Source organism: Lissotriton vulgaris, chromosome 9 (genome assembly GCF_964263255.1).
Source record: "Lissotriton vulgaris chromosome 9, aLisVul1.2, whole genome shotgun sequence".
Classification (NCBI taxonomy): domain Eukaryota; kingdom Metazoa; phylum Chordata; class Amphibia; order Caudata; family Salamandridae; genus Lissotriton; species Lissotriton vulgaris.
In genome coordinates, this window is record NC_141697.1 from 615136098 (window position 1) to 615208186 (window position 72089).

Below are 72089 nucleotides of genomic sequence, written 5' to 3' on the forward strand. Positions count from 1 at the left end.
CATTTTCAAGTTTTTTTTATGTGGGAAGAAACTGGGAGAGATCTACACAAATTACCCCTTGCTGAATTAAGAATTGTATATACTTTTCAAAAATCAATAGCGTTCTGGGATCACTTATGAGTTTCACGCCATTTTCCACCACACACTGGAAGTAGGTTAAGAGCACAAAAATTAGGAAAACAGGGCTACTATTTTGAAAAAATGCCAAAAATGTGGAAAGAAATAGATTTTTTGATTCAGCTTTGCAGATTCTTGACACCTGGACAGATAGTGACTTTAGCACAACAAACCTTTTGTTGATCTAATTTTTAAGGAAAAAAAAGATATTTTTTTGCAGAGCACTTTTTTCTATTTTTCCCAACCCTCCCCCAGGTCCCCTCCCCTCCCCCCGCCCCCACCTCCTGCCCAAAATGTATCTATGTTTCCTCTGTTCCCTCCAGGGGAATACACAAACCCTCTGTAATTTAGCGTGGATAAATTATGTGGAAAAAAGTTATGGAGGTCTGGGTGCGAACAACCCCAAATATCCCAAAAGGTGTTTAGCATTCTAAGGGGGGAAAGGCCTAGAAGGAAAAGGTTAAAGGAATCTAGACCATGGTAAGAAAACCTGACCGAGGAGGCACAATGCCAAGGTGAAGAAACTGTGTCGAGGTGTGCTTTGAGTCATACCATGAACAGTTGTTTAGGATGCTATGCTGCCCTTTCCATCTTTTAGTTTGATTAATTGTTTTAATTCCTATTATTTTCCTATGTACATTAGATTGTTTTGATTGTAAAAGTTTCCCAGAACGATTGCTTGTTTTAGAGAACATCTATAATGAACAAGCATTTTACAGCCACGATTATTTTTAATAGTAGAGGGTAAACCTGTGAATCTTTAGGAGTAATACAGAAAATGATTTGCTTCCTACTTACGGGCCATTGCAGGGGAAATGTTCTTGCGTCTGAGGAAACAAGCTGTGCTGGTGCACACTTTGGATTTTGAGGGGAAAAGAGTTTTTGAAAGAAGTGCAGGATGGGCGGCTAGAGCAAGAAGAAATAGCAGTAGTGTACTAGAAGCCTAAGATTTGACATTCTAGGAGAAGCATTATATCCTATCCACCTAATTGAAAAGCGCTTATTACAAAACTGATGTTACATTCTAAATGAATAACCATAGTAAAATGCATATTATTTAATTAGAGGTGAATGAAGAGGCAGGCACTCTTAGCACACATACCGTCCTACTTAAAACTACCACCTGACATTATCAAAGAAGTGGGACAATTTTGCAGGTTTTCTTTTGGGAGAGGGTGTAGCCTAACGGTTAGAGCAGTCGACCTCAAAGCTGGGGAACTGGGTTTGAGTCTCGGCAACAACGTTCAGCATCCTGTGATTCTGGGCGAATTAACTAATCTCTCTGTGCCGAACAAAAATGAATGTGTCCATCTGTAAACAAACTGGTGCTCATGTAAAGCACCCTGATACCTGATATCTTCGGGTCGAGTTTGCACTATGTAAAACTCCTCCCCCAAAAAAGGTAATACATAAAGAACAGAAAAGCAAAATAAAATGAGTAGTTCTAATTGTGATCAAGAACAGTGGAGCGTAGCTGATAAGATCTATGAGTGTCAAAAAGGGAAGATGGGTGATCTCAGAGATTGCAACCAGCTTGGATCATCTTTCCATTAGAGTGTTTTATGGCCGAAATAGGGATAATAAAACTATATACAAGGGGCTTGATTCACAAAACGCACTACAAAGTTCTATTCACAAGCTGCACTTTTGTAGCACACTTTTGAGTAAGTTTACTAGTTTTCAGAATTTACAAACCTCAGTTTTAAAGTAACTTACACTTTTGTAGTAAGCCCCTACTTCCATTTTTAGGTCTCGCCTACGCTGCGCGCTGTCGCTGCATAGGCAAGAGACCTTTAGCAATCTCTTGGGCTTTTCAGCCAAAAACGTGCACGCGTTCCATTGCTTCCAATGGCAACGCGTGCATGTCTAGCGATTCACTTGCGGGAGTGCACCATATGGTATCAATTATGGCGGCGCCAGCCGCTCACTCCCGCAAGTGAATCGCGCTGGCCCCCACCTCTCTCTCCTCCCCCTGCTGCTGCGCGCCCTTGTGCTTGTTCTCTTTGTTGTATCTTCCAAGCGTATTAGGTAATATATGTTTGCACGCTATCAATTTGCTGTTCCCGAATTCCAGAAGCATTTAGTGTTGTAGTGTACATGTTCGACAGACAAATGCAACGGTAGGTGCAGCTTTTCTTTCATGTTAAAAGCTTGCGGTTTATAATGGGTGGCCGGGGCTCTGCTCTCGTTCAGAGGTTTTGCAGTTCATAAGTGGTTGTTCATTTCGCACCCACCAATCAGGGGATCCTTATACAAACAAACTAGACTAGGCTTTCCTCCCAGTATTCGGAAATCAGCAAAATACTCTAGGCACATATTCAAAACGTTTGCTCTGAATTCTTGGCCAGGACAGATAAGATCATGCAGACCGCCTTAATGACCGCCTCGTATTATCCGGACACCCACGGAAACCGATGTAAACATGTGCCCCAATTATGACTGGGTGAGAAAACTGCAACAGGGCGTTCACCAGATAAATGTGGGCAGGGCAAACACTGCAAAATAACCAGGGTGTCCACTGTACAAAGGGCAGTAACCTCGGGCTGCGGGCATCCGAGGAGCTGGCCTACAATAGAGCACAGAATGTCACACTGATGACTGAAAGAGGTCAGCGATGAAAAACATTTAAATAATGCACATTTAGATAATAAAAAAAGTGAAGGGGGGGTCGCTTTCCACTAAGTTAACTTCAATCCTACTGGTTAAACTAGCAAGTCTGTGCTGTAAGAGTTGCTTAGCTTCGGAAACGTTTTCTTCTGTTGAAAACTTGATATTCCTGCAGATTCCCAATTTACAAAATCACAAGTATTTCATTGTCTCTGAAAAATGTAGAGTGGTAAATATGATGAAAGAGCACCTACAACCATGTACCACAAATGACCTCTTCTTAAAAGTGTATTAATGGCTGCCTTTCCTTGCGTAGTAAACAACCCAATGCCTACAGGTAGTTTCTTCTTTGCCAGCTAATAACAGAGCTTAATGCACAGGACTACCCATCTACAAACTGTATTTTCACAGCTTCCCCTTGTTTGACCCAAAGAAACCAGAGAAAATTAGCTTATTTGTTCGATACTCATGAGGTAATTGTGCTAAATTTGTACAGAGGGTAGAGACTACCTCACTCATACAATGGTGCCCAGGAGCTGTAAAGGATAATACAGAAAGCTGTGACACACAAGTGGAGAAATTATTCAGAAAAGAGGTATGTTTTTATTGAACTGCTAGCGAGTGAGAGCTTGTCAGACGTGTGGATAGGGAGTGAATTCCACACTTTAGCCGAGAGGTAGCTGAGGGAGCCTCCAGCAAGTCTTTAACATTGCGGATGGGTAACAGACAGAAGGTTGGGCTGTGGAAGATATGAGCTCCTTTCCTTATGACTGAGCGAGATGCAACCAAAGTCAACTTCTAAGAACTCTGGGTCAACGCTATGTATGGATACACCCTCCGTAACGCCTTCACTGAAAGGAAAGCTTTACATAGTTAAATAGACTAAAGCGTGCAACTGCCCCATGATTAGACAGTGGACACTGAACCCCAAACAAGCATTTGCAATGCAATAGGTCTCGAATTAGGAAGGTTTCAGCTATTGGTCTTGTAAATGACAAATATTTGATTTATGTGTTGGTTTTGAAAATAGCGAAATTAATAGCTTTGTCATTTACAATGCAAATACTTTTATCTTTTGCAAATGTGACATCTATAGCATTTGTAATGAAACATGTTTTGTATTTACGTGACTTAGATGTATTGATATTACAAATAACAATGGCTTTTAATTTTTTTAAATAATTAATACGTAAATAAAAGTTATTGTAGTCTATAATGGCAATAGCTTAAACTTTTGTAAATAACTTTTGTGAAGATTATGTTCAGTGTATTTTATTGTGACGAAAATCCAAGAACAGAAGTGAAATATTAACATCTTTTGTGACATTTGTAATAAAGCTTGAAACATTGAGAGAAAATATTTGAACCAGTTATTGTTGAATGGTTGCACAGATTGATACTGTGGTGGCGCTGAGTGATGTGGTGGCGACAAGTGATGCCGTGCCATTCAGTGATGCTGTGGTAGCGCATAGTGATGTTGTGGTGCCCCTGAGTGATGTTGTGGTACCGCTGAGTGATGCAGTGGTGGTGCGATAGATAGATAGAGTGAGGGCGATATATAGCTAGAGGGAGGGAGAAAGATAGCTAGAGGGAGGGCGAAAGATAGCTAGAGGGAGGGCGATTGATAGAGTGAGGGCGATAGATAGCTAGAGGGAGGGCAATAGATAGCTAGAGGGAGGGCGAAAGATAGAGTGAGGGCGAAAGATAGATAGAGTGAGGGCGAAAGATAGATAGAGTGAGGGCGAAAGATAGATAGATAGAGTGAGGGCAAAAGATAGATAGATAGAGTGAGGGCGAAAGATAGATAGATTGAGTGAGGGCTAAAGATAGATAGATAGAGTGAGGGCGATAAATAGCGGGAGGGCGATAGATAGCGTGAGGGCGATAGATAGATAGATAGAGTGAGGGAGGGAGGGCGATAGCTAGATAGAGTGAGGGCGGTAGAGTGGTAGAGTAAAGGCGGAAGAGTGGTAGAGTGAGGGCGGTAGAGTGGTAGATTGAGGGCAGTAGAGTGAGGGCATGAGGGTGGTAGAGTGAGGGCGGTAAAGTGGCCGAGTGAGGGCGGTAGAGTGAGGGCATGAGGGCGGTAGAGTGGTAGAGTGAGGACGGTAGAGTGAGGGCATGAGGGCGGTAGAGTGAGGGCGGTAGAGTGGTAGAGTGAGGGCGGTAGAGTGAGGGCGTGAGGGCAGTAGAGTGGTAGAGTGAGGGAGGTAGAGTGAGGGCAGTAGAGTGGTAGAGAGGGCGGTAGAGCGAGAGTGGTAGAGTGAGGGCAGTAGAGTGAGGGCAGTAGAGTGAGGGCAGTAGAGTGAGGGCAGTAGAGTGAGGGCGGTAGAGTGAGGGTGGTAGAGTGAGGGTGGTAGAGTGAGGGCGGTAGCGTGAGGGCGGTAGCGTGAGGGCGGTAGAGTGGTAGAGTGAGGGCAGTAGAGTGAGTGCGGTAGAGTGAGGGCAGTAGAGTGAGGGCGTGAGGGCAGTAGAGTGGTAGAGCGAGGGCAGTAGAGTGAGGGAATGAGGGCAGTAGAGTGTTAGAGTGAGGGCGGTAGAGTGAGGGCGGTAGAGTGGTAGAGTGAAGGCAGTAGAGTGAGGGGAGTAGAGTGAGGGCGGTAGAGTGAGTGCAGTAGAATGGTAGAGTGAGGGCGGTAGAGTGGTAGAGTGAGGGCGGTAGAGTGGTAGAGTGAGGGCGGTAGAGTGAGGGCAGTTGAGTGGTAGAGTGAGGGTGGTAGAGTGGTAGAGTGAGGGCGGTAGAGTGGTAGAATGAGCGCTTGAGGGCGGTAGAGTGGTACAGTGAGGGCGATAGAGTGAAGGTGGTAGAGTGGTAGAGTCAGGGAGGTAGAGTGAGGGCAGTAGAGTGGTAGAGTGAGGGTGGTAGAGTGGTAGAGTGTGGGCGGTAGAGTGAGGGCGGTAGAGTGATGTAAACCTTAAACCACTCAGTCTCTTGCAATAAGCTAGTCATCCAGTTTGCCAAATCATTCCTCTACACCCCAATGCATAAAGGCATGTTCCCCCTCCCGACCAAAAACTCGAATAGGTAACTTCATGATGGTGTACTTTTTACCAGAGATTCTATTTGACATGAGTGCATATGTTGGGTAGCAAGTGCTCTTTATTCCAAGACCCCATAGCTAAAACATAGTCTGGGGAGGCAGGTAGTAGTAATTTTGAATGCATACTGTATTCATAAACTGCCATTTTGCTTATCTCTCAGCACCAGAAACCAATTAAGCACCGGCCCTCTCGCCACAGAACTCGGGCTCCACCCCCTGGCCGGGCAGACATGGGCTGGAACGGTCAGCAGTGGCTTGTCTCCCATCCAGAGAAGCCCTGGCCTGCCGGCTGGAGCTGGACGGGGCAGCTCCAAAGCTGCTGTGCACGTGCTGGTGTCTGTCGAGTGACATAGTGGGCGAAAAGCGATGGAATGTAATGCAGCCTGCAGCGTTTGCCAGTAGCGGAGACGCTGGCATTGCACCCATCCCCGCTGTGCATGAATCTGAGCTGGAAAGAGGCCGAGGGCGCGTGTTGATGCTGTCAGTATCCTCACATGCAGGCATAACGGAGATGAGAGGTGGCATAAGGGAAAGAGGGGCATAAAGAAATGGAGGGCGCGCAAAACAGGAAGGATGGGAGAAGGGCTGAGTGAGACAGAGGGCAACAGAAAGAGACATGGGAGGGGGAGACACATCTGGAAAGATGAGGGGGGTTAGAGAGATGCGTGCGAGAAAAGATGACGGGAAACAGAGGGAAAGAGGGAGGATGGTAGAAAGGAGGAGTCGAGGGAGACATGAGCGCCTGTAGAGGGGCGGCGAGGCAGACATGCACAAGGGGCACGGGAAGAGGAGACGAGGGGTCAGAGAGAAGCTAAAAGTAAAATTAGAGATAGGGTAAGGGTGGGAAGAGAGGGCGAGGGTGGGAAGAGAGGGTGAGTGGGGGGAGGGCAAAGGAGACGCTGAGATGAGGGGGCACAGATTGGGTGAGGGATATCAGTAGAGTCAGAGAGAAAGAGAAACAACGAAGGACACAGTAAAGTGGTCGGACAGACCACAAAGGGGCGGAGAGATGGAAAGCGAGGAGGGGAGACTTTTTTTTTATTTTATTGAATGCATTTCTACATAGCGCGGACTTTACCCACAGGTGTTAGAGCGCATCACCGTAGAACCTAGTATGTTACATGAGGAGACTAGAGCGCAAGAGTGACCGATGAGGGGACACAAACTAAAGGAGACAAAAAAGTAGGTGGACGGTAGAAGAAGAGACACGGTTTAAGAGGGGCAAAGACAGACAGACACAGGGGGATGGGGTGATGGAGACATGGAAAGGGGGCGGGTGATTAAGGTACACAGTGTTGGAATGCGGCCTGCAGGGTTTGCCAGTAGCGGAGACGCTGGCATTGCACCCATCCCCGCTGTGCATGAATCCGAGCTGGAAAGAGGCTGAGGGCGCGTGTTGATGGTGTCAGTATCCTCACGTGCAGGCATAACGGAGATGAGAGGTGGCATAAGGGAAAGAGGGGCATAACGAAATGGAGGGCGCGCAAAACAGGAAGGATGAGAGAAGGGCTGAGTGAGACAGAGGGCAACAGAAAGAGACATGGGAGGGGGAGACACATCTGGAAATATGAGGGGGGTTAGAGAGATGCATGCGAGAAAAGATGATGGGAAACAGAGGGAAAGAGGGAGGATGGTATAAAGGAGGAGTCGAGGGAGACATGAGCGCCTGGAGAGGGGCGGCGAGGCAGACATGCACGAGGGGCACGGGAAGAGGAGACGAGGGGTCAGAGAGAAGTTAAAAGTGAAATTAGAGATAGGGTGAGGGTGGGAAGAAAGTGCGAGGGTGGGAAGAGAGGGTGAGTGGGGGGAGGGCGAAGGAGACGCTGAGATGAGGGGGCACAGATTGAGAGAAAGAGAGACAACGAAGGACACAGTAAAGTGGCCGCGAAATGAAATTAAAAGCGGTCGGGAAATGCAAGCGGCCGGGAAATGCGCATTCCTTTCTACTGTGAAGCAGGGATGTAAGTAGGGGGGAGGAGAAGTGAGGCCGAGCGGGAGGGAAGCGCTGGCTCTCGGCATTGCGTGGGCTGGGCGCGGGTCCCTTTGAAGTGAAGCTCTCGGAAGCAGGCGGCTCGGGGAGCAAATGGCAAGCGCGTGCACGAGCACATGCACTCGACGTAATCCGCCTGGTGGTTTCAGAGCTTGGTTTGCCCTCTATACTCGCATCCAATTATCGCTTGCGCGATTAATAGGACAAGACCTAAAAAGGACTGTTTTCCAAGACAAATGCTTCAAGGGCCATCAAGGGAGGGACTCATAAGTCAACATTAATTTAAACCAAATACCTGCCAGGGGAATATAAGCGAACTAAGGGACCACATGCTTGTGATTATTCATCCTAAAAGGGAGGTGATCGAATGCAACTGGGGCCTTTTCAATTTCAGTTCATACTTTAAATAAAATCTTTTTTATTTCAAGGTAAGTATTGCATACTTTTTTATGCATGCAGGCTTTGCAAGTATGATCACCTTTATCTGAAAAGCTCGATTAGCTATATATAGGTAATCATAGAGAAAGCGGAGCAATGCATTCTTTGATAAACTCCTATGGTAAAGTGTAGATTGTCTTCTACATTTTCTTTTGAGCGTATTTTGCACTCCTACTAATCTACAACAGGTCCCATTGGTCAAAAGGGGTCTGGATATTTCCTGTCCGGACTGACACAAAAATAGCACCAGCAACACTTTCTTGCTATGTTATGCTATTGTTCCTAAATGAGAATGTGAGAGGGAGTGGCGGGGTAATTTTTCCTGATAACCAAGACCTATGGGAACCTCTTAGGAGCAGCTACATTGAAAGATATAGTGTTTTTCATAGTTTTCCTTTATCCACTTCTCTTGAAATAAGTCGTATGCACTGTAGACAGATCTGACTATTATTCTCATTTTATCCTTGATGTACTCACTGCGCCACCTGGTGTCATTATTTAAGTCGAACCTACTAGACAGCATATACTCTGTCTGTTGAGAGGCATATTGTGGCTCACTCTTACGACGACCACTACCCAAAGGTACGCCATGGAGGAAATTGTCTTACTACTTTAAAGGGTCTACTTAGTAGCTCTGTCCCATGAAATCTTCATGTCGATGGAAAACTGGAGTATCTGCTTCTGGCAGCTAGATAAAGGTGGTCCTAGAGTTCTTGTTGCTATTAAAATATCAACAACACCATTCCATGCAAGTCTAGTGATACACCAAGATGCTTATGACACTTATCAAAGAAAAATATTCTCTTTAAAAAAAAAAAATCTTTTTATTAACTTCGCTCAAAAGACCATACAATACAAAAAACAAATATGCATGTACATTGTTAAGTTTCATCATCACATTAATATTGCTCAAGAGAGGTTTGAGAGGATTCGTCTCCCGTGGTTCAAAGGGTGTAGACACGATTTATCGGTTTCACACACTATCCCACCTGAATATGGCTGGTACATATCACATTTACCCCACAGCCATTCTGTGTTTGCGCCATGGTGTCCATTTAAGAAAATGAAAGACCAGCTTAATACAAGCCTAGAAGCAACACTACATTAAACACTTTAGATCATACAAACTAATGATTAGAAAAGTAAAGAAAATGTACTATTTTGCCTGTCTTTTTTAAGGTTCCTAGCTATTCAGGAGGGAGCTAAGCCTTACTGGTTGGAATTTAAACAAGCATTGAAAATGCAAACGTCTGTGACATGTGTAGCTTGAAAGGATTTTTATTTTTAAATCGGGGTGGCTTAAGCTGTCTTCTGTTGGAAATGGTATGGCTGCTCTTCATGGCCATTAGTGGCAGCAGGTTGACCCTATCCCCTCAGCAGCCATGCACTATGATACCCTGCCTCAAAATTCCTGCACTCTGCACGGTACATCTGAGGGCTTAGCACAGCCTTAAGGAGGAGTGGGTAAAATGCCCCCGAGTCAGGAGACAATTGTGTGCACTTAACAATTCCATGCAGAGGGACGCCCTCTTCTGAATGCAAGAAATCGCTGATTGCACATGCTAAGTGGACTAAAGTTTGCCTCTGGCAAAGTCTGTAAACTTTGCCAGCCTTTACCTGTCTTAGCTTCGCCTACCGCTACCTGGAATAACAAACAGATAGCACCACTAACCTGAACTAGGCTAGAGAGATGATTATAATGCCTGAAACTCCACTGTGGCACACATCACAGAGCTAACTCAAAACCTAGTCCATACCCATACAGATTTGGTCAGTATCTCCCTCAAATCACCCACAGCCTATAGACACCACCACGAGGAATACCCTCTCTCTACAAACCGCTTCACTCACACCGACTGTAACAAACCTTTGATTACATACACAAGTAGTGGGGGTTGGTCTTATCAGATAATCAATTGCTACAGGCAGTGAAGTCTTACAAAATGGCTGCACATTTGGTAATGAACCTGTCCACACAGGCTTGTCTTTACTTATGACTGCCATGGTTTTATTCTCCTAACTATGAATATGACACAGCCACACGTCATTTGACAAATCATCACCATCAAGGCATCCAGAAGAAAGAACAAGCATTGGCATAGCCAATAGGTCTCACCTTTGGGACATTATAAGTATTTAGTCATGCAACAGTTGATGTTGCACCAAGGATATTGTGATGCATGATTAAATACTTATAAGGTCCCAAAGGCGAGACCTATTGGCTATGCCAATGCTTATTTTTTGTGGGAGGGTGCTGCAGTACCAGTAGTTGGCGATGTGTAGTGCTGGACGTTTTACAAAAGTATAAGTTATTTCAAAAGTGCAGTTTGTGAATACTGAAAACTAGTACACTTACTCAAAAGTGTAAGTTAACTTTAAATCAAACCCAAGAAATTAGGAGCTGGGTTTCTAGTCCCCTAAATTACTGTTGGAAGATCTCCATCTAAATAAGAATGGCATAATAAGCAATAGCCAGCAAATCAATTACAGATGGAAATTTGAGAAACCCTTTATTAATTGATATCTGGTACCCTCAACTTTTAATAAGTCTGTGTTGGACCCGGCCCTTTTTGGCAGGTTCCCCCCGAAACTTTTTGCTTTTGCCTAGCCTGTTTCTGTAACCTGGTGTTGGTGATTTTAGGTCTCTGCGCACTTTTTCACTGTGGTCCAGTGTAAAGTGTGTGCTCTCTGTGTGTGTGGTGAGAGTGACATGCCCTCCCATAGGAATGCCTAGGGAATATGTGTGACCATGGTAGTTCCTGATGCATGGGGAGTGCAGGGTCGAGTTTGGTATGTGCGAACTCGTGAGATTGAATGCTGCACAATGATGTATGTGGCATGATTTTGTCTAGTGTGGAAGTGCCACTTCTAGAAGTTGGCATGTTAGTGGAATTTGTGTCTGGCGTGTGATTGGCTGGAGCTGGCTGGTGAGCGTGGCTCCAGGAGTCAGGATGGGTCTGCCCCGGTGGTGAATGGAGAGATTAGCATGCTGATGTGAGGGAGGGGTACACCTGGGACCTGAATAGGGCTGGGTTTTCCCTCCACAATGCTGGCTCCCCCCCCCTGTGGTGCGTCTGATGTCCCTAGCCTGGCCAGTGAAAGGGAGTTCCCCATAACCAGTTGTAGCTGGTTCTCACATTGCCTGCACCCTGCCAGACAAAGGATTTTGCTGTATAAAAAGGTTGCTGTGACACCCTGAAGAAGTTCTTGTTTCTGACTGGAATCTACCAGGGGCGTGCTGCTGCTGGGGCCCAGGGGAAGGCTTGCCTCCCTGGGCCCTGCCCAGCCCCTGGATATCCTGGATGCTTGGAAAGCTCTCTCCCTGTGGGACCCCTCTGCCTTTCCTGGGGGAGCTGGAGGACTTTTCTTTGTTGAAGCTGTTGTGCTCCACCTTCTTTGCCCCAGGACTTTTTCTGCTACTTTGGGTGTTTGTGATGCTCTAGCTCCTGGGAGCGCTTTATTTTTCCTCCAGCGCTTGGGAGCGCTTTATTCAGGAGCTGCTGGGGGCCTGCAGCGCAGAGAGGCTGCGTGGGGATCCCCCTCTCTGCTAATTTGCGGTGCGGGTGCCCACCCCGTATTGCCTGCCGCTTATGCCATCTCTTGATTTATTCAGGGAGCAGGAGCCCACCCTGCATTTTCCCCGCGTTATTATTTAATTCGAGGTAGCCCACCCCTCATCATTTACCGAGTAAAAATCACCGCCGCATGCCCGGAGATCTTGAAGGAGGCGCTGCGCCCTCCTCCCTACCAAGGGCCGCGCTGCCATTGGCGGCCCTCAGAACCGGAAGTCAGGCAAGCTGCGGCGTGACGTGGCCAGGCCTGCAACAAACAGGAAGTCTGCCCCCCGCAGCTACGGACGAGAGAAGGTCCAACCGGAAGCCACCTGCCGGGTCTGACCCGGGGCTCCCAAGTGTAAGGGCGAGCCCGGACTGCCTGCTGATACCGAGAGAGGCCGGAAGCTCACCTCGCCTCCCAGGACGTCCCAGCCCCAGGAGCAGCGCCAGCGCAGCCCGAGGAGCAGGGAGAAAGAAGCGTAGTCCCCAGAGCAGCCCGGTGAGGGCAAAGGGCTGGGGGGCTCCGTGAGGGCAGAGAGAAGGCACCATTTATTATGTAGAGCCCACAAGGAGCTCTTTGGGGCATAGTTGTTTCGAGTCCCCCGAGAGGGACTCCGACGTCCTTGAGAGGCATGATCCAGGGTAGAGCGGGCCCGGCAGGCAGCGGGCCGCTCCCCTCGCAAGGTGCCATTGGTGAAGAGCCCTGAGAAGCTCTTGGGGGGAATAGTTGCTTCAAGTCCCCAGGAGGGGGACTCCAACGGTGGGGCTATCTTGTGTTTAGAGCTCACGAGGGCTCAGGGGGCACATTTGTATTTCAGAGCCCCGAGGCTCCCAGCCTACATTGTTGGTTGAGCCACAGTAGAGCCAGGAGGCATGCTGGTGCCAGGCTCGAGTTCCCAGCTGTCCAGCACTTAGTGGGCAGCTGCCACGTTTAGGCTTGTTGTTGTTCCCAGCTGCCCAGCAAGTAGTGGGCAGCTGCAACGTTTAGGTTTGCGCTTGTGGCACACCCCTGACTGGCGCTGCGTGGCAGCGCGCCCTGACATTCTGGACACAGGGCATTTGAGCCCTCCTTGAGATGGCCAGTTGGCCAGGGGGCTGGTATATGGATAGGGTGCAAGGCCCTAATGTGATTTTTGCACAATGTGATTTTATTTACTATGTTTATGATGGTAATTGCTTAATGTGAGTGATATGTGCTTTAAAGGTGGTGCCAGGAAATGTAATGCATTTAGTATGTTTTACACACCCTGTATTGATACCTCTAGAGATGGTTTTTCCTGTGGAGGTTTATGTTAGTGAGATTATGTTTCACTGTGAGTTATGCCCCTAAATGTGATTTTTTCTTAGGAGGCAGAGTCTACTGTGTTTAGACTAGTGAGAGATTGCCTACTGTAGTTATACTGTTTAGGCCTAAATGTGATTGCTGCGTAATGTGCTTTGCCTTTATGCTTGTGTTATACTTCTAAAGGTGAATAAAGTTTTTGGTCTCTGTGCACTCACTTATTCCAGAGTATTTTCCAAAGTATATAAGGTTTTTGTGTTAGCGCTACACGTTGTCACACGATGCCTATTCGTGTCTTCTTACAATGGCGGATTATGTGAAAGTTAGCTTAACTTCCACTAACTGTGCGCTAAGCTTAACTTGAAACTTAAGTTGTTTCTTCTCCTATATTTTCTCTCCTTTAGAAAAAGTTCATCACTCAGTCTTTTTTCAATCAATTTTGACTTTTTATTGATTTTTTCATTTTTCTTAATGCATTATCAAGAGTTTCCATGCATCATTTCTTTATATAATCAGTATATCTCCATTATAACTCTGCCCAATGCATTTCGGGTCAGGTCATGTGACCCTTCGTCAGGGGCCTGTGGATAGACGAATACAGGACCTTAGCAATCATCATAATGTAAATAAGGATCATCATTAATACATACACAAAAGCAAAACCGATACGTGCAGCATTTAGAATACATGCAGAACAAGTTTGAATGTGAACCGTGATCTGTAAAGGCGGTGCTGTAAATGAGGTTGATTGTGCATATGGTGAAGGGGGATACTAGAGTAATGGGCGGTAACTAAGCAAACAAGGTCCAGAAAGAATAGGCAGGAAACCGGAGTTTTGGGCGAAAAGTACGGGAAAGGGCTCCAGAGTGTCGGAAATACAAACATGAGGGTGGATGACACTTACGCGAGTTTGGAGGTATCAGCGGTCACAATCGTACCGGGCGGGTAGCGGAGGGTTGTCTCAGTGATACCGGGCGGGTAGAAAGAAGTTCGCGTGCGGTAGTGATTTAAAGGGCTAAGGTGGTTCCGATCATGTGATCGTCTTAACTATGGAAGTCGAGGAAAGACTTCTCTAGTGTATTTAGTGCTCAGGTTCGAAATTAGAAGTGGTTTAAACATAAAAATCACGAAAAAGACATTGGGCTAAGTAGATGATTTAATAGAATAAATCTATATGCTGCAAAGAAAGACAATCGAACTCAGAGTAAGGGTGACAATATATCTGGAGAAACTAAGGAGGGACTGGGTAATAGAAGCGTGGATTACAAATAAATATAGGACTATGAGCAATGTGGGGGGGGGTAATGAAAACCTGACTGATTTTCACTTCTCCACTCAAGTTCACATTAAGCCAACTGACAGGAACTCAAGTCTACTTTTCCAAAGTTTTCACCCTATCACTTTGAAAAAACATTTACCTACATCACAACTGATCAGATTAAAAAGAATCACGTCAGATCCGCAACAGCTTGAAATCTCTATGATCGATCAAATCAAAAAATACCTAGAAAGAGGATACCCCACTACTGTTCTGGATGAATCTATGAAAAGAATCAACATCATCCCAAGAGAAAAACTCTTTACACCTAAGATAAACACAACAGAACAGAAAACAGTATGTGTGCTCAAATATTCTACTGAAGCTATGAAAATCAAAAAGATCATCAATACTCACTGGAATCTAATCAAAATGGAACCAGACCTGAAGGATCTTTACAATGACAACATTACATTTGCATTTCGAAGATCAAAAAACCTGAAAGAAATTCTAACTACCACATCCAATAAAGATCAAAAATCCAAATTCAAAGGAATGTGCAAATGCTTTAATTGCACCCATTGTAATAATGTACTAGTGGGCAATAAATTCAGGCATCCTACTCAAGGCTATGAAATTGAACTAAAACATACCAGTACCTGCGACACAACAAATACTATCTATGCCATCAAATGCCCCTGTGGCAAGATATATGTAGGCCAAACGGAAAGGAAAATAAAAGTACGGATAACAGAACATAAATCAAATATTCGACTTCACAACCTGAAATCAACTGTAGCTAACCACTGGTTTGAAGCAAAGCATCAAATCTCTCAACTGAGATTTACGGTATTGGAGACTATCCCACAACGCAGCGATATGGACCCTACAAAACAAAGACTAAGAGCTGAATTCTTTTGGATAAAGAAATTGAACAGTCTTCAGCCATTTGGAATGAATGACCGGATTGAATATTCATGTTTCCTATAGATAGCATCCTATAAGGACTGTTCCACCCCCTGAACCCCTGAAAGACAATTGAGGATTAAATATTCAGACGTTCGTACTGACATAAGTATTTGTGACAAGACCTTATTATTGTTTATATCTATGTTTATATCCACGTGTGTAATGGATTTAATGGCTTAATATTTTTTAATCATCTATTATTCATTCATTTATGTTTTTCAATATATTGAATACATCGAACACACCTCATGTTTTATCATTTCATAAATTCTATTCTGATTTTCATTACCCCCCCACATTGCTCATAGTCCTATATTTATTTGTAATCCACGCTTCTATTACCCAGTCCCTCCTTAGTTTCTCCAGATATATCGTCACCCTTACTCTGAGTTAGATTGTCTTTCTTTGCAGCATATAGATTTATTCTATTAAATCATCTACTTAGCCCAATGTCTTTTTCGTGATTTTTATGTTTAAACCACTTCTAATTTCGAACCTGAGCACTAAATACACTAGAGAAGTCTTTCCTCGACTTCCATAGTTAAGACGATCACATGATCGGAACCACCTTAGCCCTTTAAATCACTACCGCGCGCGAACTTCTTTCTACCCGCCCGGTATCACTGAGACAACCCTCCGCTACCCGCCCGGTACGATTGTGACCGCTGATACCTCCAAACTCGCGTAAGTGTCATCCACCCTCATGTTTGTATTTCCGACACTCTGGAGCCCTTTCCCGTACTTTTCGCCCAAAACTCCGGTTTCCTGCCTATTCTTTCTGGACCTTGTTTGCTTAGTTACCGCCCATTACTCTAGTATCCCCCTTCACCATATGCACAATCAACCTCATTTACAGCACCGCCTTTACAGATCACGGTTCACATTCACACTTGTTCTGCATGTATTCTAAATGCTGCACGTATCGGTTTTGCTTTTGTGTATGTATTAATGATGATCCTTATTTACATTATGATGATTGCTAAGGTCCTGTATTCGTCTATCCACAGGCCCCTGACGAAGGGTCACATGACCTGACCCGAAATGCATTGGGCAGAGTTATAATGGAGATATACTGATTATATAAAGAAATGATGCATGGAAACTCTTGATAATGCATTAAGAAAAATGAAAAAATCAATAAAAAGTCAAAATTGATTGAAAAAAGACTGAGTGATGAACTTTTTCTAAAGGAGAGAAAATATAGGAGAAGAAACAACTTAAGTTTCAAGTTAAGCTTAGCGCACAGTTAGTGGAAGTTAAGCTAACTTTCACATAATCCGCCATACTTCTAAAGGTGCTCATGCTTAGAAGTTTGCTTTGCCTAGTATGTTATACTAGAGAGGTTATGTGTCCATGCATGATCTAGGCCTATGGTTATTAGTATTGCGTAGTGTGTACCTACCTGTTACCAGTGGTTACTGGTTGTGATCTTTAATTGCTATTTGGTGTGACAGTTATTCTAAGTGCTAGTTCTACTAAGTGCTGATTCTGACAGTGGCCACGTGTAAATAATCCCTTGTGAATATTGCCCGTGCCAGTTGGCACAATGTATATTATGTGATTACTATCTGATGTGTTTTGACAATACAAAAGTTACATAACCTTGTGTGGAGTTCCTTTTGTGGTGTGCCTAGGATGTTGTTGCTGTTGTGTGCGTGCGCAAATGCTTTACACATTGCCTCCGGGATAAGCCGGTTTGCTCGTGCCAAGCTACCAAGGGGGTGAGCAGGGGTTATCTTGGCATGTGACCCCCTTGCCCTGACTAGAATGGTGGTTTCTGCCTGGCTTTGGCGTAAGCCTTAGCCAACCAGAAATCCCAGTTCTAACAGTCTGGAGTATATCCTTTTCTCAGCAGAACAAAATCTTTCTACATAACGTATTTTTTTGCAGTCTACAGATAATCACAATATTGATCAGAGGCATACATTAAGGAGTCTATCTATCTCTACAAGTATTTCATTATCAATACCATGTCCAACTAACCCTCAACTAGACCGTCAAGCATGCAAAAAAAGAATCAGATTGAGAATTATATAAATAGAAATACAGTTTGATGTAAAAAGTACCATATTTTTGGAAAAAACATCACCAAATAAGTCAGCCATACCGCTGGCCCAACAACTGAAATGTAGCACCGAGCACAGATCATCCAAAGTTCCCTTAAACGCAAGTGACTAGTTGTATATGTACTGACAACAGAGTTATTTATCTTAAAGGTTTTAGCACGTAGGTAAATGTACTGGACTAGTTTATGGAGGGTCAGTGTGTGGCAGGAGGTGGGTAAGTCTATACCCCAATATGCCATGAAAGGCATTCTTAATTAAATCAATCAATAAAACAATAGGAAGTGACCTAAACATTAAAACTATTATTACACAAGATGCACGATTCGAACAAGAATGATATGAGTGGGATAATATAGCTCACAAGGTTATAGCATTACAGTGTCAAATCAACGAAGCAAAATGAGAAAATGAACAGCATAAGGAATGCCCAGAATAGAGAAATTAAGAACAGTACAGAGAACATCAAAGAGGCCTTCTTAAACTTAAAAAAAATCAAAATATAAATGGCATCATTGAAATTAGTTGATCATTAAAAGGACAATTGAAGCTGAATAATAACAAAGATATCTTTAAGGTAAATAACCAGTAACACATTTCCGAGGTTCTAAGCCTTGATGGCTTGAAAATTAGTTTAATTAAAATAACTCTTTTTATATTTATACCACATATGATGGATGTGTTTATCCAATATTCCCCTAACAGAAAAATACCAGAATCACAGAAGGTAGCCTACATACAAGTTTCTGAAAACAAGTGTCAGAATATGGGTCATATTGATCCATAGCACTATTACATACAGCCTCTAAAATCTACACATTTGTCTCCAAAGCAGTTAACATCCCTTCGGAAATAGAGCAGTCGGACAAACATATATTCATAATGGGAAGACATGTCCAAAATCTTTCAAGGGGCATTATTCTCGTACTAGATTGTGGTCCTCTGAAGAAAATAATAATGACAGAAATAATGATCATTAGATAGAAGTCATCAGCAGGTGACACCATAGATAACAATATATATCAGGCAGGTTTTAAAAGTCATCCAACCACGTTACCCAAAAACAGAGGCGTACCTGGTAATTAATAATGAAGTTGCATAAATCTTCAATAATATAAGGATGATACTGAAGGTATGCCCTCTAAGCTAATATATATTGTTGTTTCAAACAAATTCCTCCACGAGCAGTCAAAAAAGGCACTTGTGGCCGCTTGATGACGGCGCAAACTCACAGCAGGACTACGCCGTTTAACACAAAAAAGTTCTCCTCACAAGGTAAGGAGGTCGCCATTAGGTAGTTGTAGTTCGATCAGTTCCATAGGAAAAACGTTTTTTGTGTTGCTAGTGACTTTGGCACTCTTTGACGAATCTTCACAAAACTTTCAAAAAGGTGCTATTGTTTGACTAGTTTGTGCATCAGATGTTTCGGGGTGATCTGTCAAGTGGGACCAACAAAAAAGGGGGATCCTAAATCCAAAATCCCCATGATGTGGGCTGAGAAACAGATCAAAATATTGCTCCCGCCCGCAGGGAGCAGTATTAGTAGCTGCTACCTGTGGGTGGAAGCAGTGCCGGCTCCCCCTGCACGCGGGGAGCCAGCTTGGGCCGCGGCGGCATTGGTGTTCGCCCCACAGCCTACGAATGTAAGGTGGGTGCTCTTGGTGAGCACTAGGACACCCATCTTTAATAGTCTATTCAAGATAACGGCTTGGGGAGGGGTGATACGTGGCCCCCTCTCCCCCGTCAACATTTAGCCCTCGGGATCGAGTCCCCAGGGCCTAGAGAGGGTCGGGGAGGGGGGTCACGCAGCCCCTCTCTTCTTTATTTTTAGTAATGGCCCTGGGTATGGGGTCCCCAAGGACTACCAAGGCTCGGGAAGGGGGGCAACACAGCCTCCCCTTTAATTAAAATAAGCAGCCCTGGGGGGTGAGGCCCCCAGGGCATAACAGGGCTCAGGGAGGGGGACCGTGAGGCCCCCCACCCCTTTATTTAAAAAAATAGAAATTCCCTAGAGGATTTGGTCCCCATGACCTAATATGGCTTGGTAAGGGTGGCCCCTTCCCCTTTAATTTACAAAAACAGACTTTGGGGGGATGGGGTCAACAGGGCCTAAAAAGGCTTGCGAAAGGGGGCACTTGGTCCTCTCCCCTTTAACACTTTAAGAAACATAAGGTCTAATAAGGCTTGGGGTGAGGGGTTATGTGCTCACCTCCCCTGTAAAAAACTTAAGGCGGGAGTTGGCTTTACATATGGTATTCAAATGTTACTTTAGGTTAAAAAAAAAACTAGAAAGTCACTGAAAAATAGAGGTTAAATAAACATCATCAATTATGTAATTTGAGATGTCTTCAGTGATGTCATAAATGATGTCATAGAACATGTCATGAGTAATGTAATATGTGAGGTAGCAGTGCATACTGAGGCACAAGTTATAGTTAGCTTTGGTAACTATAACTCGTAAATTTTTTTAGTTCTAAACATTAATGATGTCGCTGACATATTCACTTAACTAAAATGTCTCTAAAGTAACCTGTTTTCTTAAGTGAGTTTCTAACTTTTTGTTTTAAACAAAAACATCTATTTATCACACCTTACTATACCTCTGTTGTTTTCAGAGAATATATATAACATTTTATAATCCATCATTTCATTTGTTGCCATTGCGTAGTTCATATTATTGTTTTGCAATGCTCGGATATGTTCTCAAATCCTAGAACATATCCGAGCATTACAAAACAATGATATGAACTACGCAATGATAAAGCACGTCAATACATCAAGTATATAATTGGCAACAAAGTAAATACTGGGGGATTGCAACAATACCTGCCAGTGAGAGAGGTGGGAACCGAACACTCAAATTAAGACGTTTGGAGTCTAAACTGTTTATAAAATTCAGAACGAAACAACCTTATGGTTTGAACGGGGATGAGGAATTGTATATACAACTGTAGACATTGCCAGCTGATACTATGAACAGGTCCACTGAAAAGGACGCTGGAATTTTCGTTTAAAGGGAATTGTTCAGCACAGTTAGGTAGAAAAATACTTGTGACTATTGGCACTTAGCCCGTACCATGAATTGAATCAACCAAACCTTGTCAGCTAACATTAAACTAGGAGTGTTAGCTTTTGGAGTGAGAATGAGTAGGGGTCTGATTAGGACACATGACTAACCTGGCACTATGCCATAATATGGAAACTGGTGGAGATACATATGTAGAAATTCCCTATGAGTGATTTGTCGTAGTAATATAAACTTCATCCACCAGGCATTAGCCCAACAGTGTACAATACGCTAATTGCGTAGAAATAATACACATGTGTTACAACTGCTGACAAGGAACACGTCAACAATATGTCATGTTACTAAAGTGACAAAAGGGGTTTTGTTAACTAGGTGAATATGTAACAACAAACGTGGGCGGTATTTACAGCATGTCACTTAAGAATGGCTAGACAGGAGGGTGTGGCTAGCAGCTGAGCAAGATGACCGCAGCCTAAGAGAGCTCCGAGATCGCGGGAGTCTTCCCTATTAATCCGGCCAGTTATCTGGTACCAGAGTGGCACAAACACGGCGGAATCGAGTCCGGACCACCCGCAGACCCGATCGTGCAGCTCCAGAGACCTGGCGGCTCAACGGCTGCCGATCGGTGAGACGGGGCGAAGCTGAGGCCTATGAGACACACTGAAGCCGGGGTCTTGCGTGATTTACTGACCCGCTGCTGTAAAGGGGTTGGCGGCGCTGGACGCGACCGAAAAAGAACACTCACCAGTGCACTGACCACGAAATCGACTGCAACTGCGTGGTGCGAAGCAGAGAGGCGATTGCACACAGTGATGCGTCGGTGGAGAAGGTGAGCCACGCAGCATACACGCGAGCACTCCTGGGCCTACAACCGGCGAGAGCGGCGGTTCCGACGCAGCCACACAAAGAAGGAACAACGGTTTTCGGGGGGCAGAGGACCGTGCCCAGCACCAAGATTGAGACTAAGGAGGTGCTGGCTGGAGCCTCCGAGGTCTGAAGAGCCCGAAACCAATCACACCGAGACCGATTGCAGGGCTGCTGAGCACCGCGTGATCGGGCAATGCGTTGGGAGTTGCCGGCGGGGTAACACTGAGTGTAGACGCTTCTTTGGATTTAGGAGTTGGCATTGACGTCCTTGGAGCCTGTGAGAGCGAGACATTGTGGCCTTGAGTCCCGTGAACACACTGCGTTTTTACCTACGGGTCCACACCTTTGCCCCATCAGATTCGCAGACTGCCCCCGCCATTACAGAAAACTGAGATACTGTGACCTGGTGACATTGGTGAGGTGATTCGGACATACTGTGGATCGTGTGTGCCCAGAGATGGTCGCGCGATACTGGAAACCCCTGGCCCTACGCACCTTGCGACGGGCCTAAAGTAGCACAGTATTCGAAGCCCTGTAGAGGCACCGCAGCCAAGTTACAAGCTCAACTCGACTGCATCTGACACTGCTGGAGGAGGAGGTAGGAAACTCAAAAAGCCACTGGTGGTAGAACATCACGCGGCAGGCAGCGGAGATTACTGCCCTCCGTCCGCATGCTTGGAGGAACCCTTGGTGCACAGGACAGGATGGGGTGTGGGGGTCAGAGAGGTCCATCTACCATTAAACTGGACAAGTATGCATATAGCAAAGATCCACCAGAGAAATCACAAATGGACACTGACCATACAGTAACCCCACGTCTAATAAATCTGATGAGGTCACACTGGTGGATATTATGGCCGTCCTGCCAAAGGTCCATTCTTCCATTGGCACAATCTCCACAGACATCTCCCTAATACGAGCAGACTTTTCCAAAATGACCGAGAGAATGATGGAGGTCGAGACCACAACAGTGGCTCTTTCCACAGATACAGCTACTCTGCAACGCCAGGTACGCCACCTAGAAGCAGACAATAAGCTAATATTGGCTAAACTAGATGATCAGGAAGTCCGCTCACAATGTAACAATGTGCGCGTCATTGGTGTGCCGGAAAATGTAGGGGGCCAGCCTTAGACCTCTTTGTGGATGACCTAATCAAGAACCAGTTGCAGCCACGGGGACTGTCCAGCTTCTTCTCAGTGGAGAGGGCATGACCGGGTGCCCCCCCCCCACCTCTCCCCCAGACCAATCCTGGCACATATATTCAACTTCCGGGTTCGCAACGCAATCCTGCAGGCAGCAAGAATAGCCCCCCTATCCGGATTGAAAATTGTACTGTCACCCTCTATCCAGACTATACACTTGCGGTCACCAAACAACAACGCAGTTTCTTGAAAGTCAAGAAGGAAATGCGCGCCAGGGAACTCAAATACTCAATGCTATTACAGGCAAAACTGAGAGGCGGATGGAAAAACCTGGTTCTTCGCGACACCAGAGGTGGCACGCGAATGGCTGGAGGGATGGCACCCAGCTGCGAGATCCAGGAAGATGGGAAACCAATAGCAGCACCGACTGACTGAATCACAATTGTCCAGATCCAGAGAATCCAGTGAAACAAGAGAATGAGAATAAATCAGCGTTGGGAAACACAGTTGGTATTACATTATATGACACCAGAACCAGCTAATAATTGGAAGCAGCTGAAACGTCGAAGGGCCACCAGAAAGGCCATTCTCATATTTGTTATGATTTACTGTATGCGATTGATTTGCCTAGACTGCAATGGCGTGATAAGCCTTCCCCTGCAGATGTGAACTGAAAACCTCCATGTATAGTGTTGGCCGCTGCAGTATGTTTGTCTAAGGGACGGACTTCCAAGGGTCATTTGAAGACTCTCCCCCTCACACAAGTACAAGTTATGGGACAAAAGCACTCTGCTCAGTTGGGGTGGCGGGTAGTTCTAGGACCGCCGGGCAGGGAGGCAGGGAGAGGGGAGGGGGTTGGGGAACAGTTCAAGGTTCTATGTTTGTTTTTATTGTTTCAGATACACAGTACTTTAAAGGGTAATGTACACTATATCAGAATGGCACATATGTCACGAAACGCATTGCACTTGACTGCGGATGACATTACATATGGCACAAACGATACCTCTGCTTGACGAGGCAGACGCCCAATCCCTGACTCCCAATGCACTGGCCCACCCTCCACATTATACCTTGGAATGTCAATGGGCTAAGTGATAAGATAAAGAGAGGGCTGGTCCTACAATATTTTATGGTTTAAATCTTTTTATTGACAATATTGAAATTATGACAAACAAAATTCCAGACCCTTAGCTCCCAACAGCAAGCAAAGAAACAATATGTATCCAGTACAGTGTTGCCAACGGCAAAAGCATGGAGCGGGCCTTCCAATGAGGAGCTAAGACAACTAGGAAAAGAAAAGATCCCCCTCCCTCCCCACTCCAACCCTCCCTAACCCACCCACCCCCTCGTCCACTTGGGAAGGAAAAGGAAGGGGACCACTGGGAAACAAGACAGCACTCAGCGGTGAGGTCTGTGGGACCCTCCCTTAGTGACAGCAGGTATCGGAGTGTCAGAGAGGCGAAGCAAACACAAGTATCGGGGGCAAGTCAGTTCTTTGAACTCTGATGTCAATAATGCCAAGAATGGTCTCCATAGTTCAGGAAATTCTGACCCTCTACCAGCTAGAGTCAATGTGAGCTTCTCTATACCCAACACCATACAAAGTCTCTGGAGCCAGCCTGCATGTGAGGGGGGTTGGGCTGACCTCCAATGAGCCAAAATGTTTTGTGTGGCTGCCCCCAGGGTTATAGCAATCAATCTGCCTCTCCGAGATTTAAGTGGGTACATCAAAGGGTTAGGTAAACTAAGTAGGATGTAGGAGGGGAATCGCGGGAGTTGTGTGTCAAGGTGGTGATCCACCTCGTCCAGTATCTGCATCCAGTAGGGTCGCAGGAGGTTGCAATCCCACAGGACATGCACTACGGTGCCTACCTCCCCACAACCCCTCCAGCAAAGGTCGCTTCGGCGTGTGTCAAACCGGTGCAGTCTCTCAGGTGTGTAATACCAGTAGGTGACAATTTTAGTCAATGTTTCGGTAAGGCCTGCATGATATGCTGAGTGTCGTGCCCTGTAATAAATGCCCTCCCACTGATTGTGTGTCAAGGATCTTCCCAAATCCCGCTCTAATCGCGCTCGACCTGCATTGTATGTAATTGAAGTGTGAGTAAGCAGCTGTTTGTACAGGTCTGAGATAATTTTCTTGTCGGATGTGCGGGTTACCATCCACTTTTCGTAGGGGGTCAACAAACGCTGCACATGTGGTTTGATCGTGGGGTGAAGAGCCCAATGGCGTAATTGTAGATATTCTAAATGGGCCCTTTCAGGAATGTCATAGTGTTCCCTGATCTGTGGAAAGGAAAGAATGCCGTTGAGATCGAAAAGATGTCCTAACGACCTGCAAGGGGAGGCGACCCATGCAAGGAATGCCCGGGCGTCCGTGCCAGGAAGGAAGTCAGGGTTGTCACATAGTGGGGTCATCGGAGAGGGAAAGGTGGTCATCAGTGCTGATACAGTGGTGTGGTCCCAAGCATCCATGATGGTGCTTGTGATGTAGGAAGCATATAAATTGGGGGGGTGGTGTGTTTTGCGCAGGAAGGGAACTCCCTGTAGGGGCCTGCCTGCTACTGCCTGGTCTTGGTAGAGACCGTGTTTCTCTGACTCCAGCCTCTGCCATTCTACCAAGTATCGTAGTTGAGCAGCATAAAAATAGGTCTGAAGGTCGGGCACCCCTACTCCGCCCTGCTCTGGTGACAGAACCGCAATTTGATGTCGAAACCGGGGCTTACAGCCGTTCCATATAAAACACGAAAGCTCCGACTGTGTCTGTTGAATCCATCCCGTCGGAGGCAGGAGAGGTAAGGCCTGGAAAAGGTATAATATCTGTGGGAGGATCGTCATTTTAGTGACCGCAATCTGATCCAACCATGATAGCGTGCAATGTTTCCACCGTCTGAGCTCAGCGCGTTTGCGCGTGCGGAGGAGTGAGTAATTTGTATCTGCGATATTTCTGAAGTCAGTGCTAGATGGATGCCCAAGTATGGGACTGTCTTGGCCGCCCAATGCACTGGGAATTTCTCCCTCAGAAAATCCAGTGTCTGTTTGGAAAGAGAGAGGTCTAGCGCCGTAGACTTCTCAACCTTAATCTTAAACCCAGACCCCCTGGCAAACGCGTCTAGCTCGATCATAAGGGCCCGAAGAGCCGTGATCGGCACGGACAGGGAGATAAGGATATCGTCCGCATAGAGACTGATAGTGTGGATGTCACCGCCGAATTTGATTCCGATAATGAGAGGGTGTTTACGGACTATGAGCGCGAGTGGCTCCATATAAAGCGCGAAGAGAAGCGGCGATAAGGGGCATCTCTGCCGCGTGCCCCTGCTGATAGGGAAACGGGAGGACGAGCAGCCATTTACACGAACCGTTGCCTTGGGTTCTCTCAGAACCCAGCGGCCATGAGGACCATTTCCAGGTAGGGCCAGTGCACCCTATAAAATGCCTTCTCGGCGTAAATGGCTAGGAGCATAATTCACCCTGGGTACGAGAAGCTTTCTCTATCAAGTGGAGTACTCGTTTCATATTATCGCTAGTTTGCCTTTGTGATATAAATCCCGCCTGATCAGGGTCGATTAGTTGAGTCATGTATGGCGCCAAAAGATTCACTAGAATGCTCGTGTATAGTTTCAGGTTGATGTTTAAAAGGGAAATCGGCCGATATGCACCACAAGTTGTTGCGTCCTTTCCCGATTTGAGGATGACCACGATCGCTCCCTCCAGCATTTCCCCTGGAATATTGCCCGTGTGCTCGAATGTATTGAAGAGTTGTGTTAAAATGGGAGCTGTTTGAGAGCAGAATGATTTATAGAAAGCGGCCGTGTACCCATCGGGACCGGGCGACTTTCCAAGCTTGAGGCGAGAGATCGCCGATATAAACTCTTCAGCTTGTATGGGCCTATCCAGGAAATCGGCCTGCGATTCAGTAAGAGTGGGCATCCCGGCTGCCGCCAGGTAAGCGGCACTGTGCTGAGCATCCAGACTGTCCCCCATATATGGTGCTGCATAGAAATCTCTAAACTTCTCCGATATGGCTGCATCGTCCACCACCATTCCACCGCCCATGTCAAGTATGCCCTGCACTCTCAGGTGTTGCCTTTTCTCCCTAAGCTTGTTGGCCAGAATGCAGCCACATTTGTCTACCCCGGTATAGAAGGAGTGTCTGAGCCTGAGGGCCGCGTACTCCGCCCTGTCCTGGTCCAACGCTGCCAGTTGCTTCAGTTCGGTGCACAACTGTCTCCACGCCCGGTGGGCCCCGGTGCGCTGGTGTAGCTGCTCGAGCTCTTTCACTCTCTGTGTTAGTTCTGCCCTCTTTAGGCTCCGTTCTCTATTCTGCGCAGAGGAGTCCACTGAGTTGCTAAGGAGGTGTCTAGGTTAGCGTTATGCGATAAAAAGTGAGATATCGCCTTCTGAAGCTGCTCAACTACAGTCTGCTGGTGTAAGAGGGTGTCGCGTAGCCGCCACTGCCTCGGGAGGTGAGCGGCAAGTGGAAGACAGAAGGTGGACAAGACCGGGGAGTTGTCCGACAGTGATGCCATCAGGATTGCAGCGTCGGTGGCGGAGGCCTGAAGGGGTGTGGAGCGAAGAAAATAAGCAAGTCTTCTGTACGTCTTGTGAGCACCAGAGAAAAAGGTGTAACTACGTGTGCGTGGGTGAAAGTGTCTCCACAAGTCTATGAGTCCTAGTTCTGCCATGAGAGTTTGGTCTGCCCTAGGGAGAACCCCAACCTGAGTCCTCCATTGGCAGAAACGATCCAGCTCGTTATCTAGCACTAGGTTAAGGTCCCCCCCAATAATAGATAGCGGTCGGACGATGCAGCCGCATCCCGCAGGGCAGTACGTAGAAATTTGACTTGTCCCTCATTAGGGGCGTAGATGGAACCTATGACTAATGTCAAGCCCCCCACTGAGAACTGGCATGTGAGGAGACGGGCCCTGATCTCGGCCTCTGTCTGAATCACCTTACCGAGGAAAGAGCGGGAAACAAGGATGGCTACTCCTGCAGATTTAGAGGTGCTAGAGGAGAATAGCTGTGTGGGGAAATACTTGGATCTCAACCTATGGTGATCTTTGCTGAGAAGATGTGTCTCCTGAAGGAGGCAAATATCCGCCTTGGAATGCTCCAGGTAATGGAGTACTGCTCTTCGTTTGATCGGGTTGTTCAGGCCTTTCACATTAAGTGTCAAGACCTTCAATGTGTCACCTGTCATCAATGGAGTGGGGAGCCGGCCAACAGCTAAACCTACAGTCCCTTACTGTGGATGGCGAAAGAAGGGGCCGTCTCACCGTCAATGCAAGGCGGGAGCGCCAAGGACAAGGGCCATGGAGAAGTGGACGAGAGACCCCTACCCTAAAAGAAAAACCCTGTAACCCCAAAACCTGAGCCATAGACAAAACTAGGAACTGAAAAACTGTTCCAAACTGAGGGAAAGGAAAACAGTTCACAGTACAATGTTCGTCTTCCTTTCGATTCGGGGAAGTCGTCCTGGTGGGACTCCGAATGTGGTTCAAAGTGGCGGTCCGAGACCCCCGTCATCCACCACTAGTCAGTCAGCCGCCGACCAAGGGGCGAGAGGAGGACTTTGTTTTACCCAGTCACTCAATATCCGAGGTAGGCCCAGCCAGGGCATCAGCGGTGGTAGCCAGAGCTTCCTGTTGTCCCTGCTCTATGACCTGCCGGTTCGGTCTCCGGAATCTGCGCCGTCTCCGGGGAATCTGCCATCCTGATGGTGAAGGCCCTTTCTCCGAGTTGCGTTCCCCCCCTGTTTCTCCTCCTCCTGGGGCACCGCTATACCCAACAACTCACTAAGGGAGCGCATTTGGTGCAGTCTGTCCTGATAGCGAAAGATAAGCCGAAACGGGTGCACCCATGAGTATGTAATTTTCTGTTGTTGTAGGTGTTCAGTGACTGGCCGAAACTGCCTTCTGCGTTGCAGCGTGACTAGAGCCAGGTCCTGATATAGCACTTAGGAACAACCTTGATAGGCTATGGGGTACATGGTGCGTGCCTTGGCCAATATTGCTTCCTTTGTTTTAAAGTCTCGTAGGCAGACCAGAATATCTGCCGGTGGGGCCTTAGGTGCTCGGGGTGGGCCAACCCTGTGTGCTCTGTCCAGGACGATAGGAGAGTCTGCGGGCCCCCCAGGATGTGTCTGAACAGGCCCGCCGTGAAGGCAAAGAGATCCCTGGTCTCGTCCGATGTCTTCACCTCTCAGATCCTGATGTTGTGCCGCAGGGACCGGTTCCCCAAGTCCTCCAGGTGGATTTGCATGTCCAGATGCTGATCCTGCAGGCGTATCAATTCTTGCTGTAGAGTGTTCAGCTCTGTTGTCGTCTCATCGCTTCTTCCTTCCAATGTGGCCACCCGTTCGCCCACAGTGTCCACATCTCTGCAGATTTCCCGCATTTCAGCAGTCAGTTCCATCTTGACCGATTATATGTCAGACCGGAGTGTGTTGAAGAGTGATTCCATAAATGATTTTGTGATTGGGGCTTCACCCCTTCCGAGCAGGGTTGTGTACATGCCATTGGGGCCGGCAGGTTCGGCGCCCCTGTGGAGGTCTGCTCAAAGAGATCCTTGATTGACTTTTGCTTTCGTGTCCTGGCTGTGGACATACTCTTTAGGGCGCCAATGCTATATTATGGACGCGGTGTTGACCGTCTGGTCTCCTCTGAGACAACCCGGCCACTCACTACAGGTTCCCTCTAGATCCAGGGGGGCTCCTCTAACCCGGCAGGTAAGCGAAATCCCCCACTGTGCCGGACCCTCGCTGCTACCGGGGGGACTCCCTGTGTGCCAGGCGGGATCGTCGGGCAGTGCACCGTCCACTCACTTCCTCGCCGTCACCTCTGGTGCCAAGTCAGGTGACCCCAGGTGCTCTCGTCCGGTCCCCCACTTCACTAGGCCCCCGGCGAGTCTGCGGCAGCTCCCACCTCGATTCAGGGCCCACGCATTCCACACCGTAGGTCTCTGTTACCCTGTGCTCTTTCCAGGTCCTGGCTGCCCCGTGAGCGTTCGTGCTCCCAGTACCTCTGCCTCGCTCCTCGCCTCTTCTGACCCAAGCTGTGTCGTCTGGGTGCCGGGCCCCCAGTTCTCCCGGCCCTGGGGCCTCACACTGAGCTCCCGGCTGTGCCTCGCTACGCCGGCGGGGTTCGCTGCATGCAGCTCTAGTCGCACTAATGTCCGGGGTGCTGGCCGGTCTTCCCCGGACCCTGCGCTGGTGCCCGAATGACACGCCTGGGGATCAGCCGCCCTCTGAACTCAGCTCCCCCGCTGCCGCCTCACCACTTCCTCTCCAGTTGTCGGGCCACCGCCTCTTCTGCCGGCGCAGTCAGGGCCTCGCTCTCAGTGCTCCGCGGACCGTCCCCTCCGATGCGCCCGCTGCCTATTCGTCTTCCACCTCCAGGAGGAGCGGGGGCCAGCTATGCCTCTCTGTTCTCGGCCTCCCCACGGGCCTGAGAAGCCCCGGTGGTCGCCTGAAGTTGAGGCCAGCACTCGGGCCGCTTGTCTCGGCGGGCTTGTTTACGGCCCGCCCCTGTCTACAGGGCCTACGTGGTTCCCGGGAGTCAACCACTCCCAGTGCCCGCAAAGTTCAATCTTCGGTGCCCCCAGCTCTCTCGACGGCAGGGGATCCCCGGAGCACACCCCTCCGCTGTTCCGGACAGTCGGTGGCACTCTTGGAGGCTATTTGGTGCTATATGTGGTGGACGACGGGCGGGAGCTCCGCAAGTTGCTCCCTACCTCGCCGCCATCTTGGCCACCGTCCTCCTACAATATTTTAAACGCAAAGCCCCGGTGGTGGCACTTATCCAGGAATCACATTTGGTGGGTTTGGCATGTAAAGCCTTCACTAGATGGGGCTTCAAAATGGTGGCGCACTCTGAATTCACCTCTGGTTCCTGAGGGGTGACCCAACTGCATAGTGACTCCTCATGAACGCCCCAATGTCACCTGCAGCCTCTTTTGGCAGGCCTCCAAAACAGTAAGTGTTGCCGGATGGAAAAACCTGACACCCAAAGACCCTCTGCATCCGAACGCCCCGTCTTGAGGAGAAGAGGCCCAAAGTTGTCCCCAAGTCCCCCAACATTGTGAGAACGGAAGCCACTGGTTTTACTGGACTGGTCTCCCATCCCCCTCCTGCAACCTCTTTCAACAACGACTGTTCTCCATAGGATAACATTGGACACCCAATGCTGTTTTGCACCCTTGCACCCGGCCGCCCTAGTGTCGCTGGTGGTGTTCTGCTGGTGCTACCTTGGACTTTGACACTCACCTTAACTCCTGGAGGAGGGTCCCATAAGTCGCTGACAAGAACTTGTAAACTGCATATGATGTTCCTCCCATAGGTAAACATTGCAGAACTCAGAAATTGCACTGTCGAAATTTTGAACTGAAAAGTAATTCTCGTTAAAAACATACTTACCTGAACCATTTTCTTCTGATGACTAAACATATAAAGATACTTGCTATTTTTATAAATTGGTGTGGATCTTTTTCTTGTGTAGTGGATCTCATTTATTGACCATTGTTAGGAACACGTACCTGTGCCAAGACTTCCACGGAAACAGAAGATAATTCCTCAAATCCCAAATTCTACTTAAAGCAACATCCATAAGATTTATTACTCACATAAAGAGGGAGAAAGGGGATTGGAATAAAAGGGAGCCTGCCAATAGATAGTGCCACTTACTTGCACTACTTCTACTAGTATTTATCTCTTCCATCCTAGAATCTGTTTTCTACTGCACCCATTGACAGAAAGCACAATATGTAACTTTATGTATGCCACTCTAACTTCTGCTTCTCACTGGAAGGGAGATCTTCTATGAGGGCCATAGTGATGGTGTGCCAGGGGTAAGGTACAATGGGCAGTGGCATCAACTGGCCTTGCGTGACTTATCTAATGACTTTACCTTTTATACATTGCTCACAAATAGCAACATATTGTTTCACTTGAGTTTCCAGATTTGACCACCAAAATTCTCTTTTTAGCAATTTGAGAGTCTTTTGAACACCTCTATGCCCTGTCAGTGAATTGTCATGACAATGCTGATGGACCATTCTTTGTAGCTCTTTATTTGGCAAGTATAGGGCTTCTTGAAAAAAAGGCATTCCATTTCGTATCACTCTCCCTGCACCACCTTTTGCCACTCTAACATTTCTTTTTCAGACAGAGAATCCTTTATTCCGACCACCAGATCAGAATAGTGTATGGTACTCACAATCTTTTCGTAGCAATAATCGGTTTCTTTTCAGGGACCTTGTTGTCGTTTCCAGTATTTAGGCAAACAAGGCATCTGCTTTTCCATGGGCAGCCCCAGGTTTATAAGTTAGCACAAAATTAAAATCTGCAAAATACAACGACCACCTCAATTGTCTTGGCTTAAGAGTGTGAGCAGATTTTAGAAATTGCAGCTTTCATCTATCAGCGAAACTGTCGCTACATCCTTAGCTTCAAGCAAATAGTGCCCCCATTCTTGAAAGGCATCTCGAACAACCTTTTTAACCTTAACTTCTGGGCAAGTTGTTACTTCTCAATAAGGGTATTGATTTGTTCAGACTTGATAACCAATGTGTATATTACCAGATTTCAAGCACTGCTCTGTGTTAAGCCTAAGGCTGCTCGACCCCACTACCCCCTAATAGAGCACCTTGGGATTGCCATGGAAAACCCCCTGTCCACTCATAAGTTACAGGTTACAAGGCAAGATGGCCGCTGGGCAGGAGCTTCTCTAGTGAGCTCTGGGTTGGGGATCACCAAACCGGTGGATATCCTGAATAACCTGTTTGCTTACCGTCCTGCAGTCCATCCTATCTCCCCTTTAACATACTGGGACACGCTGAACATATCACGGACTCCACTTACCTGCCATCAGCCAGTCTGCCACTGGATCGTCGCCTCACCCCAGCTGACCGACGACAGGGAGCCTCTATTGCTGGATGATGTCCCTGCATAATCAGCCTGGACACTGCACATAAGGGTCCTGATTATTGATGTCAACTCACCGCTTGGGGCCTGTGCACAGTCTCCGGGAATTCTTCGCTAGGTCCCCCGCGCCGCTGATCGCAGGAAGCTGACATCCGGAGCGGCGAAGTTGGGACCCAACTCTTATATCACCGGTGAGTCCCCTGACCCCTGCCCACGCAACGCCTGCCGTCAGTGGGGGTCCAAATCTGGGGAACGGTTCTGGGGCAGGGCGCCCTTCTTCCCAGTCAATGCCTGTATTGCTACGCTGGCTGCCGACCTAAAAGTGTCTTATTGCCCCGCTGAATTGGAGAGCACACCGCCCGGTGAAGCCTAATTGCAGGCTGTGTGCTCTGCCGCGGGTACTCTCCAGCACTCGCCTAGGGGAGTCACGTTTATCACAGCTGACTCCGAGGCTGAGAGGCGATCTTCTTAAAGGGACAGCTCTCACCCAATCACTTTCAGTTGCAATAACCTTCCCTAGCAGTTATGTTCTTTTGCCTGCGATGGTATACGTTTTTCACAGATGACTCCGAGGCTGAGACACGATCGTCTTAAAGGGACCACTCACACCCAATCACTTTCAGTTGCAACAACCTTTCCTAGCGGTTATGTTCTTTTGCCAGTGATGGTACAGGCTCTTTAATTGTGTTGCTGTACTGTTTATGGGCTCTTTCAAGGGACTTGTTGCCGTGGGAGAATTTCTCCATTTTGAGTCTTTACCAAACATTTAATCACAAAATGGTGCCTTTCTTGAAGCCCTGAGGGGAAGTCCAACCTGTGATCACCACCCTATTTCCCAAAATTCCGCCCTTGGCATCGACATGGAAATAGGACTAGGGTTGTGGTTTTGGCCCTAAAACTAAAAAATGTACTACTATTACAAGAGGAGCAAGTCTCGACCGATTGGCAGCCATCTTGGAATGGCTTTTTTCCATTTACCCTGCCCACAGAAAGACCTGATGGCTGGGGATAAGTTCAGAGAACCATTTTTTAAAAATGTTATTATCGTTCGTCCTTTGACATAGAATACTTAGTACTCATTCGCCTTTGACAAAGTTTGAGTGACCTGATTCGTTCCTGCAGCCACTGTCTCCTCGATTTTTGCTCACCATGGATGCCTATACAACCAGCTCGACTGAAAGTTCACTCTCCTAAGTGGGACACAGTGCCTTTAAGATCACCTATCCCTCTAACTTCACTAAAAATGCATCAAAACAACTCAAACACAACTTAATCAAAAGAAACCTGGAAACACTTATGTCAGACACATATTTCTGTATGTCTAATGGCAACATCATGTCGGACCTAATCTTTTTCACGAACAGGAAAGCCCAATGGAGAAAATCTCTCTTATCTTTTTTCCAGTGCAAACAGATAAGGAAAACACCCCATGGATTTAGTCTTTCTATTTCTTCCTCACCTATTCACAAAGTAGATCTCACCATCTACAACAATTGGATCGTTCTCATTCAAGCTTCCAATCAAAACCTAGAGCATTTCGACAAACTCTTTTTGAAGATCAAATGCTTTATGGCGAGCAATTCAACCTCAGTACGACAAGATCTAGCACTAACCACCTCAAGGACATTCCAAATCGATGCTCCCATTACCTCCTCCACAGATCTACCTCCCTAATCACCCACTTCCCTTCCCTTGCCCTTGCCGGTCGCTGATCTGCCCGAACCACATATTCAAGGCCATTAACCCTATCTTCATTACCAATTTCCTGTTCAATGTTTCCTGGAACACCTCTAATACTCAATGACCAACCCCCTCCTCTGGATTCTCCTACTACCGACTCTGACCCCTCTAACACACATAGATACCCTTCCCCCTCTCCAGATCCTCACACACATTCAACCTCCTGGTCAAGGCTTTCTGGAACTCTGCTTATACTCAGTGACCAACCCTCTTCCTCAACCTCCTGTTCAACACTTCCTGGAACACCTCTAATACTCAATGACCAACCCCCTCCTCTGGATTCTCCTATTACTGACTCTGACCACTCTAACACACATAGACACCCTTCCCCCTCTCCAGATCCTCACACTCATTCAACCTCCTGGTCAAGGCTTTCTGGAACTCTGCTTATACTCAGTGGCCAACCCTCTTCTTTGGAATATCCCATTACCTCCTCAGATCCCTCTAACACACTTAGACACCCTCCCCCCTCTCCAGATCTACACACTCAACTTCCGCCCCTTACCCAACACCCAGACTTGCAGGCACGCTTAGACGATATCTCCCTCCAACTGCACCTTCTCTCCCGCGAACTCGGCGGTTTGAAAGCCCTCTCACTTGAATATCTCCCTTTGTTGAGCCCCCTCCTCTCTCGTCCAAACCGGCCCAGAGCCCCCGCCAGTACCATTGACACAGCTCCCAATGACCATCCCTCCTCCCCTACTAGCGTCAATACCGCTCCCCTTCATAACGCAGCTTCTCGCCCTAGATGTTCGCTGACCTGTCTTGCGTCCAATGAAATTGACAGCCTCCTCAAGTCCTATTCGTCCAGCACGGACATCAACATGAGTCCAAAGGGAATAATTCAAACCATTCACTCTAACCCAAACAGAGAACCCTACCATAACCACAGAATCATAAACAACGACAACCTCAAGAGAGTGAACATCATTCAGACTCCTCCCACCCATACTCCGGCTACACTCAAATGCATACTACTCAACTGTAGGTGTGCCAACAAACACGCCTCAATGATCTTCGACCTCATACAACATAATGAGATAGATATCAGTATCCTCACAGAAACTTGGCTCAATCTCTCATCCACTCCGATTCTAGACCTCTTGGTGCCCCCCACCCATGACATAATTCGTCTGGACAGAGTAAAGAAAATGGGAGGTGGCCTAGCCTGTATACATCGAAGCACGCTCGCGGTTTCTCTCTCAGAGTCCTCTTCGCCTTTATCATGTTAATATCTCTGCCTCAACATCTCTAGTAACAATCATCTGGTTTGCAAACTACATACATTCTATCACCCCCCTGGTGACAACCTCCCATTCATTGAACAATTAATGGAAATCATCTCTGACAATGTAGATTCAGAGCATTCCCATATCTACCTTGAGGACTTTAACCTTTACTGGTCAAAGCCTAATAACCAAGCAGTAGCATGCCTCAATTCCTTGTGACTAGCCTACCCACAGTAAAGGGGAAACTCTTGAGGACACACCATCACATTGGACTCCATCTTACCCTGCGATTGGTCGGACCATCACATCATTTCCTTCCATATGAACACGGAGGTATCTCAGAGTAAGGTTCAAACAACTAAACCAAAGATCTGGAAAAGAGACCTCAGAGAAATCAATACCATTGAACTAGCAACCCGCTGTAAACGTGCCCTCTTTCCACAAGTGGACATACTTGAAGTCCATGCACTCATAGATTTCTATAACTCTTCTATCTCTAGTATCATGGACGATATTGCTCCTCTCCAACAAAAAAATGCACCTACTAAAATATCTAAACCCTGGTTCAATGGCAACTTAAACTCGGAACGTCGCAATCTAAGGGCCATCGAAAGTTCCTGGAGATCCACTCCATCCGCGGACTATCTAAAAATCCTTAGATCAGCTAGTAGCTTTTATAACACAAATCAAGACAGACAAGGTGGAATATTTCAGATCCCAACTAAACCAAGCGGCTAATCAACCCAAGAAACTGTTTGAACTAGTTAAACAACAATCTGTGGTAGCCCCTAACCGATCAGTTTCAGAAGTCAGTCCTCCCTCATGTGATGACCTGGCAGACTTTTTTACTGAGAAAACTAGACTCATTAACATTGATCTAGAAACCAGGAGGGCTCTATTAATATCCAATGGTTCAGCTCCCCCCCCCCCTCACTTTACCAGACAAGGCTACACCATGTAGCTGGGTTATCAAGCACAACGCTTCCTGGAACACCTTTACCACTCTAAATGAAAATTATATCAAAAAGGTTCTTTGTTGTATCAACCCATCTAATCCCTTCAATGACCTGCTACCACCCTCCATCTTCAAAGCAATTAAGGATACAATCTCCCCCTTTGGACAAAGATCGTCAATGCATCTCTGTCACAAGATATGATCCCAGAATGCCTAAAAAAGGCCCAGGTAACACCTATATTTAAAAAACCTACAGCAGACAGTACAGATCTCAACAACTTCCGCCCTATCTCCAGTATCCCCACACTAGCCAATCTCCTGGAAAAATGCATCCAATGACAACTATGTGCGCACATCGAAAATTTCCATCTCCTGGACCAACACCAATCTGGCTATCGTAGTGGGCACAGCACTGAATGGGCTCTCACTCACGTGATGGATGACATCCTAATAATGCTTGATCGAAATGAATCCTGCCTCCTTATACTACTCAACCTTTCCTCCTCCTTTGACACTGTTAATCATGTCAACCTCCTAGATATTCTGGAGCAAAGGATGGGCTTCGCTGGTCAGGTGCTCCAATAGTTCTCGTCCTTCCTCCAGCACAGGTCCCAAAGAGTTAAAGCAAACCATTCACTCTCCCAACCATCTCCAGTCACCATGGGGGTTCCTCAACGGTCCTCCTTATCTCCCATTCTCTTCAATCCGTTCCTGGAACATTAGCTAATGTTCTAAAATCCATGGACATTCGCTTTCATATGTATGCAGACGACACCCAACTCTACCTAAAAATCTCCTCCCCGGATAACATCACGTCACTCAACTCTACCTTACTGACTACTCAAAACTGGCTAACGGAGAACCACCTCCTGCTAAACACCTCCAAAACAGATTCCTCCTAATTTCTCCCCCAAAACACACTCCTAATATTGACGTCTGGATGAACAGACTCACCGCCTTCAACTGCTCACCTGGCATTATTGACTCAGCTAAATCTCTAGGAATCATCCTGGACAAACATCTGAATATAAGGTTTCATATTAGCAATGTGTGCAAGGGAGCTAACCACCTTCTGAGAACACTCAGGAATCTCAAACCTTTCCTACCTCAAGCAGATTTCAAGCAAGTGGTCCAAGCGCTTGTTTTACTGAGGCTTGACTATGGTAGTGCCACGCTATGTGGCCTCCCCAAATACACTTTGGCCCCCCTAAAAGCATAATTGAACGCGGCGGCCAGATTGATAACGGGCACCAAGCGAAACGCCCACATCTCCCCAGTCCTAAAATCTCTAAACTGGCTGCCCTAGGAAGCTAGAATTCACCTAAAGATTGCCTGCTTATCGCGCAAAGCCCTCCACTTCAAAACCCCCAACTACCTTGCGCAAAAGCTAGAACTATCCTGAGGGGGTAGACCATCGAGGAGTGCTAATTCCCTCCTCTTGAAGCCCCAGTTCTTCCGCAAAAAGAGAACATGCCTTCTCGGGCTCTGCACCAAAAATGTGGAACTCTCTTCCACCGGAAATCCGTAGAATCTCTTCCAAGGTTGCCTTCAAACTGGAAGCAAAAAGATTCCTCATGAATAAGTTCTTACCTTAACAAGAAGAGCGACTATCCGCTCTAATCGCATCGGACATATTACAGTATTGGTTGTCAATCTTGTATTTTACTATTGTATTAGCTCCCCTTTTGTCATTTTGTTTCATTGACTAGCCCATTCTTCGCTTACCCCAGGTTCCTATATGGTCCTTTATGTGTGCACTATTTGATTCAATGCCTATGTACATTCCCTATTTGACTCATGTATTGATCTGTTACCATCATTTCCCTCAAACTGTAAAGCGCTCTGTTATCCTTCGGGATCAAGTTTGCGCTATATAAAACTTTATAAATCAATAAATAAGGGACTGTTTACACAATATAACTCATTTTGATATATCATATAAAGAGCCAGCTTCCTACAAACAGGAAAGCTAACCTTCTCAAAATCTCAAATAAAGATGGCCAACTAACCAGGTCAAAAGCTTTTTCTGCATCAACCATATTTACTGCAGCTTTGATGATATTGACCGAGAAGTAGTCTAATGTCTGAATCAAATAGTTAGTTTTAACTACCATAGACCTATAAGGTAGAACGCTGTTTTGATCCTCAATTTAATTTCTGGTCAGCAGGAGCCAGGTTGGTTACGATCTTCATTAAATGTTTATAGTACACAGTCAACAAACTAATAGACCTGTACGAAATAGGATTGTGAGGTGATTTATCTTTTTTCAAAAAAGCTTAATACAATGGGTTGAGTAAATAATGGAGAAGGGGTCTACCTTCAATTATCTCATTAAAAAGATTCATCAATATATCTTGGAAAAAAGTACACATTCTTTATAAACCTCGATGGGAATGCAGTCCAGCCCTGCTGCCTTAGCATTAGCTAAAGCTGTCTTAAACTCAGTTTGAGTAGGGTTTCCTGCAGCTCTTTTGATAGTTTAGGAAATTAAACTGTATTGAGAAAATCTGCAATAACATCCTCTACTACCTCAGATGGTGCCTGATAAAGAGAGGAATAACGCTTAAAGAATATTTTCTGGATATCTACGCTACAAACAGTATTTCTATTGTTGTCTGGATCTATCAACTCTGATACCCGATTGGCATTGGCCCTAGAGTTTACTGACCAAGCCAAGACTTGGCCCACATGATTGCTTTCTTCATAAGCTTGCTGAAATGCAGTTTTCTTATTCACTATATCCTCATTGAAGCAAAAAATCCAAAAGATTACTTTTAGCCAGTTTTAAAGATTTACAAGGAAACAGAGATGATAGACATAAACAGTCCTTGATCTTGCGCTCTACATTAACCTGCATTCCCTCAATCAAGGCGTGACAACTCTTCATTGCGTTCGCTTTACACCCAATGACCTGGCCACGAAAGCAAACCCTAAATGCTTCCCAAATACTTAATAACGAGGCTGAATTTGTATTGAGTCTAAAAGATTCCTCAATAAAAATAAGCACATTGATTTTCCAATTATCAAGCAGTAATACGGACCCCTCAAAACACCATCTAGTGCTTCGAGTATAAACTGACCGAGTTTACAGTTAAAAGGAAAGCACTGAGTGGTACGAGAAGCAATTTCCAACAATTTGTTAAACAAATCTGTTAAACTGTGACGAAATTAAGAAGCAATCAATCCGAGATTCACACATGTTTTAGAGTAGCATGTAAGAAGTCTATCATCAGGATTCGCAGTGCTCCATGGATCCAACTAGCCATAATCATCCGTGAGTCAAACCACCTTAGAAACAGATTAATATTTTAGCTCTTTCTTATCTCTATGCGAGGCATCAAGCCGGGTATTCTGCAACAGATTAAAAATGCCTCCCAAAATAGCCCCCTTGCATCCATAATAGCTGAATAAATTTGTTTAAGAGGGCATGTCTCATCTTCTTTTAGGATAGGTGGGTTGTAATATGATTTTGTTTTTGGTTGGTCGGGGGAGATTATGGGACCTGAGCACTTTAAAAGATTTTGGAAAATAACTCGAATATAAAAGTGAACCACACTAAGTTAAAACGTTTTGCATAATGTTAAAAACGGCATATTTTGGTACTGATGGTTTTTCCTGAATTGGTTGATTTGCAGTGACCCCCGACGAAGGGCTGGTGACACAGCCCGAAATGTATTGGGTTTGTAATAAAGAAATGCTGCTCCGAACTATTGGTTGTATTTGGATCATATTTTCGAAGAAGTCCTGATGGGCACACGTAAATACGAGAAGTCTCCAAAATGCATTTTGTTACGTATGTGGATATGCAAAAGAAAAAAAGAATACCTTGAAAAACCGCGGATTAAATTAGTAAAATTTTGAGCAAAGCGAAATGATGATTAGTTGGTTGGGTCTTGTATCCAGTTATGCAGTGCGTCTGGGAGTGGAGAGTGGAGCCTGCGCTCCCCATTTCAATGTCATCTTCTTTTAGGCCATAATTGTTAATCAAATTAACACGCTGGGAATCCAAACGCATAACCACCCAAAGCCATCGTCCCTGGGTATCCCACCTAATACTCTTGATAAACCAATGAAAGGATCTGGAAAAGAAAATAGCTACCCCTCTCCATGACACCCCTGCAGATGACCAAAAAGCATGGGAAAACCACGAGGGAATAGACAGCTTAGGAGTATTGATTTCAAGTGATGTTCTTGCCAGCAGATAACACTCGGTCATAGAAATTTAACCAGCTGACTGCAGCATATGCTTTCATCTATTGCCTAGTCCAGTTATATTGCAAGAGATCACCCTCAAAAACTCAGCCATTCTCACCTAGAAAGGTTCAACCAGACCTTAAAGGGCATGATCAAGGGTCTCACTGAACCCATGAGGCGTAAGTGGGACGTCCTCTTACCATGCCTGCTCTTTGCGTACAGGGAGGTACCCCAGAAGTCTCTTGGGTTCAGCCCCTTCGAGCTTCTGTACGGTCACCCTGTGCGAGGACCACTAAGCTTGGTGAAGGAGGGCTGGGAGGCAGCTCCCAAGAAGACACCCCAGGATGTGTTCAGCTACATGCTGGCCTTCCGCAACCAAACAGCCATCGTCAGGAAACTCGCTCAGGCGAAACTCAAGCCAGCCAAGAAGAAATGAGGAAGTGGTATAACCAGAATGCCACTCTGGTAGAGTTTCAACCTGGACAGAAAGTGTGGGTTATGGCCCCTGTGGAACCTTGTGCCTTGCAGGACAAGTGGACGGGGCCTTTTGAGGTGGTGGAGTGCAATAGTGAGGTCACCTACCTGGTGGATTTGCAGGCTCCCCGGAACCCATTACGGATTCTCCACGTGAACCGCCTCAAACCCCACTTCGAAACGTCCGAAGTGAGCATGCTCTTGGCGACGGACGACGGGGAGGAAGTGGAGAGTGAGCCTCTCCCGGACCTCCTGTCTGCCCAAGAGGGGGATGGATCGGTGGAGGGTATGACCCTCTCCCCGGCCCTTACCGCGGAGCAAAAGAGCGAGTGTTGCCAGTTGTTGGAGCAGTATGCCCCACTATTCTCCTTGACCCCAGGTGTTACTCACTAGTGTACCCCACTTCGAGAGGTCCGAAGTGAGCATGCTCTTGGCGACGGACGACGGGGAGGAAGTGGAGAGTGAGCCTCTCCCGGACCTCCTGTCCGCCCAAGAGGGGGATGGATCGGTGGAGGGTGTGACCCTCTCCCCGGCCTTTACCGCGGAGCAACAGAGCGAGTGTCGCCAGTTGTTGGAGCAGTTTGCCCCACTATTCTCCTTGACCCCAGGTGTTACTCACTAGTGTATCCACGACGTGGATACTGGCGACAGCCCCCCGGTGAAACATAAGATTTACCGGTTGGCTGACCATGTCAAGGCCAGCATAATAGAGGAGGTCTCAAAGACGGCGTTAGGAGTGGTTGAGCCGTCCAGCAGCCCTTGGGTCTGCCCTATGGTCTTTGTCCCGAAGGCAACGGCGCACGGTGCCATCCCGTAACTGCGGTTCTGCATGGACTATCGGGGGGGTCAATGCCATCACGCGGACTGACGAACACCCCATCCCCGAGCCGATGAGCTTATCGACCGGTTGGGAGCGGCCAGATTCCGGAGTACGTTTGATTTAACGTCAGGGTATTGGCAGATCGCCCTAAACGAGGGGGCCAAAGAAAGATCCGCATTCTTGACCCCGGATGGGCATTACCAGTTCCAGGTGATGCCCTTCGGCTGAAGAATGCCCCTGCACGTTTCAGAGGTTGGTCAACCAAGTGTTGGCCAGGCTGGAGGAATTCAGCGCCACCTAACTGGACGACATCGTGGTGTTCAGCTCCAGTTGGGACGAACATCTGCAACACCTCAGGGAAGTGTTGAGGGCACTGCAGACGGCAGGTCTCACGATTAAGGCCAGTAAGTGCAAGATTGGGCAGGGGTCGGTAGTGTACTTGGGACACCAGGTAGGGAGCGGCCAGGGGGCGCCCCTAGAGCCCAAGATCGACACCATTCTTTCTTGGGAGCCCCCCAAGACCAAGACAGTGGTGAGGGCCTTCTTAGGACTCACAGGATACTACCGGAGGTTTGTTAAGGGATATGGCACCATCGTGGCCCCCTTAACTGAGCTGACTTCCAAGAAGCAGCCAAAAAAGGTGATCTGGACTGAGGCCTGCCAGAGGGCATTTGATACCCTGAAGGCTGCCATGTGCACGGCCCCCGTGCTCAAGGCCCCCGACTTCTCCAAAGAATTTGTCGTGCAGACTGACGGGTCAGAGCATGGAGTGGGAGCGGTGCTCTCACAACTTAACAGGAGCTCGATCAGCCGGTAGTCTTCCTTAGCAGGAGGCCACTCCCCAGGGAGCAAAGGTGGAGTGCCATAGAAAGGGAAGCTTTTGCTGTGGTATGGGCACCGAAGAAGCTGAGGCCCTGCCTGTTTGGCACTCACTTCGGGTTCAGAGCGACCACAGGCCCTCAGGTTGTTAATGCAGATGAGGGGGGAGAGCCCAAAACTGCTGAGTTGGTCCATCTCTCTACAGGGAATGGACTTCACAGTGGAACACCGTCCGGGGACAGAATATGCCAACGCAGATGGCCTGTCTCGGTTCTTCCGCCTAAGTGAGACATGGGTGGGTAGTTTCCCCTACTTTCATCTGGAGGGGACGTGTGTTAGAGTGGCATCTTTTGGCATTTTTCCCCCGAGTTTTTGCTTTCTGCCCTCCCGGTTTTGACTGTTTTTGCTGGTATAACGTTTCTGCGTGCTTTTTGCACTGCTGATCGGTAGTAAAGTGCTGGTGCTCCTGTGGTAAGTTGTGTTCTGATTGGATGTGTGACTTACTTGTCAGTCCCCAGTAAAGGGCACTGCGGGTGCCGGGGCTTGTGAGTCAACCGCTACTCGTGGGCCTGCAGCACGGATTGTGCCACCCACGTCCGTAGCCCGAAAAAGGTTTAAGTGAATGAAGTTTGGTGTGCCTGAACTCAGCATCTAAAGACGCAGCCTTTAGCGAGGGTGCCCTGTTTATTCTGAGTTCTTAGAGGCCACTTTTAGAAAGTGGGTATTATTTTGCTCGGTCATCCTGTATGCCCCTGCTGGAATGTGGATTGGCTGTTTGGGTTTTGGGGGACAGAAGGCCGGTGGCAGAGGGGCTCCAGATGGTCTGGATAGATCAGGACAGGGCTGATTAGACCTGGGCTGCGATGGGGGAAAAGGGAGGAATTTCCTTGCACCTCAAAGGACCTGGTCTGCCTCTGACGAAGCCGTCTTCACCTCCTGCCAGGAATTCACGCCAGAGAAGGCCCAACTGGTTCTGGCCGGACACCGACACCTTCTGCCTGGCAGATCAAAGGATTTTTGTGTACAAATGCTGGGTTCCAGACCCCTGAATTTTAGAACTCACCTGGATAAAGAAGACTGCACTGGAGAAGCGCCGGAGAAACTGCTAAAAGGAACAACCACTTTGCTGCGTGCTTTGCTGGGCTGACCTGCAGTGGCTGCTTCTGTCGCGGGCAGTGAAAGGCCTGGACTGGACTTTCTGCAACCAAATTGGTGAGACTCTCCAAGGGCTTGAGGTGTGGTGTAGTTCCTATATTCCCAATAGGCTCTGCGCATTTGAATAATACATCCTATAGATTAGATGGACTTAGGTCAACTAGGACTCTATCGAATATACTAAACTTAATTGTGTGTGTGTCAACTAACTCAGAGGTCACTAGAAACTTTCTCGAATACACAAGAAGGGATTAGTTTCTGAGAACCGCATAAACATGACAACTTTGCTCCCCAAGAATAAGAATACATCTCTCAGAGTCGCAGAAACAATAGTTAAGTATTTCACTCAGTCAATCGTGCATGCTTCGTTTCAACAGAGTTGCAGAGAAATAGAGAAAGGCGTTTTCAATAAAAAGGTTTATTGAACAGTCTTCTTTCTCATGCTAGAGATGTGAACTGCTACAATCGTTATGCGCACTGCAAAGTATAATGCATACAGCGTAACCAGTAATATGAAATAATACTGTAAGAGCATTTTATGGTTTCTAAGCCATATAAAAATACATACATAAATAACATTGACTAAAATACTCAACTGGTGCTTCTAAAATACGCCTACCCAATGTACCTAACCTAAGTCTTGTACGCGGGAAGAAGTAAGTATTGTGTAGCATAGGTAGTTGTTTTTTGCCAAGAATCTACCAAATGTTTCTCTAGGTTCTAATCAGCTCCATACCTTGGTTAGAATGAAGGAGGTCTGGTATCTCTGTCTCGGGACTCGATTTCCCAACACCCCGCAAGGGGAGCCGGAAACACCGGAGCTGGATTCTCGGCAGGAGAAAGGCAGCCTCTTGATCAGTGCGTCAGCTGGAGAGTCAGCTTCCTTCTGCACTTGCTGTAGCAAGCTGCGTCGGGCAAGTAGGTCTTCGAACTGCTCCGAACCACCGTATCTTGCTAGAGCAAGTGAAGGTATATTTATACCTTGAAGGTGTTTAGGAATGCCATAGTTTGACGTAAAGTCGGGCATATGAATGTCAGGAAAGAACCCCTAGGGAATAGTTGTTCTTTGTAAAGTAACTGAGTTCTTGGACAAATCAATATTCAAGCAAGGGGAAGTTCCCTAACTGCTTAAGCTGGTTTTACAAGAAATCGTTGTGACGTTTGGTACGGGTGGAAGTAGCCATGCCTGTATTTGGGTAGCATGGGCTATGCCTAAATAAGGGATTGATTTCTATGCCTATATAAGGGCAATGTGAATTGTACCTATATCAGGACATGAATCAGGAAAATTCACTCGGAGCTTAAAATGCCACACAACAGAGGTAGAGCTTGCCCCCTGTTCACGAAGTCTCACGAACTGCAAAGATTTCAGGTTCTTCGACTTGCAGCACTGGGGACTGTGTGTTTTGTGCTGCAACCCAAAGAACGCCACTCAACGACGTCTACGACAACCTTGCCGAACCGGTGTCCTGAAGGCACTGCAGAGGGCACCACCGCAATGCGACCCTGGTCTCACGAGGATGCCTGCTGACGCCATCACCGTGCCGCTGCTTGCACCGCGACCTGTGGGCACCGCACTCCGCACCGCCTTGCTTCACGCCAAAACTTTGGCACCGCAGAGGGCACCGCCGTCACGCCGCACCGCGACCCTGGTCTCACCGAGGATGCCTGCTGATGCCATCACCGAGCTGCTGCTCGCACACGCGACCTGTAGGCCCGCACTCTGCACCGCCTCGCTACACAACGACGCCGTGGCCTTCCTGACGCAGCCACCTCCCGCCGAAATCGGCACTGCTGCTTGCACCGTGGTTCGGGGCCAGCGCTTGTAAGTTACACGATGCACCGTCCTCATCCCACACCGCTGCCTTGGCCTACCGACACCGGTGTCATAGACTCCAGTTCGTCAGCCGACGACAGAGCTCCAGCGATGACAACGCCACTGCTAGCACCGTGACCTGCTAGCACCATTATGAGCACCGCCTCCATCTCGCACCACAACCCTGGTCTCACCGACGACGCCATCTGACGCCACCACCGAGCCGCTGCTTGCACCACAACCTAGGGGCAACGCGCGCCGCACCACTGCACTTCGCACCGCCGCACCTGACGCCTGTTGGCGCCAGCGCTCCTGATCCCATCCAACAGGAGCTCGACCGGCAACACGAGTGACTTCAAGGGCCCCATCGCCCTGCATCACTGAAAGGTATGGTTTGTGGGTCTTCCTGACACCGTAGTTGGCCTCGACCCCGCGGTCAGCCAGAACTGTTTTCGGATTTATGTGCTCACAACGCCGTAGAAGCCCGGACGGTGCTATCCACCCAAGGAACTCTTTTTAATCAACATAGTTTTTGAACTGTGAACTTTTAAGTATAGTATTGTGGAGTTTTTATCGTTATTGGTCTTATTTTAATTATATAAAAATATTGGATATTTTCCTAAACTGGTGTGGTGTCCTTTTGTAGTGCGTGCGCTGTATTACTGTTGGTTATGTGCAAAGGCTTTACACACTTCCTCTAAGATAAGCCTGGCTGCTCATGCCAAGCTACCAAGGGGGTGAGCAGGGGTTATTTTAGACGTGTAACTCCCTTATCCTGACTAGAGTGGTGGTTTCTGCCTCTCTTTGGCGCACGTCTCTGCTAGCCAAAAATCCCATTCCTAACACGAGATGAGACGAGCGAAAACCCTGCGGCGCTGCCTTAAAGTGGGAGGGGATCACTTGGCCCCAACAGAGTGATCCTGAGTGCGGAAAGCCCTTGTAAGGCAGATTGAAACACCCGCGAAGTGGGGAGACCCGGCTTCTTAAAGTCAGGCGACTCAGGGCACCGTTTTTGCACTCCCCAAACAGAGATATTGCCAGGACCAGCCGCACCGTAAGATGATCGGAGACTGGATGCAGGGTAATAACCCCCACACAATGCACAAGACACCACAGTCCTTGACTGCAAGCTGGGGACCATCACAGTCCCTCGGAGAGAGCTGGGAGCCGCCGAGACTAAGCAAGAGGCCTACCCCGTTGCTTGATCTCTAGAAGAGAACACAGCTCCGAAGACATACTAGACCATCACGCTGCGACCTGTGGCTGTGGCTGGCGGGCCTGCGAGTCGATCTTGGAGAACTGCGCAAACCCTCAGGGACTGTGAGTGTACCTTGGCTCCATACCTGATACTACCATCACAGGTCAGTGGGGGCGGGAGCCTGGACCTGACAACGGTGTGCTTCATCATACTTTACACTGAAGGAGGGGGATAACTCCACCTAAATGCAGCATTACCTGTAGAGCGCATACACAAAGTACTGCCTAGCGTGACATGTCACTGGGATAAAGTTGTACAGCAACACAACTACTGGTCCCGTAGCGGGTCCCAAAAGGCCTACGTCCACCAGGAGCTAACTATTCCCCCCCCCCCCGCCGATCACAGTTACTTGGAGGAGGATCCGTGGTTAACTACTACGCCACTGCGTGGTGGGACGTCAGGGGCAAACAGGATGCAAAGCAACCGAAGCTGAACTTTGACCACAGGAGAGCCACCAGACTCGCAGACACAGACCCGGAGACTAGCTCTACGCGGACTCCTGAATCACAACCGGAGGATTATGGAGAGGACCTACGCACTTTAATGCTGGAAATTAGATCTAGTCTTCGCACCATACACACCACACTGGATGCGCTAACTACCCAACTCAACGCAGTCAAACATCAGGTGGGGTCGCATGAAACTTGGTTTGATGGCCTTGAAAACCATCACTCAGACGTCCATAAATTCCAGGTGGAAACAAAAGAGCAGCTGCTGCACATGGTCTGAGTGCTGGGCCTGATCAGGGCCAAGAATGAGGACTTGACGGCCCAGTTTCGCCCCAATAATCTGTGGATCACGGGGATTCCGAAGATGACAGCTATCTCCAAAATGGAGGTCTACATCACGGACTTGCTATGAGAACTTTTTGACCCCAATCTATCTGCTGTGTTTGCCGTTGAGCGTGCCCACCACTCTCTGGGACCAAAACCTCTGATTGGGGCTATGTCTCAGCCAATCCTGGCTAGAATCTTGAATTACCAGAACCAAGACCTCATACTAAGACTTGCCCGAGAGAGAGGAACCATAACACATAAAGGGAATACTATATCCTTTTTCTCCAATTTCACACCAGCAATGCAGGCAGCACGCTGGGAATTCCTGCCTGCAAAAAGAATTTTGCTCCAAGCCCAGATCCTCTACCTTCTGCTGTATCCTGCAAAACTTAAAGTGTCACATGAGGGCATGGCACACTTTTTCGCGGATGCCGAATCCTCATTGAAACTCGCAAAACACATTGGGGTAAGAAGAAAACACATGGTCTAGAGGTTGGGGAATCATCTGCTGATAGACTGAGCAATAATGATTAACAGGTAATTTATTCTTATGTGCCTGTCAAGGCTTTACTGAAAGCTCTGGAATAGACTGATGCACCACATACAGTTCCAAATGTTGGAGGGTTCTCACTAGTTTGCTCTTTCTTAACATGCAGACATGGCGAGTTGGTTTCCTGAACAATTACTAATGGTTAGTTCTGGCCCTGAGCCGTTCTCTTGGCCACCCTGTTTTTTTCTGGCAGGGAAGTACGCTGACGATATTGCACCCCCACAGGGAGTGTTCCCCTCAGGTATTTCTCGATTTACGGGGGACTCCCGATCGTGGTCCTTGGGACACACAATATTGTTTTCTATGTTAATTGGATGCACAACCTGATTGGGGTGTTGGAGTGGGGCGGCGGGGCAGTGTTAATGTTTTGTTTGGTGCCAGATCAATGCCATACATTCTCAATTTTCATAACTTTACACTACAGTATATTGCTCTGTGTTGGGTTCACTATGTGTCAGTATTTAGAACTATGTTGTGTCAGATATGTCTACTCTACATTTTTTAACATGGAACATGCGAAGTCTAAATGACCCTAGAAAGACATGATTAGTAAACTCCTATCTATTATGTCACCACATTGATGTGTGCCAGGAGACACACTTGAACACTACACCTTCGACCAGGCTGCAAAATAGAAGATGGGGATATGTCTATTTATCCATCTACTCCTATTACTCACGAGGGTTGGCGGTGCTCGTCAGATGTGGGCTAAACTGGAAAGAATGCGAATCACATGTAGACCCAGAGGGCAGATTCATCTTAGTGTTAGGCGACATGGGTGAGATCCAGATGTTAATAGTAGCTGTTTATGGACCCAATGTTGATTCCCCTGGCTTTTTCCAGACCAGAAGGGCCAAAATACGGTCAACAGGCTGTGACACTATCATCTGGGGGGGTGATTTCAATGCGATCCTAGATGACACTGCAGATAGTAGGGGACACTCTTGCTCGCTGCACCCTTCAGCCAGTGCTGCACTTAATGCAATCGTGGCCGATGGCGATTTAATTGACATATGAGGCAAAACCATCCACAGCTGAGGGAGGGTACCTGAATCCCCAAATACCACAGAGCCTAGTCCAGATTTTACTTTTTGGCTGATGTCCCAGGATGTCGCGACATGGACTTGCGAGGTCTCCCACCTCCCGAGGTCATTATCTGACCACGCCCCTAGTCTACTGCATCTACAACTGCCAAATTCAATCACCAAAATGTTCAGGTGGGGACTCCCACCCCACACCCTCTTAGACAAGGTTTTTAAAGAAGAGATCAGGGAAGATATCACTGACTACTTTACTCTTAACATTAACTCAGTCTCTACCCAAGCCACCTTATGGGTGGCATTTAAGACGGTGATACGGGGCAAGTGCATAGCACGTCAAGCTGGAGCATTGAAGGCTATACATGGCACACTAGGTAATAAAAAGTTTCCCTCTAGATAAGGCCCTCAGGTCCGATGGCCTGACCACGGCCTTCTATAAAACATATGTGTAGGAGAGTAGGGTCTGCTTCCTATGGTCACCCCCACTTTTTGCTGTTTTCAACTTTAGTGTGGCTGTGGGCCTGTTAATCAGACCCACAGCCCAGCTGTTCTCTCTCTAAAGTGATACCATGTACTTTAGGTACATACCAGATTGGTTACTGGGTCACCCTTGTGAGCCCCGGTATCGTGTACCCTAGGTACCCAGGGCATAGGTGCACCTTAGGCCTACCAGGGTCTACAGCATGTATTGTGCCACCCCTGGTTTGCCTTCCAAACTGACACCACAGGTCTGTTCACACAGCCTGGGTAAGGTGGTGTAATCACCCTTTACTTAGATATAGTATCCCTATATCTACCTATACATATAGACACATATACACCTATGAGTCACTCCTATGGTAGGCCTCGACCATCCTGGAGGCAGAGTGCTTGGTTTTATGTGAGAGGGTGCTCTAGCATGAGCTGAGCCCCTCTGCAGCTTTCGGGTTGTCAAGATGCCGGTGTTTAGTTGAGTGCCATACCGGATTAAATCAGTATGTACGCTCCAAGAGCGCAATGGCGGGATCCTTAAGGGTGCACGATGGCAAGGTCCTTCGACAGCAGCGGTGTGCTGTTCGGTACCGGGCTCGATGGCTGGTACTAGGAGTACCAGCCACCCTTAAGGATCCCGCCATTGCGCACCCTTAAGGATCCCGCCATTGCGCTCTTGGAGCGTGCATACTGATTTAATCAGGTATGGCACTCAACTAAACACCAGCATCTTGACAACCCGTGCCACACCAGGGGAAAGGCGGACGACTGCTCCTCCCTGCCCTGGCGGTGGCCCTGAATCCGACGTGTAGAAGTATAGGTATGCATCGGCGATACTACCTCACTTGCCCCTCACCCTTTATAATCACGGCTCAAGTAACACGGCTATAATTATCTCCCTCTTACAGCGGAATTGAGCTGCTTCACGCCGTTGCCATTATTCTCTGATTAGAACTCCTGTTACTCCCACTGAGTGGCACTAACGCTGTAAACCAGGCAAATGTAATATTGTAGTCCTGATGATGATCCCGTTTTCATTTATGAGCAGGGATCGAAACGTCGACATTTCTAAATAGTGTCACAACTTTCCATTGTGTCTAATTACTGTGGTCGCTATTTTGGTCAAACTTGCGGTTATTTACCTCTGAATGCAAGTTACCTCAGCTCAAAATCTTTGCCTGTATTTAATGTTTGATTTTCTGTACTGTTACCCCATTCCCCCACGTCTTCCCCTATGTACCAGGGTACAGGCTTGTGCTCTACCAACCTTGTTGCCTAAGCATTATTTTTACTTTATTTTCCCTATTGTATGAATAAAATGTCATGTCCGGCTGGACATTGGCTATATATTGTATCCCATTGTGGGCTATATTTCATTATTTTGTCACTTTTTCCAAATTGCTCAGGACCTTTGTTTTCTGAAATAGGAATTGCAACCCATGGTCCTCAGCCAAATTTCGGGTCCCCCTTGTCTGTTTAAAAATTACACATTCTTTCACATGGCATGGAGCTTTCCACGGCTGTTCCTGTTTTGGTCTGACATACTCACTACAACACATGACATAATAGGCACAGTAGCCGACCCAGACCTCTTGTTGGGATTACAGGGATATGTCAAAGACACACCAGTCGCATTCTGAAAACTACACGCTATGCTATTACTCTTTGCTACCGCAGGGTGGCCATGCATTGGGGGAGGAGGGGAGTTCCTACCATGAAAGAGTAGATGCAGGACGTAACGTTTGGACACACGCAACTAACTACCTTCTGGGAGCTGATGCCATCAACATCTCGACCCAGGGACATATGGGGGCCATTTCTGGGGAGGGCACGAACACGCAATAGCGAGGGGGGTCCCCAGGGGGAACCTGGGGATTTGTAGACAGCAGATCAGAGAATCCATAGAGGGCAGTAGATAGTTCACCGACAGATCACCCCACGTTGGCTACACATCGTTGTGTGTAGGACTGGCGGCACTCCAAGTTGTGATTCGGGATATAATAGAGTGATTAAATCAACACTACAATGTCTCCTGCAAAGTGGCGATTTACTGTATAACATACTTGTCTGGTCTACATAGGTGGAAATGTATATTTGAATTATTGTAATTAACAATCACTGTACACGAGTAATCAACCAAATATGAGAATGTGGGCAACAGGCTGGTTGTTCGATATGTTTGTTGTTCTTTTTTAAAAATTCACTTAACCGCTTCCGTGCGGCGCGAATTCCCCACCCATGCTGACTCCGCCTTGCGCGGGCGGAGTCATGACGGAACGGTTCCGTCATCCGCACAGCTCACCCGACGTGCATGACGGAACCGTTCCGTTAACAGCATCGAAGGGGTTAAAAAATAAAAATGTACATTTAAGGGCGGGCTATAGGCTCCTCAAGAGCCCAAGGGAAACAATTGGTGCAGTGATTGTCTAACTGGACAGCGGACGTGTTAAAATTGCCTAACTGACCTAGTACTAACTGACCTAGTACTATTGAAGAGTAATATATACAGGTGAAGTTACAGACCTCCTCTGCAGAAGGGCCAGGGGCCCTGGCAATGTTCAGGCCAGGGGCATAGCTAGAGCTTGTGGCGCCCGGGACTATCCCTCAGATTGCCGCCCCTTGGGGGGGGGGGGGGTGCTGGGGAAAAAGGTCGGTGAGACACGTAGTATTGCTGCTAATAGTTACCTCGATCATGTAAGTTACATGCACATACATGGCACGGTCAAAGGCTACACAGTTGAATACACCGGTGACTGGCAGTACAAAAGAGAACACACAGACTGCATGATCTATCTGGGGACTCAAAAAACCCGCATGTGCCATCCATCAGAGAGCTGTGTGAACAATTACCCCTCTGCATAATGCACACATGCACATACATGACACTGTTCAGGGATCCATCATTACAGCTGACATTAAATGACAATACATCATAGTCCCCCCATTAAAGCAGTGGGGACCTGAACAAACGTGATGTTCTCTGGGGAGCCAAAACCAACTTAACAGTGTCGAAGCCTGTGATTCCTAATAATCCTTGTGCACACAAATCATCTCAAACATGGGAGCAGCTCTGTGTTGCTCTCTCACCTGAGTGCTTCTCTTCCTCTTCTATGGTTGCACTCATTCATTTGTCTGCTCCTCCCGATCCCACAGTATTCCTCTCCCTTGTCGGCTGCTTTTCATTTCCCCTCCCCATCCCATCAGGCCCCCAACTGCACCTCCAATGCCCTCACTCCGGAGTCCTATGTTTTTCAAATTTGTTTTTAATTTTACACTTTAAAAAAGCTTTTTTCCCTGACTTTGGTAAAGCCAATAGGCCTCAAAGACGAGACCTATTTGATTTCATTGACTCCCAGAGGAGATCCAGGGTAACCATTGAACAAAATCAATTACTTTTTTTCTGCCGCCCACCCTGTAACACTACTGAGGGCTTAGATGAGAATGTTGTTCGGGCCTCGCATCCTGTTAGTGCCGGGTCCCACGTGGGACTGAGAGGCTCTAGAGTCCACTCTGTGATGGTCTGCAACTGCGCTGGCATCATTAATAGGCAGAGAGGAGTATGGGGGCCCAGTCGGCAAAGCATGGCTATGGCAATCGGTTGTTAATTGACTTTTCTGTTGATCCTGCCGGCAACACATCAGTGTGTACAATCAGGCTCTGGCAGCGAACCTCTGATGTTTTCCTGCCTCAGCCTGTGCCCCTGCCCAACCCAGGTGTGTGTCTACTTATGTGCACAGAACTTTAATAAAATACTGCCTCTGAAATACTTAATGCCATGGTTACGCATTCGTTTAACAGTATGATCAGATTACAAGTGCTCTTCAAATTCTGGTCCTTTGCAGCAGTTTTTAAACTCTTGTTAGAGTTTCTTGTTGCTTAAATGGGTGTAATTTCTAATATTTATATGTTTCCCTCATCTTCGCTGATTAATTGTGCTCAAACGAAAGTGTCACTAATAGTCATTGAAATGTCGCTCATAATTATACTAAAATTATGTAAATGTCACACATAGCAATCTGAAACCTTGGCAGCTATGCCACCCACCCTTCTGAATCTGCTGCTGCTCTCCTTTTACCTCATTCGCTCCAGGCAGGGTCTATGGCAGGCAGGGGTGTTTTTTTTTTCCAACTTTGTTCCCCCATTAGTACTGAGTCTGCAGTGCAGCAGACTCACAGTTGAGAGAGCCAGCCAGGCAAGCAAAACGCCCAAAGTTGCCCGTAAGTATAAAACACTGCCCCAGGCCAGAATTAACTCCTCACGACGAGAGCGTAGCGGTGACGCGTGTAATGCGTCACTGCTACGTTCTGATGGCGAGCGAGGGCTGGCCAAAAATTTAATTACAGGGCCGTCATTGGTAGTGCTCGCGGGCGCCGCGCACGCTACAACTGATTGAGGGCCCTGGACTCTGAGGCTGGGATGGGGGGGCCAACAACGGTCGAGGAGTCCGAGCTTAGGACACACTGACGCTGGACTTAGTTTAGCCACGCTGCAGCCTGCACTCCTTCTGACCTGCTTTCGGTAACTGCTGCACAGTGCAAACGCAGGACTTAGTTTTTGGCAATTTAATTGAAAGCACTGTTGTTGCAGGCGGCCCCGCCGCGGTGCTTTCAATTAAATTGCCAAAAAGAAAGTCCTGCGTTTGTGTGCACTGTGCAGCAGTTACCGAAAGCGAAAGCAAGTCAGAAGAAGTGCAGGCTGCAGCACGGCTTTGCCGCTTTGCACTTTTAAAGTACCGGGCGGCGGCCGCGGCACTGGAGGCCCGTTGCAGCCGCGGCCGCCTTTATCATTTATTTGGGGACACTGTGTTTGTTCCCAAATAAATTATAAAGACTGCTGTGGCCGCAACGGGCCTCCAGTGCCGAGCGGCCCTAGCCACCTCAGAAATGGTGCCGCCTGGGGCGGACTCTGCCCCAACCCCCTAGCTACGCCGCTGGTTCAGGCACGGACGGGCGCATGCAGCTTTAATGTGTTGGCAGCGCGCATCCACTGCGTCTCCGCATTGGCTGTTCATAAGTAATGAGGGTAGCGACTAGAACGCTAACTACCCCCACTCCAACCCACAACTAGAAAGTGAGGCAGGACAAAGGGGACGATTTCTGCGCATCAAACAGCCTGAGTGACTGCGGTGGAACAGGAAGCAAGAACATCGCACATTAAATCGACTTATTATTAAAATTCATGTCAAATAACACCAAAAATGCTGGGAAACACATCTGCTTGTCTGAAGCTGAGCCTATGGCTGATAACCACCCCTAACTCAGTTAAAATAAAATATATATTCTAGCCTAACAATTGGCTTATTGCCACTAATCATAAACAACTCTAGAAATATTGTTAGAGATTTACTTGAGAATATGTAGAGCATTATAAAAATGAATAGATCAGAATATAAATTAAAGTGAATTATTACAAAACGAAGGACCACAAACAGGATTGTTTAAATGGCTGTATTAATCAGAAATTCCGTTTGTTTCGTATCAAAACAATAAAAGTGCTATTTGAATATGTTTTCAGCAAGTCCATTCCTGTTTCCCCTGGAAAATTATTTGTGTAACTGATAATAATATTACTATTATTATTATAATATTGTGTAAACTGAACCAATGTTTTGCTTCTTATGGAGCAAGGATTCGCACGTTAAGCGACTTGCTTGTATCATGAGCCTCAAATAATGTTAATAAACTAAATCAACATGTTTGTGTTACTAATATTGCACATTTTTACACTACACAGGGGTGTCCCAGTGACGCTTGCCTATGTGTTTACTAAACCTAATACACTTGCCATTAAAATGGCTGCTGCTACGCGGAAATTTAGACTTCGCATGCGCCGGTCATACCATGTGACGTGACGTACTCGCAGTTCTGGTGGGAATTTGTTGTTCATGCGCAATACAGCTGACATGGCCGCTTTGTGTTCTCACATGCTCTGAGCTTGCATTGCCGCTTTCGCAAAGCTGTCTGTTCTGCCTAAAACTTAATGCTATCGTTTATATTACAGTAATGGGTGCAGTACAGCAACCCATGGTATACAGTGAAATCATTTATTCTATGTATTAAAACTATTCTTTTCCATTTCATGTAATACTTCGAGAACTTGGCCTGTTCTAAAGTGAGCTTGCTTGAATCTGAGTCTGCGCGAGATCTGCGAGTCTCCACAGAAACGACCTTTGGACTGAAGCCAGATGGCAACCCAAGCCAAGATGTGCCTGGGAAGACAACTCTAACCTAGTCGAAGAAGCCGAATTGTACTACATTTGTAACAAAGATTGAATATTAAGCCTGAGAAACTGTAAATTTTAGGTGGTGTGATGACCTAACCTCCTTCTTTATCCAATCAAAATTGGGAATCCTTACACTTGCAACATTAGGGGGTGGTACACGGACCCGAAAAACAGTATAACTAGCGTAGGTTTAGCTAGAGAAATTGTCTGACTTGTCCGAATAGCTGACCTGTCACTGACCCAACGCACTCTATAGGTGACTGAACTCAGAGAGCTGCGAAGCACTCTGTTGGGAGGTTCGAGAAACCCATTTGGGGTTATTGGCAGATTCCTTGCAGAGAGGGAGTAGCGCAGGCATTGCAACCGAAGCTGCGGGTGTTGGTCGTACCCTTTGGTGAACCCGGTCCTGATCTAAATTCTGGGGTTATCCTGTCCTGACTGTCCATGAGCTGTACCTGCTCGCCTACTGGTATCTAAGTCCTTGAGGGTCCTTTCCCGTCTTACCAACTGACCCGTGGCCAGGGTTGGTCTTCACTCTATCCTAGGTAAATATAAAGTCTGTGTGGGTGATTGCTTATCTATATTTGCATTCCTAATTCTCGAATATTGCAAATCATAATTGCATACGTTCCTTTTTCTCCCCTATCCCTTTATAAATGAGATTTCCATGCATTATTTGTCTATTAGCATGTTCCACTTTTCTACCTAACTTTAGCCAAATGCAAAATCGTTATTTTATAGTTTATGTTCCATTCTACCCTCCCTATAGAGAATACGTACATCTGGATAAATCTAATTGCATAAGTTTCATTTCCTTTTAACAGTTAGTGAATTACGAAAGTCTACTTTGATTTAGCATGTTCCCTTTCTTTACCCGCCTTTAGTGAAGTTGTGAAAGTCTGTTGATCTAAATTAGCATGTTCCTTATTTTCACCTTCCCTTTAATTTTCGATTTCTAAATGATTAGTATTCTTTGCCTTATTCATAGCTATACGATATTTTTAATTCTAGTTACAGATAGTCTTATCTGTGTAAATCTTTGGCTCATGACATATGATGATGATGATGATTCGATAAAGGTTTTCAAAACTTCCTGAGTCTGTGGTTATTATAAAGAGTGCAAACATTATTAAATTGATATTGTATTGTGATAACTGCTTATCTTTTCAGCTAGCTCCCTGATCCATTGTAATCTTGGGTACCTGTGACGAGGATTGGTAAATCAGGTACATTGGAAATAAATAGAAAGGAACAGGGTTGCTGGTAGTAGAGTGTAGGTTACCTGATTAAATAAGTATTGATAAATAAATTATGGGCCCAAGTGTGTATATTTGGTAATAAAACAGTCGGGTGACCTGCGCGCTCTATCACTTCTATTGACTTTGTCACTTAGTTTCAAAGTCAAGTTATGGCAATCTAGGTATTCGTACCTTTGTGATTTTCCTATAAAGGTCGAGGATACTGTGAATTATCATTGATACATTAGTTTCCTTTACTTCCCAGGTCCCAGCCTCTCGCTGCAGCCATTGTTAATACCATGTCTCTCTTGATCTGCCTTTGGCCTTCTTCCACGGACTAGTAATCATAAAACGTAGCCAGTGTTTCACTTGCAACGATCAGTACTTAGGTTTGTCACTTTTTTGTGTTCTCGTTGCCAGTTTAAGATCTTCCTAGTTAACTTTATTCCTGTCTTGGAATAAAGGAATTCCTGAGGCGCTGGTGGCAGGTGAATACCGGACTCAGGAATGCTGATGAACAGCAATGTTGCGGCCTAGATGTTTGTTTATTACATTCCTAGGCCATGATTCACCTGGTGCTGCCTCCTTCCACAGCGCCGAGCTTCAGTGTAGTAGGAATGGTAAGAAACAACGATTATTGAATCTTATTAAAGGATCGATTAATTCAAACCATTTGTATAGCACTTCAGACTCGAGCTGCGAGATCTAAGGAGTGGCAATTTAGTTGCTACACAGTAATAACAGTGGAGGGAGAGGGGCAAATGCTTCTTGTTAACCCTGTTTTTTTCTGCAAGTTTTCTCTGTCCATATCTTTTGCCAGCAACAACCAGAAATAACCAACACTGTACCACTGTCACTGGTTCAAATCTACTGAATGATAGAACATGAGTGGTGACAGGATTGCTGGCATTTTTATTGGTACTGCAGATGTGTGATCACATTTTAATTATTGTTTTGATCTCCCAAAACATGTCTTGGATATCCCATTGGCTGCCCCACTTCCTGTACTTGTGTTTCCGTACTTCCGTTCGATCTCACATACTCTTCCCCTTGGTTTGAACCATACGTTTTTAGATTCAGGAAAGCTCTGAAGTCACTTTTGGTCTGGCATGATCACATTAAGACTGTCTTCTCCATGGCGCTCAGTACTGCCAATCAAATATGTCATGTTTGAGGATGCACTGCCCCTTTCTCTTCCAAAGGGATTTTAAAACAGTCTCCTGCTTTGTCAAAACAACATAAACAAAATAAGCTGTATGTGCTTCCGTTTTGCATATATAATTTGAGATGGGAAAGCCAAGTAAGGTTTAAACCCTGGCCTGGACTCGATCCCATAGGGACTGGTGAGCAAAATAGAACCCAGCCAATTATCCCATGCACTGTCAAGGGCCCTCCCTAATGTAGTTCAAAAAAATAAATCACAAAATGCAGGACAGCTGAGCAGAGGAAATCTTAAAATGCTCTTTTCTGCTGCTCATGATTGCAACCGAGCTGGAAATCAATTTGCACATGTCTCACTGGAGATCTGTAATGAGGGACAGTGAGCAACTTCTATAGGATGTCACAGCCCTTTTTGTTAAGTTCACGAATGTAATTGCTCTCATTAGGGGGCTACCTCACTGTCAATGGAAGGCAGTGATTTGAGCACAAAAATCGTGTCTTGACTTACATTGGGCATAACTTTGTACTTTTTCTAGAAAGATATTTAGACATTTTACACATATGTTGTGTCATACATAAATACAATGGGATACTTGTATCTATTGTCCTTTGTATCGTAATTAGGACTTGAAGTAATGGAACATAGAGAACGGGATCCAGATGATATAGTCATCTAGTTTCTGGACATCCTGGCTTACCCATGTCACCTGTGTGATCCTACACAAACCACTTTACTTCATTGTGCCTCACTTTAATTGAGTCAAATCTGAGAACTTCTTTAAAGAGGGTGAGTTCAGGTTGCTCGCTATTTAAAAAAAACACGTTTGTGGTTTAATTGACAATAATGTCGATCCACCTACAATGACACATTCACTGTAACTAAAGTGCACTTAAGAAGCTAACATCTCTTGGTTCACCCCTGATAGTGCTATCTAAAGGGAAACACATGCAATTAAGAAATAACTTTTTTTTTTTGTAAAATTTTTATTTTTGCATAGAACAAAAGGAAACACAGAAACGAGCAGTGAGGTGCCGTACACGTCCCCACACAGGGGGAGCGATTCCAATCAAGATAAGAACGTCAGCACACAGTAGCTAGTCCGGCCACCGGAGGCACCAACAGGGAGCTGTAACAATAGCTCAGGCGACGGCCAACGGGGTCAGACGATGGGGGATAAGTACAAAGCAGGGTAGTCCATGGGTGCAGATAAACAATCTAATGCAGTCCGTGGTAGTGACACGCACCTCACAGCTCAAAACACAAAAAAAGGGAAGATAACAAAAATACAACTCCCGGTTCCCCCCCCCCCCCCCCCCCTCCATGCCGGCGACGCACACACACCACATTCATACAAGACCGCAGTTATACTTGGAAGAGGTGTAAAGATCTCAGAGACGCTGGACACACAGCCGACGGCAACCCCCTAGATAGGAAGGTAACCAAAGGACCCCAAGTGATCACGAAAGTCTTAAAATTGCCAAGGAAGATGTCCGCCATTCTCTCCAGGCTCAAGAGCCTCCACAGTCGAGCATGCCACAGGGAAATTGCTGGTGCTTCTTTTTGCTTCCACGCTGCCGCTAATGTGAGTTTGGCCGCCGCCAGGCATAGCCACAGAATCTTTTTGTCGGCTCTGGTCTGATGTTCAAGGCCAGGCTCCCGCAGACCTAGCAGTATAGAGGTTATAGAGTCCCCAATAGGGTATTGGAGGATCTCCTTGAGATGTGAAAGGATCTCCTCCCAGTAGGGCCGAATCACCGGGCAGTCCCACCAGATGTGACGGAAGTCACCGAGTAGGCCGCAACCCCTCCAGCATTTGTCAGAGGTCGTAGGGTAAATGCGGTGGAGCCTGGTCGGACATAGATACCACTGCGTGAGGGTTTTAAGATGCGCCTCCCGCAGGTGGAGCGAATGATTGAATTGAGTCATATCCCGCCAGAGAGCCGCCCATTCAGCGTCGGTGACCTCCCTCCCCGCCAACTCTTCCCATTGCGCCATATAGCGTGGCCTAGGCGACAGGTCAGACTTAAGCAGCAGTTGATAGAGGAAGGAGATAACTCCCTTCATAGCCGATGTCCGCAACAAAAAGGCTTCGAACGGCGTGGGAGGTCTCGTGGCAGCTTCCCGTATCCCCGGCGACGTGGCCCAGTGCAACAACTGTGCATGCCGATACCTGTCGGTTTGCGGCACCTGGTAATCCCGCACGCAGTTAGCGAAAGTCAGGGGGTCTGGACCATGAAATAGATGGGTCAATGCTCGGCAGCCCCCCTCCCGCCAAGCGTCAAAGGCTCCCTCCCTGAGCGCCGGCAGAAAGGCCGGGTTGAAGGGTATAGGCGTAAACGGAGAGGGGAATGTCGTCCATCGCTCATCCGCCGCCAAAGTGTCCCAGACCTTCAATGTGGTACCCGTAGGGGTACTGATATAGGCGTTCAGAGGACGGTCTTTCTTCGGCTTCCAGGCCAAGTCCCATATTGAGCGGCCCGCCACACTCCGGTCCATGTGGAGCCAGTGTTTTTCCGAGAGTTGCTGCGACCATTCCACCAGCACCCTCAATTGGGCTGCCTTGTAGTAGAGGTGCAGGTCCGGAAGCCCAACTCCGCCCTCCAGCCTAGACCGACGTAGTACTGCAAAGGACAGACGAGCCCGGCCCCCCTGCCAGACAAATCTCAGTAGCTGCGTTTTAAGTTGCCGGAAGTAGTTGCTGTCTATCGGTATAGGTAAGGCTTGAAACAAATATAGATATTTAGGGAGGAGCACCATTTTAATAGCGTGGATCCTGCCCAACCAAGATAGGAATTTTGGCTTCCATCTCTCCAACTCAGTTCGGGTCTTTGCCAGGAGGGGCGGGAAATTGGCCGAGAACAATTTGCCCACCGTCGGCGTCAAGTGGACTCCAAGGTAAACAATCGATCCAGAGGCCCATTTTAGGGGTGTCAGGGTCCGTAAGCGGTCCACTTCCGCTTGCGAAAGAGTTAGATTTAAAAGGTATGATTTGCTGTAGTTCACCTTAAAACCCGCCACCTCTTCATATTCCAGAAGAAGCTCCCTGACATAGGGCAGTGAATGTTCTGGGTCAGCTACAGAGAGCAAGACGTCGTCCGCGAAGAGCGTGATCTTATGTTGCTCCCCCGTAAATGGCAGGCCCCGGATCTCCTCATGTTCTCTCACCGCCATCGCCAAAGGCTCAATGCTAAGTGCGAACAACAGGGGAGAGAGGGGACAGCCCTGTCTAGTGCCCCTTGAATGCGGAAAGAACGCCGACATCTGGCCATTCACCACCACCCTAGACCTGGGACTGCAGAAATTGGCCCTCACCATCGTAATAAATGCGTCCGAAAAGCCAAAAGCCGACAACGTGTTGAACAGGAAGCCCCAGTCAACCCGGTCAAAGGCCTTCTCCGCGTCCAGACCCACAAGCACCGCCGGAATGCGAAACCTATTCGCCTTTTCGATCAAGTGGACTACTCTGCGAGTGTTATCGTAGGTCTGGCGCCCCTTGATAAAGCCGGATTGATCGGGGTGTATGATCGCTGGCATTAAATCCTGCAACCGGTACGGCTGGATCGCTGAGTACAATTTAGCATCAAGATTAAGCAAAGCAATGGGACGGAACGACGTGCAACTCGCGAGGTCCTTCCCTGGTTTCGGCAGAACCGTGATCACCACCTCAGCCATAGACCCCGTAGAGGACCCGGACACCGCCATATTATTAAAAAGGGAGACGAGGAAGTCGCAAATCTCAGTGGCATATGACTTGTAAAAGACAGCGGTATATCCGTCCGGCCCCGGCGCCTTGTGTAACCTCAAATTCCTAATGGCGGCAAGGACCTCCTCCCTGGAGACTGGAGCCCCCAACAGCTCATTCCATTCCTTGGATACCTGAGGCAGCGGCAGGCGCCTCAAATACTCCCGCTGGCCATCCGCACCAAGGCTATCTCCTGCATAGAGGACGGCATAGAAGCGTCCAAAAATATCCGCCTTCATATCATCCCGATGCTGCAGGACACCCGCTGCATCCCTGATGCCGCCAATATACTCCCGTTCCCTCCTGTCACGCAATTGACGTGCCAGATGTTTGCCCACCTTATTCCCACAGGCGTACGATTGGCGCCCCAGTCTCAAGAGCGTAAGTTCAGCCCTATTCGAGTAGTGGGCCTTCAATTTCCCCCTAACAGCCGTCAGTGGACGAAGAGTCACCCTCGAGGGGTTAAGCTTATGGGCCCGCTCTAGCTCGATCACCTCAGCCTCTAGGGCCTCACGTTCTTTCCTTCGCAAACTGTTAAGCTGTGAGTTGAGACCCAGACACGTGCCCCTGATGGAGGGCTTAAAAGCGTCCCACGTGTTTGAAAGCGAGGTATCAGACGGAGGGTTGAATTCAAAAAATTCCCTAATGGCAATACGAAGCGCTTTATTGGAGGTGTCGTCCCTAATCAGCGATGCCGGGAAGTACCATTTGCGGTGTCCCGTACCGGACGGCGACCAGCGGAGGCTAAGCACCAGCAAGCTGTGGTCCGAGATGGATATTGGGAGAATGGCGGCATCCACGACGTCCCCTCGGAGGGACTGGCTAAGAAAAATGTGATCCAGGCGGGAGTAGGAGTGGTGCACATGGGCGAAAAATGTGTAGTCCTTTGTAGTAGGGTGAAAAAATCGCCACCCATCAACCAGCCCCAACTCCCCCACCCCCTGCTGCGATAAAGTAGAGAACACTCCCGTGCTAACCCGGTGGCCCCCTGAACTGTCCATCTCCTTGTCCCACACCAAATTACAGTCCCCCATTAGGAATAGGTTCCCCTCAGCAAAATCCCCAATTTTCTGCAATAAGACTTGTAAATATGCATTCTGGCCAGAGTTGGGGAGGTATACCACCACAAAAGTGCACAGCCGCCCCTGGACATGTCCCTTAACCATCAACCACCGTCCCTCTCTATCATGGCGCACCTCTACGGGCTGAAAATGAAGCGCAGCGCGGAAAAGGAGGGCCACCCCTCTGTGCTTCGTGACGGCTGATGACCGATATATGATGGGATATGCCTTATGTCTCAAACGCATCTCATCTTTCCGTGCCAAGTAAGTCTCTTGTAACCCCACAATGTCCAGTTGGTGATCGACTACATACTTCCATACCTTCTGCGGCGAGTTCATACCCTTGACGTTCCACGTCCCCACACTAAGTGGCATAATACAAATCATCCCCGGGACATACAGCCGCTATCTCGTGAGGTCCCTCCCCCCCACTCAAGAGTCCACCAAGCAAGGGCAATGTCAGCGGGGCACTCATGTCTCCCCCAATGCATCTCCTAGCCCTCCCCCAACCGGCACCAATCTCAACCACTACCACACCCACACCACACTCACCCAGAACATCCATACACCAAAACGTCCAACCAGACAACAGAGCCCTCTCGCCACCACCACGGAGTCCCCCCAACCCCAAACCCCCAAACCCCCAAACCCCCCAATTCCCGACCCACCCCACAAAGGAAAAAACAACAAGCAAAAACAGCTCAAAGTATGAAAGGGGAAAGAAATACTCATCAGCACCAGTAGTCCAAAGTCCGTGAGGGGCCTCCCGATCTGGAAGCGGGGTGGGGGGACCAAATGGTCAGCCCCCCTGGCCAAGGTCCGGGGCGTCTTCCCCAAAAGTACATCCATACCCCAGACCGAGGCTCCGACGCCCCTCCAGCGCCGATCCATTCCAGCTCAGAGGTCAGGCCGCTCCGGAGCTTTGCTGAGTATCCGTCAGAGTAGCCGATGCCACCGAAGCCACCCCGTTGCTCCTTTCTTGCAAACTAGAATTGCGGTCCGGTCGCCGCCGGTCCGGGGAGGCCCCCACTCTATGCCAAGAGGAGGAGCGGTGACGCCGCCGGGATGGTGAAGCGCTCGCTCCTTGGGATGAAGGCACATCATTCAGACCCAAGAGGTCCTTTGCCACCTGGAGAGAGTTGATCTGTGCCAGACGATTCTGCCATCGGAAGATGATCCTGAAGGGATGACCCCATGAGTAGGCGATGTTGCGTTCCCGCAAGAAGGAAGTCACCGGACGAAACTCCCTCCTTTTTCGTAGCGTGGATGATGCCAAGTCCTGATACAACTGAGGGCGGTGATCCCTGAATTGCAACGACGAGATGGCCCTGGCTTTGCGGAGAATGCGCTCTTTGAGCTGGAAATCATGTACGCAGACGAGAATGTCAGGAGGGGGGCCCCCACCTCGCCTGGGAAAGCCTACTCTATGTACTCGGTCCATCCTGATTTCCCACACCTCCTCTTCATCCAAAATCTGCAGAAATAAATCCTGAACGTAGCCACGCAGGTCGCCTGCCTCACCATCCCAGGGCACCGCCCGAATGCGAATATTGTTCCTCCGGGAACGATTCTCCAGGTCCTCCGCGTGCGTCTGCAGATCTAGATTCTGTTCGGTAAGACGGATTACATCTTGCTGCAGCAAGTGAACATCATTGGCCATGCTCAGATCATGGTCTTCTAGGGTCGCCACCCTCTCGCCAATGCCGTCCACATCCCTCCGCACTTCCCTCAGGTCGGACGCCAGCTGTGCACGGAGCTCAGAGATATCCTCCTTAATGGAGGCAAATAGTTCAGTCATGAAAGCCTTAGTTACAGGCGCCTCGTCGTCTGATTGCTTCTGTGAGCCACTGGCCCCCGGGGACGCCGGCTGTTGTGAGGATTTGGACGCCCCATCCTTTCCCGGGTGCCCCCCCTTGCGAAGCGAGGTGGTCATCGCAGCGGGCAGCACTCAGACCGAACCGTCCTCCCCAACCTCACAGGAGCAAGGCGCTACGAGCGTACTGGGACCACCCCAGCCCCCACTGTGCAGTTCAAGTGGACCCCTCTCTCCGTCCAGGGGACCCCCCAGGGCGTTCTTGACAGCTGAGTCACCAAGTGGAAGGAAGATTAGCCGACCCCAACTGCCCGTGTCCAGGAGGGCAATGCGTGGAAGAACAACGTCACTGCTGTCTGTCCCGGGGCCAGCGATAGTCAACCAGGCACAACTAAGGAGCCAACAGAGTGGCCCTGCTTCGGGCTCTGATAAGGCGTGCGCCTAGTAAGGTGGTGCAGGGACCGCGCTACATCAGCCAAGTGCTCCTCCGGTCCAAAGATGGGGCCCACGCACTCAGTGGCCCAGCACGCTACCACGAGGCCTCGGCCTGCCCCCCGGATCGATCCCGGTCCTTTCCCGCACGCCCTTTGGCTGCTCAGGCGACCATCCGGCCCACGTCTACAGGCCGCCTACGTCCTCACGGCCGATGCAGGGAGCCCAATGGTGTCCGCAAACCCAGAGGGCAAGGCCGTCCCAGCTCCTCCTCAAGATGCTGCACGCTGCAAACGGGACCGCCGGAGAGTCGGCCCAGCCGCCGGGACTCGCTCCGCCGACACCACACCTCACGCTCTCCTCAAATCAGCGCCGGCCCCCACCGGGCATCGACTCACCCCAGCGGCCCTCGGTCCGTGCAGCTCCGCCGGTCGCCGAACGCCAGTTGTCTCCGGGTGCTCCTTCCGGCAAGTACCGCTACGTTCCGGGTCCGGCCGCCTCTGATGCGCCCTCCACGGCCAGGCCAACACCGCCGGTCCCCTCCACAGTACAGCGTCGCCCAAATCCGCTCTCTTGCCGGCCAGACGTGCCCCTTCACTGCAGGTCAGCGCCGGGGAAGTCGCAGGCGGTCACACTTCCACCACCGCTAGAGCCGCGGGTCTCCGTGTTGGACCCCGATCTAGGCGAGGCCGGGGCTTCACAGGCCGCAGAAGGCAGCCTCCCCTGCGGCCGTCACCAATGCCGCTTTGCTCCTCCGACGGCACCGGCCCAGTCCGCTATGACAGGAGGACCTCCGCCACCCTTCTGGAGCCACTCAGCTACCCTAGGACCGTGCTATAAGCAGCTTTGCAGGATCGGCGCCGGAGAGGCACGGAAAAGGCGACCTACTCCGCCGCCATCTTAGCCACGCCCCCTCCGAAATAACTATTTTTAATGTGATTGAGTCTTTAATGTGTTTTTACAGGACATTTTAGGTGCCATTTACCGGCTGAATCCTCTGGTAGGTGGCTTTTCCAGTGCTTTTTCTCTCAGAGCAAGCCAGACCCCGAGCTTGGCTCTACCTTTGAATTTCCGTGCTCGCCCACCTTAATATGTAATTCTGCTGATTCAATATGTGCGATACGAGATGTGCTACGGTTTTATTGTTATAGATATTAAAGCATCTTGTAGTTAAAACATTTTTTTTAACAAGTTACAAAGGTGCATAAGAACAGTTGTCGCAAACAGTTTGCGACAGGTGGTTGGTTCCACTAGCCTTCTTGCTCTAATCCGCCAGTATTTCATAATGGTCTTTCAGTTGTTGCTGTCCTAAGACAGCACTATCATGGCTAGCAAGTATTCATGCCATGACCACTCTGTTGCCTGTCCTACCATCTTTTTTCCTGAAGATGATAAAACCTCAATCTCTCTGTCCTAGACACAGATTGAATCCCAATTTGGTTGCTCAGTCAATGCTGTACAAGATCTCAGTGTACCATCGAGTGCCTCATCGCTGCCCTTTCACTGCCTGGCCCTCTCAGAATGTTCACTAACAAACCTTAGTTACCTGGGTTTATTTCAAATTACACCATGAAGCTTTAATCGTGCATTAGTCAGGAGCATCTCCCTACTGTAACAATACAATGTCTGCAAAATAGGTAGATGAAGACTTGACGATAAATGGAGGAGCAGCAGCATAAATGACCTAACAGAAACACGAACTGGTAACCTGACAGTAATGTGAGTTGTTTACAAAAACAGTAAAGTATTCACATATGTTCAACATCATCCCTGTTAGTCATAACATTAATGTATTCACATGCATTCATCCTCATCCCTGTTAGTCATAGCAGTTTTTTTCTTGTTTTATTTTAGGTATTTGACATTGCGCAAATCTAACACCAAAGAGCGGCAGAGTGGTTTAATGGGAGCATTTTTGCAGTTTCGCTACAGACAGCTTTGTAACTAATACGTTAAGATATATAATTCAAGTACGCTTTGGGTCTGCAAGCGATACAAATGGCTGTCTTTCCATGACATGTTACCGGAGCATTCGTGTTCAAGAGGGATTCCAACCAATTTCCTTTGATGTCACTTACAGTTTAACTCCTATCTAAAGAGGCTTAGGTATTGGATGGACATGTGGCAACTCTTCTGAACCGCCTTTTTTTTGCCACATTCATCACCAACCATAGATGATTTGAGCCCTTCTTTTACAGCTGAACTTCTTTTCAGATCTTCTTTTCTGGGAGGTTATTTCCAGGGCTTTTTTTCTGTTCTGTTTACGCCATGGGTATTTTACTCCTATATAACTCCGCAGCTGTTATCAGTTACCATCAGTATTTTCATGGAGGTTTTTTTCTGCTCTTTTTGGCTTTTTCCTTCTACCTGTGATCTTCCTCACCTTTCATGTCAAAATTTAAGTGGGAGTGTCACTATGGCTATTAGAAGTAATTCCTCAAGCATTCAGGAAGGATACAGGAGAGACCCTGTGTCCAGTTCTTGACATGTCTTGGAACTATTTTTCTTTTTTTAGGTTTCGCATGCGCTTGTGAAATCTGTTGTATTTAATATAAATCTTAAAAGGGGCTTACATTCCTCCCTTACTTTTCATTGGCTTGTGTGCTTGCCACTTAGTTATCCTCTGTTTCTATTGCTTCTAGCATGCTGTTTGCTGTTGTTCCTTATGTATTTTTCTTATGTGTCCTCCTGGGGTCCAAGTACTCATTCTCATCCACTTTGGTGGAACTTTTCTTATGTTTACCCTGCACTGCGTTTGCCCTGTGCTTATTTTTGTGTTTACGCAGCACAGAGCTTGTGATGTGCTTTTTTTATGTTTAGCCCACCAGCTGAGGCGTCGCTGTAGTCCCTCTCAGCGTCCCTCCCTTGAAAGACGTGTTGCTTGGACAACGCAACATCACCGGCATTGAAGCACTTACTGCTGTCCCCGACCCGTTCCATGGAAGAGGAAGGGCCACTCCCCCACGACGGCTACATTCCAGAGAGGCTTGGTGATTTCTTTCAGTTAACTACTGCACCTATTGTGGCAGCTGCCTTTCACTGTTTTCAGCACCCTGAGGTATGTGTGTGCCCCCATTATGTTTGTGCCATAGCATGGGATGTGGGGAGGTCCAGTGGTTGGTCCCAGCGGGGATTTCTGCTGGAGGTCCCGTGGAGCTCTGGTGAGGTGGGAATTCCCTTTGCCAGTGTATGCTTCACAAGGAGCTCATCTCAGCAGCAGTACATTTGTGCTTTTTCCCTTTATCACTCTGAGGAAGGGACTTTGGCGCTCAAACATTTCACTGGCATTGTGGGGTGAAACCTATATGACCCAAGAAATTGGCCACATTCGGGAACCTGCCTAATTTACCATATTCCCTGTAGTAGACATGCAGGTGCATCTGTGCCCTGCGTTTTGTGCTGGGTTACCATATAAAGGTCACTAGGAATACAGGTATACTGTGCCCTGTATGTTCATGGTGATATATGTTGATGTAGGTACCTTTTCATTAGCTACCACATTTTTATGCCTTACATCTGCATTGAGATCTTAAGAGATGTTGTTTTAATTATTTCATGATCTTATGTTATATTGGATGATTCTTGCGGTTATACCTAAACACATTGTGTTTAGGTATAAACCGCTCTATTTCACGTGTTGCATATGTGTGTAAAAAACTTAGGGGCCCATTAGAATGGCGGGCGGATTGCCCCCGCCAGGCTGGCGGTAGCCACCCCCGGCCTGGCGGGGGCAATCCGCCCGCCATCCACACCTAAATTCCCCCCGCCATATTAGTATGGCGGGGGGGACCGCGGCGGACTGAAAGACCGTCCGCCGCTTTTCCGCCCCGGTCGCCTTGCGGCCGGGGCGGAAAAGGATTAATATGGTGGTGGTGTCTATTAGACCCCGCCAGCCATATTAGCAATGCCCAGAACAGATGCCTTTCCGTGCGATGCTGCCACGGAAAGGCATGCGGTCTTCACTTCGGGGGCCCCCTGCGGGCCCCCAGAGTGAAGGACAGGTGGGGGTGCACACGGGGGGTACCTGTGGTACCCCCCTGCATTTACATTAACAAGTGGAGAAGTGTGGCTCAATGGTTAGAGCGGCAGACCTTGATGCAGAACGCTGGCCAGGGACCAGGGTTTGATTCCCGCCTCGGCGGGGTTGGGCTTAAAAAATTCCTCTGACCGGATATTCTCGCCTCAGTGCCGAATCTAAGCATGGGCCCCACGCTGCAACTCTGGGCAATAGCTTGCTTAGTCTCCACAACGGCCCCCGATGCACAAGGGATGCCTGGTTTCACCATGGATGCCCAGGAGTGGACACCCCACAAGGAAAAGCCAGGAGGGGTTCCCTTGTGGTAGGAGTACAAGCGCCGGGATGCTTACGGGTTACTGTTCGCGCTATACAAATACACCACAAAGTGGCTGAGAGCACCGTCTGCCACAATGTTAACAATGCAGGATGCACCCGCCACTGTGGCGGGCGCATCCTAATACCCCCCACGGGACCCCCGCCCTTATGGCGGGCGGTCCCAAATTCCGATAGGATGGCGGGCGGACTAAATCCTAATGGGGCCCTTAATGTCCAGTTATTTTCTAAACAGCTGTCTTTACAGATCCCAAGAGTATTCCTAATCCTTTGCAGGCTCAGAGACACATCTAATTGTTGCTACAAAGCTAATAGCAGAAAGTATTCAGATATCATCGTGACTTGAGGGCTTTCTGTGTGTACCCTGGCTTTTTGAACTTCCGCTGGTAGATGTTTTTTTATTTTTCAAGTTTAAGCAGCATGCTGGCCCTACATTGTCTAAAACACAGTTCCACGGCTACAAAGCAGCCTATTCACTAAATTAAGTGGCATAACTACGTTAACATTTGGAACTTTTAAAATCATGCTGGAGAACACACCTGTTTAAAATCTCAAGGGAAAAAGCTTGCTCACATAACAGTATTGATTTTATAACTGCAGACCATCCACATTTGTAAAAGAATTCATGACAGTAGACGCTCCCTGACAGACATGCGCATACGTGCCTTTCTTGTTAAAAGTTTCACTTTCATCTAAGAGATGTCAGCCACCTGTTAACTCATTTCAGTTGTTTGACGTATTTCATATAATAGTTGTGCAGCTAATTATACCCATTTTCAAAAACATTAGGTCAAAGAAGTACTAAACTGGCAATAGGCTGGTGTGAAGATTGTACCTCTGATATTAATTAGTTGATGTGTAACTTTCAGTAGAACAAGTACAACATTTAATCACAAAGGCCTGTTTGAAACGGAACCAAAATGATGTCTTTTGCGTTATAGAAAAATGGGTGTCCTTGCTGACATTTAATGGAAGAAATAGAGAAGGTTAGTTTGCAAATCTGTCATTTCAACTTGGATTCTTGTATTGTTAAATGAATAATTTCAAATAATAAAATGTGTAGGAATTGAAATGTGAATACATTTGCTTTTTTGTGGATTGCATCCAACATTTTTCATATATTAATTACATGACGTTCTGAATTGCCTCCTAATTTTTACATTTCACCTGCACCGCAATTGCAATGTGCTTGTGAAATCTATTGTATTTAATGTATCTTAAACGGGGCTTACATCCCTCCCTTATTTATTTGTTTGTGTGCTTGCCACTTTACTTTCCCTCTGTTTCTATTAGTTGTAGCGTTCTATTTCTTGCTGCTCCTTGTCTGTTTCTCTTATCATTGTATTACTAGATTTTCACTTATTATTGTCCTGTAGCCCACGTACTCATTCTCATCTGCTTTGGCAGGAGGAACTTCTTTTATTAGGGTGCCAATGTACTTGAAAGCAGCTCCTCTCGTGCCCGGTCTCCTTTATTTATCATTCGAAAGGATTCTTGGAAGCGGCTGTCTGGGCGCTGTGTTTTCTGGCGGCCTTCTGTTGGAGTAGCGCTTTATCTGGTGAGAGTGGCTGCTTGGGTGCACTATGTTTTTTAAGAGCTCCCTGCTCTGTTTGTTTGCTCCCTGATGGTGGTCAGAGTGGCTGCTTAGGCGCAGTGCGTTTGTGAAGGGCTCTCTGCTCTGTTTCTTTGCTCCCTACTTTTTTTTGTGTGTGTGCCCAATCTAATGCAGGGCTGTGGAGGGTTGCAGGGGTCACCCTTGAGGATTTCAGGTAAGCATGGGTTTGTTTTCTAAATAGCTGCTGATGGGCTATTTATCTCGTCAACCCTTTGAAGTGGCTGTCACTTTGTTACCTCACAACCCAAAGGAAACCACAGGAATGGAAAAACAATACCAGCATGACCTTCTCAGTGCTCCAATGAAATGGCTTCTTTAATATCCCTGCACATTGCGTGTCTCTGGGGAGCAAGTTGGGGAGAGCTCCTTTCGCCAAATATTTTGTATTCATATATCATCTCCCTCTGGGATTTTTCTACTGGGTTTTCAATAGGGCATTACTTACTTTGGAGAAAATCCAAAGTTTTATTATTATGAGCACAGGGACATTACGTCTCCCATGAGACAAGTATGCATGTTACATAGTTAACATTCACGCATAATTGATTGTCAGTGCGCTTAAATAGGTGGAGAGGATTGATGGCCTGGAAGATGAAGCCATTAATTAGTCCGGGACGGGAAACATCCATTACAACGCAACTTTTTCAACGCACTACCTTTACAACAAATCCATTACAATGCAAGTGCCTTTACAACGCATGCTATTACATCGCATGCTATTGCAACGCAGATGCTATTACAACGCATGCTATTTCAACGTAAGTATTTTTTTATTATTATTTTTAAAAATATATATTTTTTTATTATTTGTCATTCATTATTAATACTCATTTGTAAACTTAAATTAAATTAAAATCAATATTAAATGTTATAAA